Raw genomic sequence first — 70,378 nt, forward strand, 5'->3', positions numbered from 1 at the left:
CCCGCCTACTCAAGACTCTCTGTGGAGGTCCTGTGGTTGGTGCCCAAGGACTTAAATGGATGGAGAACAGTTGGGTGTGAGTTAGGCAAGGTGGATGGGGGTGGTCAGTACTTAGAAGCTGTGGCTGATCTTTTTTAAATCAGTAAGTCTCGGAAAGCAGGGCCCACGGCTCACCTAACCCACTTGACCCCGTGGTCCTACAACTCATCTAAATTTGAAACATTCCACCTCAGACAGGCAGGAGCCCAGAGTGCCCAGATGGGTACCAATCATCTTGTTACCACAGCCAGCTGGTGCTGGGCCTCCTCTCACAGGGACCGCTCATACCCTCCCAAAGCTGAGCTGCTAGGGACTGAGGTTCAGGCAGAAACAGGAGGCTAGTGGTCCAGGGGGTCTGAGCAGTCATGTCCAGGTGCCACTTGGAACAGAGTCCAGCTCAAGTCCCCATGCCAGAGAGGACACTTCACCACTTCTCAGGGTTTTGTCACAAGAGTCCTGAGGGATATGCACCCATTTCTCCAGAGGAGGACATGACATGAAGACTCAGAGAGGGACAGGGACTTGCCCCAAATCACACAGACAGGAGGAGTAGTCTGGATTTTGCTCTTAATCACTCTGCCTCAGGCGAAGGTGTTCAAAACATGTTCCTAGACAGAATGAAAGTAGGTCTAGTCAAAGCTATGGTTTTTCCAGTAGTCACGTATGAATGTGAGAGTTGGACTATAAAGAAAGCTGAGCACCAAGGAACTGATGCATTTGAACTGTGGTGTTGGAGAAGACTCTTGAGAGTCCTTTGGACTGCAAGGAAATCCAACCAGTCCATCCTAAAGGAAATTAGTCCTGAATATTCATTGGAAGGACTGATGTTGAAGCTGAAACTCCAATACTTTGGCCACCTGATGCAAAGAACTGACTCATTGGCAAAGACCCTGATACTGGGAAAGACTGAAGGCAGGAGGAGAAGGGGATGACAGAGGATGAGATAGTTGGATGGCATCACCGACTCAATGGACATGAGTTTGAGTAAGCTCCAGGAGTTGGTGATAGACAGGGAGGCCTGTCGAGCTGCAGTCCATGGGGTCGCAAAGAGTCGGACATGACTGAGCGACTGAGCTAACTAGACAGAATGAGTGAAGGGGTAAGAAAGGTTCTGGAAGAAACTCTGGGGCACAACATAGGTCCACATAAGGGAGTGTTCATAAAAGAGTATGAGTGCCCTGTCTTCACCAGGGCACCATCCTTCACCAGCCTCCATCCTTTCCTGCTTTTCGTGTGCTGCCTCATTTATTCACTCCTTAGACTCTAAGCTCCACCAGGGCAGCAGTGGATTCTTTCTTCACCATGTGCCCAGCGTGTAATTCCATGCCCGGCACACAGAGGTGTCAGCAACTCCCCCGTGAAGGAAATCTCCGAGAGCAGCAGGCGGCCATTCACGCCCCCTTCCCTGTGCCCTGGCCAGTCCCCTCCTGGCCCTGGCCTCTGTTTCCCCCTCTCTGAATAAGGGGTGTTGTGTGCCACCCCGAGTCTGAGCTCAGGTGAGCTGCCGGGCTCCTGGTGGCCCCTGCTGGGCCGGGGAAGGGACCCTAACACCCAAGGGGCAGTGACGGGGAGGGTGGACATTGTGAGGTTCCTCTTTCCCATCTCCCATAAATGCATCTACCTTGATGAAAGCAGGTCCCTCAGGTCCTTCTCCACACCTGCCTGTCTCCCCTCATTCTCCTGATTCTGGTCACTCGCCAAAATCACTCCTTCTCTAGAAGTTTCTCTCATCAGGGCCAGGCAACCAGGGTGGCACTCTGCTGGATAGCAGGAGGGGATCTGAGGCTCCAGCCCAGTTTCCCTGTCCCCCCTTCCTTTTCCCTCTCCCCCTCCGTGGAGGCCACGAGTCCTCCTTGCAAGGCAGCTCCCCCCACCCCCGCCCAGACAGACAATGCCTGCTACTTGTCAAGAACCCCAAGCCAACCCCACTCCAGGGCTTAGCGCAAAGTGCCCCAGGGTCTCAGTTCGCAGGAAGGGCATGACTGAGACACTCAGTTGGGGACTGGACTCACCTCAAGGATGAGTTGCACCAACCAAAGCTCAATTCATTCACAAACTTGGCCCAGCAAGAACCTGGCAGCCACGGGGACACATCTGAGTCTGACCCCATTTTACAGATGAGAAAGTTGAGACTCCCGAAAGAAGTGACCTCAAGGCTCTGGTGCTGTTCAAGCCACCAAATACTCCTGAGGCTCTGGAGGGTTGATGGACATGGGAGGGGTTGGGACAGCCGCACCTGGGAGTGTGACTGTTCAAAGCCCAGGTGCCTGTGACCTGCAGGTGAGAGGACGGGGCCAAGAGTGGCTCTACTGGGAGAGTGGACAGCTCCTGGCACAGATAGGGGCGGGTATTCGTTTGAGAGGACCTTGATGGAGTGGGACTGGGACAATGTTGGCCATGGGGGGACTTCCCTGGTGGTCCAGCGCTCAAGACTCCACACTTCCAATGCAGAGGCGCAAGTTTGATCCCTGGTTAGAGAACTGAGATGCCACATGCCACGTGGCTTGGCCAAAAAACAAATGCTGCCCATGGGAGGGGGTCAAGGGTTGAGTAAGAATTGGTGCAAGGCCTGGATTATGCTGGAATGGAGAAGAAGTGAGTCCCTGCCCTCCCTGGAGGAGGGGAGGGTAAGTACTGTGGCCAGGAGGCAAGATTAGAGGCTGCAGGAGCCCACGGGAGGGGCGCCACTGTGTAAGGTGTGTGTGTGAATGTGTGTGCGTTTGTTGTGTGGTCAGGGCATGTAAGGTGTGCACACCGAATGGTCCGTGTGATGTGTGCGGGTGTGTGTCTGTGGTCTATGACATGTAGAGCGTGTAAATGTGCAAGTGTGTGTGTGTGTGTGTGTGTGTGTGAGCCTTTCTGTCTGTGATCCGTGTAATGGAGTGTGCCTGCGCCTGTGTGCGGTGTGGTCTGTGTAATGTGTGTGTGTGTGTGTGTGTGTGTGTGTGTTATGGGGCAGTGGTAACTAGGACACTCCCCAGGGGAAGAGCTAAGGAGAGATGGCGGAGAAGATGTTAACCAGAAACAGGGAAGAGGAGAGAGGGGGTGTTCCTGGCAGAGGGGGGGAAGAGCACATACAAAGGCCTCTAGGCAAGAAGAGGCGCCCCTAGCTCTGGAGCACTTGAAAGAGTCTTAGTGAAGCTGGGCGGGGGGTGGGGGGGGAACGAGTAGGGAGAGGCAAGGATGCGGGGTGAACCTTTCTCTGATGCTTGAGGGGGTGTGTGTGGGCAAGAGTGGGGGGGTGTGGGCAGGAGTGGGGTGTGGGTCAAGAGGGCTCAGCCACACTAACACACACAGGCCCATGGAAGGGGCAGGCCTGGACCCAGGAGAGATGCTGAGTGGCATTGGGGGTGCGTGGGGGGAACAGCCTGAGCCACAACCACCCATCTGAGAAGCTGTATGGTCTGGGATCCCAGACCTAATCCCTGCTCAGCCCCAGAGAGCAGCAGCCAGAAGGGTCTTCATTTCCATCTATCCACTGGGCCCTGAGGTTATAGGCCAAAGACCCAAGAAAGAGCCTAAGAATGGCCATGTTTTTGGTGCAGTCCCCGAACATCTCTGATGGGGTAGGCATTTGCTAACAAGCATTCCCAGCACTCAGGAGGCTGAGGAGGCAGAAGGTGGCAGCTGTGGCCCAGGGCTCAACTGTCAGTACCTGACTTGAGGGCACAGAGGAAGGCATGGGGGACAGGGGGCCAAGAGCCAGGGATCCGAACCTAGGTCATCAGGCTCCAAAACAGCCCCACTCACCGGGTTCGGTTCATAGTCTTAATCATGTGCTAACAGCTGCCCCCTTGCCTTCACACTGCATGGTCTTTTCTCATTGGAGCCTTTTCTTATCTCTGACTTGATTTTCAGCTCTGCTTTTAGAGATGAGAAAACTGGCCTGGACTCACCCCCCCACCCCACAGTGGGCCTACTCCAGAACCCCCCCCCCCCCCACCTTGTTAGGTCTGCTGCTCAGCAGATGTCCCAATGGGTCCTCAACCCTAGGTCCTTAAGAGCGAGTGGCAAGGCAGAAAGGACTTGGGCCCAGAAACCCAGCTCTGCTGCCCACGTGCTGTGTGACTTTGGACAAGTCCCTTCCCATCTCTGGGCCTGGGGGCCCCCAGCAGTACAACTCATTTACTGAGTCTGGGAAGATTCATGGAGCACCTGCTAAGTGGCAGATGACATTCAGGCATGGGACATTCAGAAAGCCTAACGGACTTGCTCAAGGTCAAGCAATCGGCAGGAAGCAATTTGAACCTGGAACCTCAGAGTGTGCCCCAGCCGACTCCACAGCCCCCAGGAGTGCCGTCCCCACCCCTGCGGCCCGCAGCGTGGGGTTCTGGGGCCCCACGCGGTTCCGGACCGTGTCAGCCTTAAGTCAGCCCGGGGCCCCGCGGGGCTCAGCTCTGCACAAACAGACGGCGCGGGCCGGGCCGGGGGCGGCGATGACTCAGGGCCCCGAGACGGCCGGGAAGCGGAAAGTTTTGTGCCGATGACATCACCGGGCCGCGAGGGCGGGAGGGGGCCGGCTCCGGGAAACGGCGGCCTGGCGGGCGGCCCGGCCTGGGGCAGGGCGCGGGTGGGAATGCGGGGCCGCCACGCTCGGCCGCGCCGAAAATGATCCCAAACCCCGGCCCCGGCCCCCAACTCCCCCCCACCCTCCCGGCCCCGGAGCCTGATCGCCCGCGAGGAGCGGGTTCCACCCCGCCTGCGAAGACGCCGCGCTCCCCAGCGCTCCGGAGGCACCGCATCCATCCTGCCGCGTCCCTGCATTTTAATTACCGCCACATTAATATTCATGAGCCGGGACTCGAGGGGGACCGCGGGCTGTCATTTCCCTCGCCCGCGCACCCCCCGCACCCCTCTTCCCCGGCGGAGTCGCGGGTTTTCTCCCTCCCGCTCCCAGCCCCGCCCTCCCCAACTGTCAGTGCCCAGCCGATATAGGGTGTGTGTGAGGGAGCGTGAGTGTGAGCGGGTGTGAGAGCCCTGGGCAAGGGTGAGTGTCCGGAGGGAAGGACCGGGACACACGGTGAGGGGCTGAGTGTGAGGGTGGGCGTGCTTGCAGGGTGTGAGTGTGTGTCTGCTTGTGTGAACGTGCATGCCTATGGGAGCATGGGCCTGCGTGCGCATGCCTAAGCCTGTGTGCGTGCCTCTGCGTGTGCACGTGTGTGTTCATGCACGTCCGTGCATCCCCGGGGCAGTCCCAGGAGCTGTTTGCCCGTCATGGGGGGAGGCAGCTGTGTGCGAGGTCTGGCCTGGGGCAGGGAGAGGGCATCACAGGATCTGACTGTACAAGTGGGGAAACTGAGGCCTGGGGAGAGGCTGGGGCTGGTGCAAAGTCACCCCTGGAAGTGGGTGGGCCAGCAAACCAGTGCCTCGGGGGTTCCATCAGGCCCCTTAGCAGGCCAAACCACAGACACTGGTCTAGCTAGTGAGATGTTGGAGTCCACAGACCCGGCTTTAACGACCACTGTGGAACTGTGTGTGTGAGTCCCCCAGGGGATCCCGGGGTACCTGAGAGTTCCTCGGTGCTGAGAATACCCAGGGGTCAGAGGGTGGTTCACCATGGTGCTCCCAGTCCCCGTCCCTTGCCTCCTGGTCCCTTGAAGCCTGCCTGCACACCCCCCTCTCCCAGGCTCACAGAACCCAAGCAGTCTTTCCTCACAGTGGAGCAGGCAGAGAGACTTCAAGGCTCCTGGGCCTGGGATCAGGCAGTCACTCATTCATTCATTCATTTGTTCATCCAACCAGTGTTCAAGCGCCCACTGTGTGCCAGTTACTGTTCTCGGCACTGGGGATTCTCTTGAGTTTAGGAAGAACCCACACCACTCTGTTCCCAATGCTGGTTGTCTCCACCCTGGGGTGGGGGTCTCTGGGCTCTCAGGGAGGCTTTTGTCTCTCTGTGCACATGCTCACTGGGCATAGGGGTCTAGGGCCCCTGTGCACAAAACATAACCCCCACCCCCAGCCTTACCACAGAAGCCCAGTTGCACACACACCGGGAGGGCCTGGCTATCGTCTTGGGCTAGGGGAGAGCCAGCCAGACAATGCTAGGCAGTCTGGATCTTTGCTTCCTTCTCTTTCTGGAACTTGTCCTCCTCCTGGCCTCTAAGCCAACTAGTCACAGGGGTGGCCCATCCATCTTTTCCTGGGTGAGCCAAGGACTGCCTCCTTCTCATGTCCACCCTGCCCCAGTCCTGTCCTTCTGAGCACCCAGAACAAGCTGACTGTCCCCTCCCCTCCGCCCACGCGGGGCTGGGCTGGAACTCACGTCCCAGCCATGTCCCCTGAGTTTTTTCCCCCCTTCTTGGGGAGCTCTGTGGGAACACAGATAAGGGGACAGGAGGTACAGTTTGGGACTCTCTGGGAAGGAAGTCAGGGTATTGCTGGGCTCCACCGGTCAAGTAGGAATTCGCCCAGTAAATGGTCGGGGGGTGGGGGGAGGAGGAGGAAAGGCATCCCAGGCAGAGAATGGCTCAGGGGGGTGACTGCAGCCCCTCTGCTAGAAACCAGAGCAGGCCAAAGGCAAGAGATCTGGGGAGACAGGAGGGATGGACTTTCTCCTGATGAGCCCAAGGCAGGACAGCCTAGTGGTCAGGACTCTCGGATGAGCCCACCCTGGGTAAGAATCCCACTCCCCCTGCACTGTGAAGCTTGGGCAAGACACCGAGCCCCTTTTCTGCATCTGTCCATTGGGAAGAGCAGCACTTTTTTCTCCTTTCTCTGCTGGGTTCTATTCAGATTAAGAGACACTTGTCCCTAAAGCACCTAGCACAGTGCCCGCTGCTCCTACAGGGGACAGGCTGTCCTCAAGGACAGAGGGAGGCCCCTGGGATAACTGTCCCCATTTAGCCCAGAAGGGGATTTAAGGCCCAGCCTGTGTCCCACAAGGGGGAGGAGTTTGGTAAGGACAGTCTTCTGGGGTGAGCAGGGACAGGCTGAAGTTGTCAGTCAGGGGAGACTCAGGCTCCAGGTGAGAGGAGGGTCTCCAGGTCCCACAGACCCAGCCCCACCTGTCTCTGAGAAGATGCTGCCAGATCGCCCATCACTCAAACTGCCGGAAAGCCGGGAGTCAAGAGAGGCGGCCTGGGCCTGGCTCAGTCCTGCCTGCTCCTGCTGCAACCTCCCACGTCTCTGCCTCCCAGCTCTCCTCTTTCCTTTGAAAATTTCCTTTCTCTTTTATTTTTTGGAGTAGTTATACCTGTACAAGGCAAAAAAAAAAAAAAATTGAAGGAAACGCTATAAAAGTTCGCATAGTGCATCCTGAGCCACCCTTCCGGTCTTCTGGGTGTAGGTTTCCAGGACATTTCCCCACCTATAGAACTGCCTTTTTTCAACTCCTATGGGATGGTACCCACCTCCACTCAAAGACCTGCAGAGGCTCCCACGTTTGTACAGCAAAGGTAGCTCTTCCAAGGTTTTCAGCAACACTTCCTCCTCTCAAGCTGCCGTGCCTTTGCCCTTGCTATGCCAGCCTCTAGGGGCCTCTGCCAAAACTCTACATTGCTCCAGACCAGGCTTCCTCATTGTCAGGCCTCTGCCCCCTTTCTCAGCTCCCACCCTCCTTGCCCCTCACCTCTCTCCTGGTGCCCCACAGCCCCGGTGGTCCTTTCATGGTGGTGCTTTTCAAATCTAACTTTCACAAGGGTGTCATCGAGTCATGTGTTCTAACTCAACTATGAGCTTCTCTGCACATTCTTTTGTTGCCACCTACTTCGATGTCTTACACAGAGTAGGTGCTTGAAAAAAGATTTTTTTTAAGTGTTCAATTTGCTTTTTCTTTAGGGATTCAGTCTCTAAGACAGCAGATCAGGGTTTGAATCCTGATTCTCTCATTTCCTAGCTGTGTGTCCTTGAGAAATTCAATCAACCTCTCTGAGCCTCTGTTACTTCATCTGGAAAATAATGTCAATACTAACACCTCCCTCCAAGAGTAACAGTGAGATGACAGTGTGTGTAAAACACCCAGCACTGGGCTGAAGCAGAGAGCTGCTGACATGTTCTACTCATGGGAGTTATTCAGTCCTATTCAGTCTCATTCAGACTTGCCCAAGGTCGACGGTCAGGTCGAGGGCAGTGCTGGGACTCGACCCCTGTCGCCTCCCACTCCAGGGCACCTGACTGCCTTCTGATGAGTGAGGCTCACAGATCGCTGTCTGTTTGGCAGATAAGGAGAACAGGGTCAAGAGAGGCCAAGTTGTGACCCCAGGTCACACAGCCCTGTGAGCAAAGTAAGGTTCAGCCTGTCCACCAGGTCCCTGGTAGATTCTCTGGGCCCCTTCCCCACAGCTTCAGTGAGACCCACACCCTGATCGGGGGCCTCTGGTCCTCCTGTGGGGCCAAGGAATCAGCAAAGAGGGCCTCTTGGTGGCCCGATGGCCCCCACAATAGGGAAGTCACTAAAGCAAAGAGTCCCCACTTATGGGATGCTCACAGGGCCCCTGTTATGCTGTCTTCCAGGGGCTCACTCACACGCCTGGGGCACAGGGGCCTGCCTAAGGAGTGGCAGGACCAGCACCCTTCCGGCCCAGCCCGCACTGACCAGCGCAGGGCAGTGAGCTCTTGCCCGGCTTCGGCAGCCCTGGGGCTGGAGCTGGAAGCTGGGTACGGCCCAGGATCAGGGTGCTGCCCTTCGCAGAAGATCTGGGGGCTCTTCCCCAGCCCTGGCCCCCGCAGAGCCTGCCCAACTGCGTCTCTGAGCCGCACCCAAACTCTTCCAGGCTTTGCCAGGGAGACTGGAAATTTCTGCCCAGCAGCTTCTCTGGGAGGATTTCGACACTCGGCTCAGCGGGGGACGGGGAGGAGCCAGGCTGCTCCCGGCTCAGCGTTCTCACGGCTCTGCTTGGGGGGAATGGGAGGGGGGCTTCGCTAGGCCTTGGTGAGTCCTTCAGAAATAACTGTGATAACAGTCAACCGGTTCCAACAACAGTGACCCTGTACTGAGCGCTTACTGAGTGCCAGACTCTGTGCTAAGTCAAGACTGGCACAGCATCAGTGCCATAGCCCAGGCAAGGCTGGCAGTTACTAACCCATCTCACAGATGAGCAGGAGAAGCAGAGTGGTGAAGGCGGCCATCGAGGCTACAGAGGCAGAAGCCAAGGCGGGGCCCGTGACATTCCGGAGCCCACGAGGTGCAGGTCACTAGCTGGCTGGGAGCTGGCAGGGCTGGAAGGCACCCAGGGGTGCCTGGGGTGGGGGAAACACTGGGAGCCACTAAAGGCAACTCTGATACACAAACATCAACTATGGCTCGACCAGAAACTGCAGCTCAGGTGAAGGCATGCTTGGCCCCTGGGTCTCTGTTAGCAGCCTCCTGGAGGGTACACTGGGACCCCTGGAGACCTCATGGAGTCTGGAAACCTCTCCCCAACCAGTCCTGGTAAACCAGTAATTCCAGACCCCTCCCACCCCTGCCTGGCTCTGGGGCTGGGGGCGTCTGACCCTGTGAGGTCAGATGCTTCAGGCTTGTTCACTGCTTTCTAGGTCCCTGGAAAAGTGCGCGGTCAAATTCACTCAGAGGCTGAGGTGCCCGTACAGAGTGCCTCGCCCTCGGCTCCCAGGGCTGTTACCAGATTCCAAGTCACAACCAGGGGAGAGGGGCGAAGGGAGAATCCCAGGATTCGGGCAAAGGAATGGGGTGGCCAAGGCGGGTGCGGGGGTTTCGGACATCCCGGCCAGGCAGCAGAACGACCCGCCGCCGCAATGATGACCCTTCCTGGACTCAGGTCCCCCACCCATTAAACGGGCAGATCGATCCCTTCTCTCCCCGGCAGCTGGGGATTCAGTGAGCTCCAGGGGAACAGTGTAGGGGGTAATAACGGGGCCACCCCAGGCCCAGCTCCCCGCTCCCTCCTTGTCCCGCCGGGCGCCGCTCCCCGCTCCCGGGGCCGGGCCGTTGAGGGCGCTGCGTGCAGGGCGCGGCGGCGGCGCGGGCCCAGGCGCCCAGTTCAGCGGAAAGGAATGTCTTGCTCGGCGGGGGAGGCCGCGGGCCCCCGAGGCCGTGTAAACCCGGCCGCCCTCCCCGGGCCTCATTTATTGCGGCTCTAAAGCCGGGCTCGTTCCGCCAGCCCGGCTGCTCGCCGGGTCGGCAGCATGACTCACCCCCGCGCCCCGCCGCCCGCTCCCGCCCCCCCCCCCCAACCCCCGGCCCCTCCCGGCCGCCGCCGGCAGACCCTCTGACAACGTGGGCCCAAAGTCGGGGAGGGTCTCCCCGTGGGGGTGCGCGCGCCCCTGCCGCCGGAGCCCGCCGCACCGCTCCCACCCGTTGCGGCGCCCCTCCCCTCCCTCTTTCCCTCCCCCCTTTCCTTCCCCCTCCCCTCCCCTTTCCCTCCCCCTCCTCCCTCCCCTCCCCTCCCCTCCCCTCCCCGGGCCGCCCGCCCGCTCCCTCCCCTCCCCCGCTCCATAACTCAAAAGCTTGTCAAGCTGGTTCCAGACTCCTGGCGCCGGGCTCCGCTCCAGGAAAGAAAAAAAGGAAAAAGAAAAAGGGAAAAAGCCGGCGCGAGGGAGCGAGAGGGAGAGAGAGGGAGAGAAAAAGGCCCGTAGAGCCACACTGCGCCCCCAGACCCCGTCCCCCCGCCCCCCCAACCCTGCTGGGGAACCCCCGCACCCTGGGGGGCAGAGGGCGCGCGCGCAACACTGATCAATTATTTATGGGCGAATCAATTATTCAGCTGCCCCGGGAAGGGGAGGGGCGGGGTAAGGCCGAGGAGCTGGAGGGCGGCTGCGGAGACCACCCCGCCTGACTGAGGTCGCGGCTCTCCCGCTGGGCCTCGGGGGTTCGGGAGGCGTCCCCACGCCGGGGGTCCTGTTGTGAGAAAACTGCCTCGGGGTGGGCTCCAGGAGGAGCGCGGGGGAATCCGCGGAAACAACAGAGACAACTCAGAAACATCCCAATTAGACCGGGAGGCCTGGGGTTGGAAAAAGCTGACTGGGGGTGAGGGGTGGGGGGTGGGGGGTGGCGTGGGAAGAGCCTGGCTGCGAATTCTTTCCTTCATTCGTTCCCTTCTTTTTTGCGAGCCCACTGGGGTCCACTGTGCCCAGAGCCGAGGATGGCCGGTGGCAGAAGAGGGTTAAGAGCAGGAATTTTGGAGTTAGTTCCGTTCAGTCTCCCAGTCGTGTCTTTTTCGTGACTCTGCGACCCCATGGACTGCAGCATAGCCAAGTTTCCCTGGAGTTAGAGCTGGGTCCATTTCTTCGTTTGTAGCGTGTTCCCCCTGCGCTGTGCCCTTAGGCGAGGAACTTGCCCTCTCTGAGCCTCCATCATCTGCTGGATGGAGAAGAGGAGAAAGAGAACTTGAAAGACGTGGGGTGTGGGAGGAGAGATTCTCTCTTCACTTTGAGGGGAACATGCCAAGGCCCCCAATGTCCTCCCCTCCCCCCTGCCCCCCAACTCTGTGCTGTGTGTTAATTGATCAGTGTCCAACTTTTTGCGACCCCATGAACTGCAGTCCTCTAGGCTCCTCTGTCCATGGGATTTTCCAGGCAAGAATACTGGAGTGGGTTGCCATGCCCTCCTCCAGGGGATCTTTCCAATCCAGGGGTTGAACCCAGGTCTCCCGTATCACAGGCAGATTCTTTACAGACTGAGCCCCTGCCCCACCCCCCACCCCCAACTGTGGGTGCTGGATAACCTGCATCTTCCCTTGGCTTCAGACATTTGAAGGTCATTATCAAAACCAAGTCAACCCCAAGGCCTCTGTCCGGGGCTCTCACCTCTGGCAGGCTTCTCACTGCCTAGCCCTTCAAAGGCAAGTGCCTAAGGCAGCCAGAGGGGTCTCCGTGAGCCTCAGCTGGATCTTCTTGCACCCCACATCCCTGCCTCCTCCGCAGCCTCCTCCTCTCCCCACGTCCTTCGTCCTCCTTCCAGCCGTCTCTTCCCTGCCTCCCATCCGCTGAAGAGGTTTGGAGCTCTGAGGCCCTGGGGGCCCGGGCTTGTCAGAATAGAAGTGGGTTCAGCTCTCGAGAAGGTCCTGGCGTCTCTGGACACACTGTTCAGGGCGCCAGTATATCCTCCCAGAGCTCAGGAACTAAGCAGGCTTCTGTTTCCAGACTCAGGCTTGCCAAGGGGTTTACTGTCTTCTCACCAAATCTTGTTTTTCAGTCGCTCAGTCCTGTCCGACTCTTTGCGACCCCATGGATTGCAGCACACCAGGCTTCCCTGTCCTTCAGTATCTCCCGGAGTTTGCTCACATTCATGTCCGTTGAGTCGGTGATGCTATCTAACCATCTCATCCTCTCCCACCCTCTCCTCCAAATCTTAAAACAGCTGTGTGAGGTGAACCTGGGCAGATCCAGGTTTCCTGGGGCCTGAAGCTTTTACCGTCTTGGTGACCCTCTTTAAGAAAAATAATGCAAAGTTATGAATACACTGTTAAGCCCAAAGCCTTGACAGGAGTCCCTGAACCTGAAGCTTCATTATCTTCTTGGTAAATGGCCACTGGAGGTGGGGGACATAATTATTCCTTTGCAGAGGTGGAAAGAAAGCTTTAGAGAGGGAAGTCGCTGGCCCAAGGTCACAGAGCTGGAAAGAATGCAGCTGGGGTACCAGCCCAGGTCTTACTCTATGGGCAACACCCTGAACTGCCTCAGTGCACATACCACCCACCACCTCACCTACACCATGCCATATCTCACCTGTGCCCACCATGGCTCCAGCCCAGGTAAGGTCAGGGAGAGCAGCCCTTTCCTCCAAGCCAGCCTGTGCCCTCCTTCCCAAGGCCTTCATGCCCCAGCGCTCCAGCCTAGGAGACTGTCTGTCTTGTGACAACAGCCACACAGTACCAGGAGGTAGATCTCTTCTGACCTTTCAGTTCCCACAGCTGTTCCTGCTCCTTCCAGAACCCAGGCTCCTCAAATGACCCCAAGGGAATGCCCCCTGTTAGGTGGTGAGCTCCCAGGGGCAGGGGCTGCTTCCATCTTGTTTGGCAAAGCATTTTCAGCTCTCAGCACAGGGTAGGTACGGAGCAGACCATTAAAATACATTTAGAAGTAACACCTATTCCCAGTTTTAGGAGGGGATGGGATGTTAGGGGCAGAGGAGACATTGTTAAACTGCAGATACCAGGGTCCCTCCAGACCTATTGAATCAGGCTCTCTGAACTTAGGGCCTGGGACTCTGCATTTTAGAACTCCCTCAGGTACATCCCAAGCTCAGCAAAGTTTGAGACACGCAAAACATTATGTGTCGACCAATTCCCTCTCACAAAGGGGACTCATCACACCTGGTGGTGGGTTAGTCACCAAGTCGTGCCTTACTCTTGCTAACCTATGGACTGTAACCTGCCAGGCTCCTCTGTCCATGCGATCTTCCAGGCAAGAATACTTGAGTGGATCACCATTTCCTCCTCCAGGGAATCTTCCTGACCCTGGGATCGAACCCAGGTCTCCTGCATTGCAGGCAGATTATTTACCCACTGAGCTACCAGAGAAGCCCCTCATCACACCTCATTCTGGCCAATTTTACCAGTGTACCAAGCTCACCTTCAAGCTGAAAGCTAATTGTTTCTAATACTTATTAAAGATCAATGGTGTCCCTGGGACTGGATCTGAGGTTTCAGATAGATGACCTGACTAGACACTCACAAAAACGCTTTAAGAAGTAGAGACAATTATTGTCCCCATTTTACAGATGGAGAAATTGAGGCCAGGTGAGGCAAAGTGACTTGTAGACAGACAAAGAAAGAAAGAAAGTGAAGTTGCTCAGGCCTGTCCGACTCTTTGCGACCCCATCGATGGTCGCAAAGCCTGCCAGGCTTCTCCATCCATGGGATTTTCCAGGCAAAAATACTGGAGTAGGTTGCCATTTCTAGGTACTGGGGAACAAGGAGGTTGAAACAGGAGAGCTGTCTGCAGGACCACTGGCCTCAGCAGTGTAACTTACAAGGGTCTCCAAAGATGAGAGTATATATTCACCGCCTGTGAACGGCTTGGAAAAATGTACAATCACTACAGGGACCTCAGGCTAAGATGTGCAAAAAATTAGGTGACAGACCCCAAAGAAATCTAATCAAGTAAGCCTCTTCTTCCTGGTTATCTTTGGAGTCAGTGTTCTGGGGAATGCATGTTTGCGGAAGGATTTGATGTGTTTGCTTCAGGCAAATCTTTGCCTTTTCTCTGCCTGCTGTTCTGGTACAAAGGGAAATGGCCAGGCCAGCAAGAAGAGAGAACCTGGGCTGGTGGTGAGCAGGCAGGCTGACACTGCGGGCCAGCGTGGCTCTCTTGGCTATCTGCGGGGCTCTATCATCTGATCCCCTGAGCCAGTGCTCTGTGCAAACACAGCCTCTTTTCTGCTCCACTAGGGTAATCAAGGCACTGGGGAGGCGTCCGCTGGGGAGGAGATGATTTAGTGGCCTCTGTTCCTGGTGCCTGAGGGACTAGCTGGGGCAGAGGGTGTGGACTCACTTTGAGAAGACCCAGAAGGCAGAACTAGGGGAGGTCACCCAGAGAGGTGTTTAGCCTCACACGGTAAACTGTCTTAATTGTCAGGGTAGCCTTGTAGGTAGTGAGTACCCTGCCTGGGGAGGTATTCAAGGACGGATAGGGTGTGTCTGTGTGTGTACAGAGCCGTGACTCGGGAAAAGGATCGGCTGAGGCAACTTTGAGAGCTTTTTCCACACTGAGACTGGGAATTTCCGTTCTTAATGTAGCTGACCAGCCCAAGTGAAGCTGATGGGAAAAATTAACACAGAGAGAAGGTGACCACAGGTTACAGTGCCCAGACTGGGAACCCACAGACCCTGAAGAGGCACCCAAGGGACATGGAACCCAGCCCACAGCCCTTGGCCTTCCAACAAAACTGCCATTGCTTAACATTTGGACGTGCTGCTTTCTCTTGCAGTCATCTGTAAATGCTCACTAGCCCTTCATGATAATGATTAATAATACTATTAGTGATAATCGACAATCAATAATCCTAATATCCATAGCATGAACTGAGTACTTACTGAGGCAGGTGCTGTATGTTTAAACCCATGTTACTGACATGACAATCCTGTGAACAATGTCCTTACTTTTACTATCATTCCTATTTAACAGATGAGAACACTGAGTCTCAGAGAACTGACATGTGACTAAGACGCAGAGCCATGCTGCCAACCATCTGTGGGGCTACTTCTACCCTCAGTGGCAGGGACCCTGGCCATTTCCCACCCCAGGGGTACAGAGCAGCAGAAACTGGCATGGGAATAGGGAGAGGGGAACCCTCTTCTCCAAATCCCTCATTTTACACCAAGGGAAACAGGTACCAGAGAGGCGAGGAGATGTCTCAGTGTCATCAGCAAGTCCAGTGGCTGCTGGTCTCCTGGGTCCCCCACGTGGGCTTCTCCTGTGCACTCCCACATCTTACTCCTCTTTCACAGTGATATTTTAAAAGTTGTTAATGGTCACATATGTGTAAGAAAACATTGTTAAAGAAATGAGAAGACCTGCCACGTGTGAAGCAGTTAAACTGCGTGCAGAGATTGTTTGCTCGCCTATAATGGGGATGATAACAATGCTTCCCCGCTGACCTCGCAGGAGGGGGTCAGGAGGACACCGCCACGGTGATCATCTTTGGATGCTGGGCATAGAGCTTGGAAGTAAGGGCTGCAGCCCCTCTCAGGGAAACTGACCAGCATTTAGGGCCGAGAGCCATCAGGTCTCCTAGTGTTAGATCCTCCCTGGAAAGCATCCCATTCATTTATTCATCCATCTGCCTGGAAATCATGTATTGAGCACCTGCTGTGTGCAACAGTATGTTTAGCCCAGCAGCTTTGAGCCCAGGCTCCACGTCAACTCCTCCCTGTCCTCGGTTCAGATCTCGGCTTCATCACTCTCCAGCAGTCATGAACCTCCCTCTGGGAGCCTCCATGTCTCCTGGTAGGATGCCGTCCGGCTGCTCTAGCAGAACCCGGGGGACAGCAGCTCAAGGAGAGAAGGACTGACTCCCTTCTCGGGTCAGTCTAGGGGGCTCTGTGCTGGGAGTTGTCCAGGACCTAGGCACTTTTTGTCTCTCTCATTCCATAGGGAATTGCCTCCATCCAAAAGGTGGAAGATGGCCACCACCTTCCCCTCCTGATTCTTTCCTGTGTGTTGGGAGGACCCAGGGGGTGGAGACTGTTCCTCCTTTTTAAGGGAGAGCTGGACAACTCTTGGATCATCTCTCTCACATCCCATTGGCCAGAACTGACCACATGACCGTGCCTTAGTTGCAAGGGATACTGGGAAATGTAGTATTTAGCCTGGCAGCCATGTGCCTTATTAAAACCCTGGAGAGGGGGTTTCTATTACTAAAAGCAAGATGGCAGAATGGGTACTGGGCAGCAGCCAGCAGCCTCTGCCATGTAGGATTCAGGGGGTACTTTGGGGAAACACTCAACACAGGGCCAGGTATGTGGCTGGTGCTCAGGAAATGTGCACTCTGGAATACAGGGACCTACTTAGACCCAAGCCCTGGGAACTGCTCTGGCTGTTAAGTGGGGGCCTCCACCCCATGCCCTGCATCCTCTAGATGACGGGGAGGAGCCCTAAGAGACAGCAGTCCTCTACCCAACCCCTCAGGACTCCCAGCCCAGCCTGGGGAAGTTCTCAGGTCTCCTTCAAAGGAAAAACAGGAAAGCAGCTTTGTCTTCAGGGCTTGGGGACATGGAGAGATGGGAGACATTGGGGCCCTTGCAGCTCTGCCTCCACGGAGCATGGCAGCCTCTGTCAACCCAGGGCTTGAGGCTGGGGTCCACATTTGCCGCTCTCAGGCTCTCAAAACCTGGGCAGAAGCCCTGGCAGGCATCTTTGTTCCACACCCTCTGAATGCAGCACCAGCTGGTTTGAGCTCAGAGAGACGTTCAGTCCCTGAATATTCCCCTCCGGACACGAAGCCCTTCTCAGCCTAAGGAAGACTGGTGTGTGACCCAGGAAGGAGGAACACCACCTCCCACGGCAGTGTGTCCCTGTGGGTCCAGTGCACCCCTAGTCACGTTGCAGGAGGTTCTCTTCTTCAGAGGCTGGGTTTAGGCTCAGGAGCTGAGGCACCCCCCAAACCACCCCCCATCAGACAGACCCTGGTTCTGCCTCTTAGCAGCTGCATGAGCTGATCTTTCCAATTACAATGATGATGATAAAGGCACCGGTCGCTCCATCTTATTGTAAAGATTTGTAAAATAGTTCATGCAAGGTGCTTGTGGAGAGGAAGAGCTCAGTGAAGAGAGTCTGTTCAGACCAGGGTGATGACTGTTATTTTCTTCCATCCATTCCATCCCCTTTGCCTACCCGCCACCTGTCCATACCTCCCTGCCATCGATGCCCTCCTATCCCACCGTCTGCACGCTAAGCCTTCTCTGAGGCCCCCAGCTTGGGCAGGTCCCCTGCATCCGCTAGCTTTGCATTGCAGCTTTCTCCTTCCCAGTACTTTCCAGAACATGATGAATTCATTCTGGGTGGAGCACTGCCCTCCTGACCCAGAGTCCTGAGCCAGCAGAGACTGTGCCTATTTCATTCATTGGCATAGCCCTGGTGCCCAACACAGGGTGTGGTGGCATGGGGAGGAGCCCAGTGAATGCTCTCCGAATGAATGAATGAGGAAATGAATCAATGGCTGCATGAGTGATGAGGGCATTTTGCCATCTGCCTGAGAATGTGTATTTAAGAGCAGAGTTCAGAGACTCAGAAAGACTAATTTTAATGTCACCTCAGTCATTGACTTGCTGGTGACTTGGAACAGGATCCTGCTTATTTTTTATTTTTTCCATGCCCACCTCCTCCCTGCTTTTTCTTTTAAAAAAAAAATATATATATATGTTTTTTGGCTGCACTGGTTCTTTGTTGCTTTGCGTGGGCTTTCTCTAGCTGCAGCAAGCTACTCATCTTTGCGGTGTGCGGGCTTCTCATTGCTTTGGCTTCCCTCATTGTGGAGCGTGGGCCCTAGAGCATGGGCTCAGTAATTGTGGCTCAAGGGGCTTAGTTGCTCTGCTGCATGCGGAATCTTCCTGGACCGGGGATCGAACTCATGTGCCCTGCATTGGCAGGCAGATTCTTAACCACTTGCCCCTAATTCTTGAGTTTTAGTTTCCTCCTCTAGAAACTAACAACGCATTGTAGAGTTGGCGAGGAGTCACTGAGATCATGGGGAAATACTGAAGAGATATTGAGCTCCCAGTGCGTAGTAACTGCTTAGTAAGCACTGGCTGTAATAATTATTCTTTTTTTCTTTGTTTTTTTTTTTATCAAAGTATGAAAGTGAAAGTCGTTCAGTTGTGTCCAGCTCTTTGCAACCCCATGGACTATACAGTCCATGGAATTCTCTAGGCCAGAATACTGGAGTGGGTAGCCTATCCCTTCTCCAGTGGATCTTCCGGACCAAGGAATCGAACCAGGGCCTCCTGCATTGCAGGCGGATTCTTTACCAACTGAGCTGTAGATGATGTACAATGTTATAGAAGTTAGAGGTGTCCAACATAGTGATTCACAATTTTTAAAGGGTATGCTCCATTTATAGTTATAAAATATCAGCTAGTCATAATTATTAATATTCTCTTTGAAACAACCAGTGGAGTTTGCTCTGCATTTTTATGTCCACATTCCCTGGACTGACCCACTCCCCTTCACTACTGCAAAGCTCAGGAGTAGCTGACAAAAGCTTTCATTCATTCATTCATTCATTCATGCACACAGTGATTTGGCAAACACTTTCTGGGTGTTCTCCAAGTACTGGGTTCAGAGCTGGTTGCTGGTCTGGGGAGTAGGAAGGAGGGTAGTGCAGGAGAAGGAAACCATCAAGTTCATCCTCTGGGCAAAGGGAACTGGCTGAGACCTTCTGTCCACATCCTGTCACCCCCCCCCCACCCCCCGCCCCTCGACCATGGCCGATCCATCTGTGTCCTTTTCCTGTGCTTCTTTCATCCCGGCCTGGGGAGGGGGCTCTGCAACCCCACCCACCAGCAGCCATTTCCTGCCCTTCTGTCATCTGCTTCCTTTGATCCTTTTGTCAAGAGACTCTTAGAAGCCTCTGAGCCGTTGGCAACCCTGGCAACCTCCTCTCCTGGGCTGGTGATCCCCGCAGAGGTTGGAGCCAACGTGGGCTTCTCTTGGGATGCTGCCTTGGGAGGCAGATGATTTCTGGCCTCATTCATTCATTCATTCACTCGCTCAGCATTCATCACTCATTCACAGGCTCCAACCTGTGAGGAGCCCACACAGTGTAAAAGACAGCCCCGGTCCCTGCCCTCATGGAGCTCCCAGCCCAAGGGATGACCACCTATCCCACACAGAGGGATTCTGAAGGGCGATGGATGTGCATTGTTGATAAGAAAACAGGCCTCCAAACACGGGCCTGGGGTCTTCACCTGGCATGAGCCCCTGTGCCCAACTCAGAAGCTCAGCTGATGCTCTTTTCTTTTGACTGTGCTGGCTCTTGGTTGCAGAGCCCAAGCTCTGGAGCATGGGCTCAGTAGTTGCCACGTGAGGACTTAGTTGCTCCTAGGCCTGTGTGATTGCAGTTCCCTGACCAGGGATCAAACCTGTGTTCCCTGCACTGGAAAGCAGATTCTTAACCACTGGACCCCGGAGACAGGGCTTCCCTGGTGGCTCAGACGGTAAAGAATCTGCATGCCAATGCAGGAGACCCAGGTTCAATCCCTGGGTTGGAAAGGTCCCTTGGAGAAGGAAATGGCAACCGACTCCAATATTCTTGCCTGGAGAATCCCATGGACAGAGAAGCCTGGTGGGCTACAGTCCATGGGGTCACAAAGAGTTGGCCACGACCGAGTGGCTAACACTTTCCACCAGGGGAGTCCCTCCACTGATGCTTTTGAGGGGCTGCCATTTATTGAGGATTTACCATGTGCTAGATGCAGTGGCTCAGCGGTCTGTGCCCCACAGGAGCCTGCTGACTCCTCCCTGGGGTGCTGTGAGGGAGGGACGGTTATTCTCCCCATTTTATAGATGAGAAGATAGAGGCACAGAGAGATGAAGAAGTCTACCCGGGGCCCTGCAGCTTGCAGATGGCAGAGCTGGGTTTTGAACCTTGTTTGACGGAGTTCAGCACCCATGCTGTTCTGTCCCTTGGTGAAGGAAGGGGGGCGGGGTGCTCCAGGCATGAGGACCCTGGACTCACCTCTGCTACACAAGCTGGGGCACCCGCCCTTTCCACGTTCTGGCCTCAGTAGTTCCAGCGGGTGGTTGGGTGGGTGGGAGGGTGGGGGAGAGTCACTCATTCACTCACTCAGACACTGTGTGGGCAACAGGACACACAGGTAGCCCAGGGTCTGTCCACAGTGAGCTTCCCGCAGGGCAGCTGGCGACGCGTGGAGGGCACGGCACAAGGACGTTCAGGTGTGTTCAGAGCTGTGAAGCTGTGGAGTGGATGCAGTTGGGCTGGGGCCTCCTTCAGGAGCTGACATCTGGCTAAGATTGGAAGGATCAGTAAAAAGAGCCCCGCAACACCATTTACAACAGCCAAGACACGGAGGCCACCTAAATGTCCATCGACAGAGGGATGGATAAAGATGATGTGGGACATATATACAACGGGATATTACTCAGCCCCTAAAAAGAATGAGATAATGCCATTTATAGCCACGTGGATGGGCCTAGAGAGTGTCATACTGAGTGAAGTAAGTCAGACAGAGAAGGAGAAGTATTGTATGACCTCTCTTATACATGGAATCTAAAAATAAATGATGTAAATGAACACACTTACAAAACAGAAACATACAGACTTCCAGAATGGACTTACGGTTGTCAGGGGGAAGGATTCGGAGAAGGGATAGTTAGGGAGTCTGGGATGGACATGTACACGTGGATAACCGACAAGGACCTACTGTGTAGCTCAGGGGACCCTGCTCAATGTCATGTGGCAGCCTGGATGGGAGGGGAGTTTGGGGGAGAATGGATACATGTTATATGTATGGCTGAGCCCCTTTGCTGTTTACTTGAAACTATCACAACATTGTTTGTTAACCAACTACACCCCAATACAAAATCTAAAGTCTTTAAGAAACAAAAAGTGGAGCCTCAGCAGCCCTAGGGAGAGGGTCTCCAAGTGTCAGGAATGGCAGGTGCAAAGGCCTGGAGGGAAGGGTAGAGGGGAGCCCGTGTGAGAGATGGAGGGAGGATGGAAGATGGGGACCAAGGCAGAGTCCCGCGTGGGCTGGTACTGTGGGCACAGAGTCCTCTGTCCTTCTGGGTACAATGCGAAGCCACCGGGCATTGGACATGAACCCAGTCTTGTCTTCAAGTGCACCCTGGGTCTCCCTGGGCTGCAGTGAGCAGGAGGCCGGGTCAGAGTGTGGTGGAGGCAGGGAGGCCCTGAGGAGGCTGCTGTGCAGGGAGAGATGGGGAGGCTGGACCCAGGGTGGCCGTGGGGAGGGGCAGGGCACAGGTCTGGCAGCAGAGCCAACAGGACTTGCTTATGACTGGGTATGGGGTCGGGGGGCACCCTGAGTTTGGAGACATTCACTGTTCACCCCTCAGACAGAGCGGAGCTTGAGGTTGGGGTCAGAACTGACCCCTCTATGAGTGGTTGTTTAGTTGCTCACTTGTGTCCGACTCTTTGCAACCCCATGGACTGCAGCACGCCAGGCCTCCCTGTCCTTCCCAATCTCCCGGAGCTTGCTCAAACTCATGTCCCTTGAGTCGGTGATGCCATCCAACCATCTCACCCTCTGTCGCCCCCTTCTCCTCCTGCCCTCAATATTTCCCGGCATCAGGGTCCTTCCCAATGAGTGGGGCAACCCCCAGATTACAGACTCCCTGGAGCCACAGCCCCACCCCACTTCCTGGTTCTCCGTAGTCCATGGGGGCCCCGTGCCATGTTCAGCTCTCTGGGCCCCTCAGGGGCTGGCAGTCAGTCTGTCCCTCTGCATCGGTCCGTCTCAGAGAAGAGGGACCCCGAGGCAGAGGGAATATCCACCAGGGTTGGAGCCAGACCCTCCTGGCTCTGCTTTGCTTGACGCCTCATCCCAGGAAGCTGCCCCTCCAGGCCGGGGTTTGGATGCTCTGCCAGCTGCAGGTGGCACTCCCTGGATCCCAGGACCCGGCCCCCATGACTGCCGGCTGTTTACCCACAAGGGCTTCTACCTGCCAGAGATCCCAGCTTTCCACAAGGACAGCTCCAGCTCCCCGTTGGCTGAGGAGGGCTGTTTCAGGGTCAGGGCTATCCCATGAGGCCCCCAGAAAACTATGGCCTGGAAAATCCCATGGACAGAGGAGCCTGGTAGGCACAGTCCATGGGGTCGCAAAGAGTAGGACACGACTGAGCGACTTCACTTTCTTTCTTTCAGGCTTGTGAAGACACTGCCCCGCTCCCTCCTCCCTCGTGGCCTGACTCAGAGACGCCCCAGTACCCACCCTGCTGTCCAGCCTCTTCCTCCCTCCTTCCTCATCCCCTTGTCCAGCAAAGCTACCTTTTTTTTTTTTTTCATTAATTTATTTGAATGCACTTGGTCTTTGGGCATATGGGATCTAGTTCCCTGACCAGGGATCGAACCCAGGTCCCCTGCATTGAGAGCTGAGTCTTAGCCACTGAACCACCCAGGAAGTCCCAGCAAAATTACCCTTCCCGGCAGTCCCCTCTGCCCACCCTCTGCCGCCCCAGTCCAGGCCCCCATTATTTCTAGCCTGACATCTGCAGCAGCCACCCCGCTGGGCCCCCCTCCCCTGCTTCTCCTTTTGTCCCTGCAGTCCCTTCTGCTCGGAGCAGCCAGAGCAATCTTTCTGGAAGGTCCCTGAATGCATCGCTCCTCTGCTAAACCCTTCCATGGCTCCCCATGACCCTCAGCATAACACGGAAACTAACACAAGCCCCAGGAATGGCCTGACCCAAACTGACTTCTCCACCTCCCCCCTTAGTGGTCCTTTCCGCAGCTTGTAGCTCTCTGCTTCTGAAACGGAACATATCTCAATTGTTTGAATTAGCCCTGTTTTTTTTCCTCACCCCTGGGCCTTTGCATATGCTATGTGTCCTTTGCCAGGAGCACCCCCACAGCCTCTGCCTGGCCTGGCTTACTCTGACTCAAGATTTGGGTTTCAGATTAGACCCTGTTTTGCTGCCCTCTCTCCAGACCCTGCCCCACCCATCACACCCCTGACCACGCTGGACAGCTCCTCCTCTTCAGGGTCTCACCATGCCCACACACTGGAGGTGTCTGGAAGACAGTTCAAGGGCAAGCGGGAGGGTCAGGCTCAGGCCTCTGGGGTTTGTGGGCAGGGGAGAGAAGGAGGCAGCCCCGGCCACTGTTGTAGCAAATGTAACCCCCTGTCTCTTGGACACCAATAGAGTCCCATGGGAGGCCTTGGGCTACAGCCACAAATGGAGGCGCAGCTGGAGGGCACCGCCGAGGACAACATACCGGTGACTGCCTCCTGCTCCGTGAAAAGAGCCAGTCTTGCTGGAGGTCACTCTGTCCCTTTCTCATCCCCAGGTCACAGAGGAGGAAACTGAGGCTCCAAGGGGTGCGGGGACTTGCTCAAGGTCATGCTGTCCTGCCAGTGCTGGGGTGGGAACCCCGGATTCTGGCTGCATGTGTCATCAGCCACCACCTGGCTGGTTTGGGGCACTTCACCTAGACTCTGCAGGCCTCCAGAAAAGTGGATTTCCTAACTGCAATGACCGCTTCTCAGGGGGCTTGTGCAGTCAGCGCCTTGAAGGTGAGTGTGATGCAGACACAGCTTTTAGAAGAGGTGGGTCAGAGAGGGGCGGTGACGTGGTTGAGGTCACAGAGCATGGAGGAGTGGTGGGGGTCAGCTTCAGAGGCTGTGGTATCTTGTGAGATTTTTTCCATTAAGCTTCTCTCTGAAACGGCAGTGATCAGGGCTGGCGGGTGGGTGCACTGCTCGGCCGGGTCAAGGAGAGCCCGGGAGGCTCCAAGGTGTCGGGGCTGCGGCTTCAGGCCGGCTCTGGCCCTGGTTCTCCCTCTGCTCTGAGGGCAGGAGTGAGGACGGGGAGCTGTGAAAGGAGTGGTGGACACGTGAGCCACTCAGAGGCTGGAGCCCACCTTCCCGGCCAGCTCTGTGGGGGGTGTCAACATAACGTTTTACTCCCCTGTCCCTGGCACGATTTGGAAACTCTGGGGTGAGCCTCAGTGGCAAAAAAAAAAAAAAAGGAATCAGCCAGCTCGTCTGCAGCCTGGCCCAGCCCCGTGGGAAGAGCACTGGACGGTGAGCCCGAGGCAGCTCTGGCGTGGTCTCCCTGTGCAGCTGGCCCAGGCCTGCCCCCTCTCTGGGCATGAGATTCCTGGTGGAAATCTCTCACATCAGCCTGATTCCCCGTGATGCTCTGGACACCTCGTCCAGGGTGGGGATGGGAGTTCAGAACCTCGCCCTCTCCAGGGCCTCCTCAAGTGAGTAAAGGTGACAACCTGGCCGGTCAAAGTCACTGACAAAGGGCCAAAACCAACTGCGGCTCAGAACATCAAGAAAATTCTCCCCATGCTTGCTCTCAGGAGACATAAGGCGTGTGGGTTTGATCCCTGAGTCAGGAAGATCCCCGGGAGGAGGGCATGGCAATCTACTCCAGTATTCTTGCCTGGAGAATCCCATGGACAGAGGAGCCTGGCGGGCTACAGTCCATGAGGTCACAGAGTCAGACACGACTGAAATGACTTAGCACACACTCACACTTGCTCTCAGTGCAAGAGAAGGCTTCAGACTGAGGCTGAGGGTGGCAGGTAAGACAGTGTCCAGCTAATACCTTATGAGAATTTTCGGGGGGTGGGGGCCATACTTGCCCACCCACAGAAGTAGTCTGTCTTTCAGCCTGAGTGTGGACTCCCTATCCTTCCTGCCTCAGTGCCCTGATTATTCACATCCTGAGATATTGTTGGGTGTCTGCTCTGTGCCAGGCACAGAGGCTCAGAGGGGAGCCCACAGAGCCTGAGAATTAGAACACAGTGTGGCATGAGGGATCACCATCCCCATTTGCCAGATGGAAAATCTGAGGCTTAGAGAAAGGGACGCTGAGCTGGGAGCTGGAATTCAACGCCTCTACAGTCTCCTACAAACCACACACAGGAGCTTGGCAACCCTCAGGAGGCTTGTGGACCCCTCAGCAGGGCCCGCAGGAGGTTACACAGTGGCGGCTGTCTGTGTGCCTCTTGCTGTTCCCATTTCAGCTTCTGGGAGGTACAGGGCTGCCATCAGCCACAGGGCCTTTGCACATGCCTGGACTTCTGTCCCTCGTGCTCTAACTGCCCCAGACCATGTACCCACGAGGATGGGGTTAGGGCCAGTTTCTCCCATGTTTAATGGAAATCCACTCCAGTATTCTTGCCTGGAAAATTCCACAGACAGAGGAGCCTGGCAGGCTACAGTCCATGGGGTCGCAAAGAGTTGGACATGACTGAAGCGACTGAGCATACATATGCATGCACCCAAAAAACCATCACTACTGTCAAGACAGCGAACACATCCACCACCCTCCAAAACTTTTCCCGTGCCCCTTGTGTGACCTCCCAGCACCCAGAGGCCCCAGGCAAACACAGACCTGCTTTGTTACTATAGGTCAGTTGGCACTTTCTAGAATGTTCTAGAAATGGAGACACAGAGTGCATCCTCTGTGTCTCCTGGCTCCTTTCACTCAGCATCACAACCTTGAGATTCCTGCGTTGCTGCAGTATCGGCAGTGCATTTCTTCTTACTGTTACCGAGTCCTGTTCCGTGGTAGGGATGCCCAGGACCTGTGGAGCCACTCTCTAACCAATGCATATTTGGGTTGGTTCCAGTTTTGCCTGTTACAAATGCAGCTGCGGTGAACATTTGTGTCCAAGTCCGCCTGGACCTAAGTTTTCCTTTCTCTGGGATAAATGCCTAGGAGGGGAATGGCCTGACCATATGGAAGGTGTATGCTCCACTTTTGAAAAAGCTACCAAATGTTTTCCAGAGTGTTTGAACCATTTTACACTCCCATCAGCAGAGGAGGAGGGTCCCAGAGGAGGGTGGGGACTGGAACCCAGGCTCAGCCCACTACAGAGCTTGTGTCCCTCACTGCCAGGCCCCAGACCTCCGGGACCCTCTGTCACCTGCAGCTGACCCTGCACCGCCCCCCCCCCCAACCCGGGGGGCTTCTGGGCTGCAGGAGAGGGACCAACCCACAGCAGGGGGCTGGGCTGCCATCTCACCCTCCCCTCCAGGGGTCTGGCTTCCCTTTCCAGCAGAGAGCTGCCTTCCCCAGCCCCCCACACTCTGCCTTCCCCAGCCCCCCTGGACGGGGAGCTGGGCACACAGCGGGTGCCAGGCAGATGTGGCTGGGCCCAGGAGGCAGTGGGCTGGACCTCCCTGGGTTCTTATCTCTGGCTGTGTGAGGGAGCCTGGGGCCTCCCAGGCCCCGGACAAAGGCTCCTGGGTGGGGTGGGAACGCTGAGGGTTTCACTGGGCTCCTTACCAAGCTGGTGAGAGGTGAGTGTGTGCGCGCGTGTGCGCGGGGATGGGGCCTTGTGCCTTTGAGCGCTGGGACAGGAGAAAGAAAGAAGCTATCAGAACCCAACAGAGGTGGGGGTCGGGGCGGGGGGAGAGACAGACGAGGACCAGAAAGAAGCCGCCGAACCGAGGAGGGGCAAACCTCCCCTGCCAGACCCCAGGGAGGTGCGAAGGAGGCGGGGTGGGGTGCGAGAGGGGAGCAGGAATTCTTCATTAAAAATGAAAGCCCGCAGCCGGGCCCGCGGCGGCCGAGGAGCCCGGCTGCCGGCAGCTTCCAGCTCGCGGGAGCACCGAGGCCCGCGCCGGCTCCAGCCGCCCGCGGCCGACCTCACGCGTCCTCAAAGCCAGCCTGTCCCACTTCCCCCGCCGGTTGCTACAGCAACTGAGCTCTGAGTAATCAGCTGCACGGTGACCTTTCTTCCCCCGGAGAGAGGGAGGGAAGGAGGGAGGGAGGGGGGCGGTGGGGGAGAGAGGGAGGTGGGAGAGGGAGGGGGGAGGAGGCTTGGAGGAAGGGGGGAGGCGGAAGGGAGGAGGGGGAGAGGATGGAAAGGGGAGAACCGAGGGAGAAAGATGAAGAGGAGGAGGGAGGGGGAGGATGGAGGAGGGGGGGAAAGACGGAGGCGGAGGCGGGGGGAGGAGCAGGGGGAGAGAGAGGAGGGAGGCTGAGCGGCCGGTCAGAGCTGTAAAAACACTGCAGCTGGGGTCTGGGGCTTTGCGGGGAGGAGCTGGCAGTCAGAAGGCAGGGAGGGGAGGGGGCAGCTGGCGGCCCTGCGGTGGGGGCAGGGAGCCGCTGCAGAGCGGGGGTGGGGGAGGCCCGTGGAGGGGGCTGACACCTACTGATTCCTACCCGACCCCCATCTCGCGCCCCGCTTTACCCCCAGGCTAACCCTTTCCAGTCGCGGGGCATTAGGAGAGAAGGACAAGTCCCTGTGTGCCTCTGGCTCCAAAGATACACTTTCGGAGCGGCCTCGACTCCCCCATTCCCCCGGTGGGAAAAGTGAGGCTCCGAGGCTTGCTGACCTTCAGAGCCTTTCACCCCCTGTGACACCCCTCCCTGCCTCCTCTCATCTGCCTCGGACTGTGAGGCAAAGCCAAGCCAGGGCCAGGGCCGGGGTGAGTCTGGGTCCACCCCCGGGCTCCCCCACTGCCTTGCTCTCTGGCCTCGGTCTTCCTGGCTGTAAAGCAGAGATGCCCGAGGCAGGGTGCATGCTGCCCAGGGAGGCAGCCCTTGTTAGGGAGGGTCCATCGACCCTCTCAGACCCAGGTATTGATCTGAAATTCTCTAAACACAGCAGAAACAAGGTGGGGAGGATGTGAGAGATCCACGGAGCTGGAGGCGCTCAGGGAAGGGCATGGTGCAGACGGGGTGATGGCCACCCAGGGACCCCTGGGGAGTTGGCCCCCCCCCCCACCTGGGAAGGGCTTGGGGACCTCTTAGTACCAGGTATCCTGCCTGCCAACCAGGGGCTCCTCCCCAGCTCAGCAGCCCTGGGCCAGCATCAGGCCCATCACTCGCCTGCTCGCCTGGCCCTGGGGACCCGCCTGCCTCCTGTTTACAGGCAACCCCCCCCCCCCCCCAGTCAGAGTCACAGCCGCCCGTGGAGTGGGGGAGGGATGACAGATGGCGGAGGTGCCATTTTAACCAGAGTCTGCAGCAGTGGGGGAAGGGGAGGAGGGACCCTCGGGCTGGTGGGGGCTGGGACCTTGCATTGCTGCCACCTCCAGGGGCCCTGGGGCCCCATTCCTCTCCCCCAGCCCCTCTCGCAAGCCCGGGGCACCCAGGCCTGGGGGGCACTGACCCAACAACCATGTCACTTGGGCCACCCAGACTCCCATGGACTCGGTGGGTGCGCCTTGGGTCTGCAGGGTTGGGAGGGCCCCCCAGGGGGGCAGTCTCTCAAGGCTCCGTGGTAAGGAGTGTCCCACGAGCCCTCAGCTCACAGCAAGGACTCCACCACTGGCCAGGAAATGCCAGGCGTTGGCCCGAGTAGCAGTAGCAGGAGGAATCATGGCCCCAGAGCCCAACCTTTATTTAGCTCCAGGCTGCAGCTGAAATCCTTAAGGCGAAGATCTTGGAAGGGGGCTGCATTCTTATCTCAGCTCTTCACTGAGGCCTGTTCAGAACCTCTTTGGACCCCAGCATTTCATCTCTAGCATTGAAGGGCCCTGGTCCCACCCCACCACCCTTGCTGGAAGGCAAACCAGCCAGTGATGGGGAAGTGAAGTGAAGTTGCTCAGTCGCATCTGGCTCTTTGCGACCCCATGGACTGTAGCCCACCAGGCTCCTCTGTCCATGGGATTTTCCAGGCAAGGGTACTGGACTGGGTTGCCAGTCCCTTCTCCAGGGGATCTTCCCGACCCAGGGATCGAACCCAGGTCTCCCTCATTGCAGGCAGACACTTTACTGTCTGAGCCACGAGGGAAGCCCTGTGATGGGGAAGCAGATGGCAAACCACACTGGTAACTCCGAGGCCCACCTTTCCTAGTGAGGAAAGCAAGACTCAGAGAGGTGAGGTCACTTGCCCAGGGTCACCCAGTGGTAACGGGAAGTGCCAGACTCTGGGCTGTCCAGAAGGAGGTACGTGTGGAGCCACAACGTGACCGCACAGGGGTCATTCAGGCTAGGTGCTGTGGCTGCGAGCCTGCCGGTGCCTGGGGTTCTTGACTCCCTGGGACACCCGTGTGTGCAGCCAGACCTTCACACACGGGGTGCTCATTCTACAGCAAGCCTGTGGGCCATCATTTGGTTCCCGTGGAGGTAATAGCAAGGGCGGCTGTGCCTCTCTGAGCCCAGCCCCGGGCCCCACGCGGGCAGAACACCCACGTGTGTGTTGTCACGGGAAGCTCCGAGGCACCCTCCCTGGGTGGCTGCTGCTCTCCCTGTTTTCAGGTGATGAAAGTGAGGCTCAGAGAAGTGTGTTGACTTGCCTCAGGTCCCCACCGCACTGAGAGCCAGAGCTGGGATTGGAATCCACTTCTTGATCTCAGAGATGACCTCATAACCCCGGCCCGTATCAGCCAGGCACAACCAGACTCAGGGGTGTGGGTGTTGCCCACACTGGACTTGGCTGTGAACCAGAATTCCCTTGACCTCATTAGGAAATGTTGATGGAAACTGCACAGAAGTTCCCCTGTGGGCACAGGAAAGAGGAAGCTCATCACGGGACAGACACATGACCGGGTGAGACTGGTCAGTAGGGTTGGAGAGGCCGTGGTGCCCTGGGGTACTCACAGCCCAGATCTTTTCTCATCCCTGGGTAGTGGTGGTGGGGCGGGGAGGGAGGAGCAGGGATCACTGCCCCTTTAGGCAGATAAGGAAGCTGAAGTCCAAAAAGATCAGATGATCACGACAAGCCCCAGTGATTCTCATGAGGGTGGGAATCAAGGTAAAGGCAAGATTCCCCAACCCCCAACCAGTTACCCCAGTGCTACCTCTGTCCACCCACTCACCCATCCTCCTGTCGTCCTCTCTCCATCTTCCCATCCATGCACTCATCTGCTCATCTCTCCACCCAGCTACCATCTACCCATCCATCCACTCACTTACCTACCCACTCATTCATCCATCTTCCCATCCATCCATCTACCTTACCTACCCATCCATCCATGAACCCATTCACTTGTCCATCTTCCCTTCTACACCTCCATCCACCACTCATCCATCCACCCATCTTCCATCTATCCATCCTGTCCACTCACCTACCCACTCCTGCATAAACCCATTCACCCATCCATCTTCCCATCTATGCATCCATTGCGTTACCCATCCACCCACCCACTCATCGATCCATCATCCATCCATCCACCCACACATTCACCCATCCATCCACCCATTCATCTACCCATCTATTCATTTCTCAGCTCATCCGGTCACCTAGCTGTCACCTGTCCAGCCACCACCCTCCCATGTAGCCATCTGTCTGCCTACCACTCACTCCCCTTTTGTTCATCTATGCATTGTACTTTGTTGTTCGGCCGCTCAGTCATTTTATTCCATAGCTATTCTGAGTCCAGTTCCTTCACCTTTCAGTTTTTAAACATATTCTTATGTGAGCTGGACAAGGAAATGGCAACCCACTCCAGGATTCTTGCCTGGAAGAATTCCATGGACAAGGAGCATGGTGGGCTACAGTCCACGGGGTCACAAAGAATCAGACTCAACTGAGTGACTAACACTGTGTGAGCTGGGTGCGGATGCTATCCTCTCTGTGGAAGTGTACCAACTCCCCGTCTCCCAGTTTAGCATAGCAGTTCCAACTGGTCCCCATCAAGACTGCAGCTCCTGTGTACGAGGTTCACACTGCGCTCCTTCCCTCCTTGCCTCCACTTGGGTGGGATCTGGCCTGGAGGTACTTCTCCTTTTCTCTTCTGAGTCACTTTACCTACCCATCTGGGTATTTCAGTCCCAAGTGAGAGACCTCAGAAATGTGGAAGACGACCGAGCCACCAACCTGGAGGTCACCTCCATAGCCTTTGTTGTTGTTGTTGTTGAGTCACTGAGTTGTGTCCGACTCTTTTGTGACCCCATGGACTGCAGCCCACCAGGCTCCTCTGTCCTTGGGATTTCCCAGGCAAGAATACTGGGGCAGGTTGCCATTTTCTTCTCCAGGGGATCTTCCTGACCCAGGGATCGAACTCGAGTTTCCTGCATTGCAAGGCAGATTCTTTACTGCTAAGCCTTGCCGCTCTGCAAAGCACATGGATCATCAGGGCACTGGGGACTCTGCCATGGGCACCAGTGGCGGCCAGGGGATGGGCCAAGACCCACTAGTCCAGGGACCAAGGATCAGAAGGATGATCTGGACCAGGCCACGGGCAACTTCTGCACCTGCCTCCAGCCTGCTGTGTGACAAATGGCAACTGAAAACACAATAGTCATCCCGGTTCTGAGGACCAGAGTGAGACATGGCCTTTCAGGAAAAGGCAATAGCCTTTCAGTAACGCATTGGGGCCGTTTTTGAAGGGTTAGCAGGGCTCAGCCTTTGAGGTGTACATTCTCTTATTACTAAAATATTCCAGAAAGGTCCCTTGATTCTGCTCAGGCCAGCTAACTAGGTATGAGTGTAATTCATTCATTCATTCTGCAGTAGCTGTGTACTAGGACTGGTACTAGGGTGGGGGGCTTCCCTAGTAGCCCAGCTGATAAAGAATCCACCTGCAATGCAGGAGACCCTGGTTCGATCCCTGGGTTGGGAAGATCCCCTGGAGGAGGGCATGGCAACCCACTCCGGTATTCTTGCCTGGAGAATCCCCATGGACAGAGGAGCCTGGCAGGCTACAGTCCATGCGGTTGCAAAGAGTCAGACAGGACGGAGCGACTAAGCACAGCACAGGACCTGTTTAAGACTCTGGAAATCAATAACAAATATTTTCTGCCCCTCAGAAATTTGCTGACCCTCGTCTTGGGACAGAAAGCACAGTCATATTGCGTGGGTGGTGGTTCAGGAGCCAGCTCAGTCCTGGGGGCTCTGAGGAGGGGTGTCAACTGGGCCTGGACTGGGCTGGCGAGGAGGGGGTCCCAGAGCAGGGGCATATGCAGGATCTGGAAGGACAAGGATGATTGGAAAGGGGCCTTCGGGACAGAGGAATGGAAGTCTCGCCCCTGCAGAGCCTCAGGGGCAGGGAAGGGGCAGAAAGGGTGAAGAGAGGAAGCTGAGTGAGTGCCTACTGTGTGCAGTAGTGGGAGGGGGACACTGTACCCAGCGTTCCCCTCTCATTATCTCATGGATCCTCCCAACAGCTCTATGTGGACATCATTCCATCCTCTTGCACATTTCATCGATGATAAAGCCAGGCTCAGAGAGGGCCAGCAACCTTCCCAAAGTCACACAGCTTCCGCACACTGGATCTGTCAGTCTGACCCCAAAGTCTGGAGCCTCTGCCCATCGCCCCTCCCCTTGAACATCTCGCCCTCAAGGTGAAAGTGCGGGAGAAAGCGCCCCCGTCGGCACTCGCTCTCTGGGGCAACCTAGGATGCTCGCGCACTCATGCAGATTAGCAAATATTTAGATTAACAAATATTTTTCCCCTTCTCCTCGAGGTCAGGCCCCACACTGGCCTTGGGGGTAGGGCTGTGAGGACACTGTGGCCCCTCCCTGCCCTCCTGGGGCTCCCTGGTAGGGGGAGGTGATGGGGATACAGCTCAACTCCAGGCAAAGCCCTGCTTCATCCAGCCTTAAAAATAAACCCAGGTTCTGCCCAGGCCCAAAGAGTGGGGGGCCACAGGCCCCCAGAGCCAAGGCTCTGGAAGGCGGCAGGCAAAGCTGTCAGTTCAGAGCAGGCTCCTCTCATCAGCATGGGGCCCCAGCCTCCCTGCTTAAAGATCGCCTCGGGCACTCTCTTAAAGATGCTAACTTCGCAGCTGACATTTGGGAGATCCTGGCAGGCGATCAAACCCAAGCTGAAAAATCGGAGCTGCTGGGTGGGGGCAGGCACCAGGCAGCGGGGACCGGGGCTGGTTGGGGCCGAGGGCAACGGGGCTCAGGCGGCCGCTGCTGGCCCAGCGCGGGTGGGGATTGGGCTATCTGCTGGAAAGACCCAGCAGAGGAGGAGGGGGAATGCAGAAGGCAGGGGAAGAAATGAGAGGAGAATGGCTATGAAGAGACTGAAATCTCTTAGTTCGTCCCCCAACTCAGGGCATCATCTGTCAATAATCAGACCAGCTGGGGGAAGAAAATCCACAGGATGAAGAGTTACATATATATATAAAAAAAAGACAGCGAGATAAAAGGGAGGGAGATTCCAGGTGCCAGTTACACCTCTGACTGCGCTGCTCAGAAATGGGTCCCTCCACTGTGGGGAGCAGAGCACTCTGGGGAGCTGAGAGGTCAGAGGGCGGAGGTCAGAGAGCAGAATTCCAACTCCACGGCTGCCTTGGACACGCTGCGCTTTCCAGAAACTTCCGGATGCCTGAGCCCGCCTTGTCTCCTTTCCCTTTCTTTGTATGCAGTCTCCTTTCCAGCCACCCACCACTGTCCATCCACCTCCACCCACTCACCCACCTACCTATTCCCCCATCCCACTTACTCTACCCCTGCCTCACCAGTTCAGTCTTTGCTCTTTGTCTACTCAACCATGCCTCTACCTAGTTCTCCAATCACCTCCTTCATTCATCCATCCGTTAGTTCATCTCCTCAGCCAGCCATCCCCCACGCGTTCACCCATCACCAGCCACTCATCCACCTTCACTCACTCATTCATCCGCTCCACCCAAATGTCCATTCATTCCCTATTCATCTACCCAGAGACCATTTCTTCAGCACAGGAGAGGCACAGCCAGCCCAGCCTTAGGGGGTTCGGGAAAGGCTTCCTAAGCTGAGGCATAAAGAAGGGTAAACGCGATACAGGTGAAATGGAGGAGGGGCCGTGTTTCCCAGCGAGAGACAGGGGTCTCTTAGGGGAACATCAAGTTGTGTTCTGGCCTCAGCTTAAGAGAGAGTAGTTTACCAGAGAGCCCGGGAGAGGTGAGCTCTGAGGCTGGAGTGGGCAGGGAAGCTAGGCACACTGGCTCTTGGGAAGGGATGTGAAAGCTCTGGAAGGTAAGGTTGTGATCCTGCAGCTGTTTACCACCGACCCCTCCAAATAGGCCCATCAATTCCTACAGCCCTTACCCCACCTCTCCATCCTCCCAGGTCCCAACATCTCATGGTTAGATCGCGACAGCCCCACCCTTACAGGCTTTTTTTTTTTTAATATCCGTGAATTCTGGCTTCTCAGGGTCAGAGCCATGCCTTACCCATCTTGGTGTCCTGTCCCACTGTACTTGGCCAAAGCTCAAACAATATATATCCTGCCCCCCAACCCTCCCCTTCTTCCTTGAGGGCACCCCTTCCATACACCCAGTCACTCTGCCCTAAAACCTGGGCTCCACCCTCATTCCCTTCCTTCTCCCCAGTGCCACCCCCTTGTGAGTTGACCCCCCAGACCTGTCATTTCACCTCTGACATACCTTGAATCTTCTCTCCACCTGCTCAGCCTCCAACCTGGATCAGAGCAGCAGTCTCCTCACTGCTCTCCTTACCTTCAGGTTTGCTGTCCATCAGGCCACATGCCGGGTGCCATGAGAGAGCTCTTTCTACATTAGAAACGTGATTGTTCGATTCTCCCACTTAAACCTTTCATGGATATCCTTGTCCTCTGGATAGTCTTAAATCGCTGTCGCTGCCAAGAAGACCCTTCTCTAGTTGGCCAGAGCTGCCTTCTCTGGGCTCCAGGTTCATCCCTCTAAGACATGAAATCCGTCAAGTTCATTGCTATTCATCTTGGGTCTCCATAACTATGATCCTGGCTCCAGCCCCTGGACGTCTTGGCCCAAAGCCTAGAAACATCCTGAGTCGTCAGTTCCCTGCTCATCCCCACACTTGTCTCTACTTAGATCCCCTATTCTGTCCCATAGAGCCAGGGAGCCATCCCATGTTCTCCATCCCACCACCAACACCTGGTTGGCCTTCAGGTAAGAGAAAATATTGCTAAAAGCTGCAAGAATATTCACGTTTATTCCCAGACCCTCCTTCCCCACGTCTGACCATTTCCATTTGTTATTTGTGCCTTAAACCAAAGCCAACTGCTTGGCCTCTTCTGTGCCTACAAAACACTTTTTTTAAAAACTGATTTTATGGCTACAGAAAATTTCCTTCCTGTCTTCGCATTCGCAGGAAAGAGAAAGCCCTGGCCCTGACTCAGAATTGGATTCTAGCTGGAGGCGTCCTTTCCGCGGCTGGCTCCAGGGAAAGGGTTTATCTGTTTGTTCCTTGACCTTGAGCAGGAGCTGAGGCAGCCAGAAAGAGGAGAGACGGGAGCTGGGAGGGGAAGGAGGAGAAAAGCTGCAACTGTGGCCCCAGGACCCTGCGCTCTGCCCCGAGGGACCAGCCAGGTGAAATTAGAAGAAAGGAAGGAGACAGGCCATGCTGCAGGCACCGCCGACCACAGAGGTCCTGAGGAATGGGAAACAGGCTGCCTCTTCGGTTCCTGGTCCTCTGAGGTCCCCAGGGTGTCCCCATCCCTCATCCCCTTGGAAACGAAACAAGCTAGAGAGCTGGAAGGAGAAGTAAACTACCCAAACAGATCAACTTTGCCATCCACATGGGGGCCAACTGTGGCTGCTACAGATCCAGCGCTAAGTGGTGGCCACCAGTCTAGGCAACCATGCTGTGCCCTCTGTGAGCCTGCGGGCTGAGGACAGTGGCGCCTACGGGGGGCAAGAGGTGATGAAATAAAGCAAAGTTCCCTTCTCAGAAAGGATCTCCTTCCTGACGCATGACTGAAATTTAACTCAAACATGTATTGAGCATCTCCTATTTGCCTGGATCCTTGCTCTCAATGATCTGACCATCTTTTCTCCAATTAAACTGGGGGCACATTTCAAGCAGAGGCTGTTTGTGTTCTCCCAAATAACTTCATTCTTACTACAAAAGTAAGACAGGCTTGTTATAGATATTATATAGAATACAGATAAGCTCAGTGAAGATATTAATAAAAAAGACCACTTTTAATCCTGTAACTTAATGATGGCCACTTTTGAGATTTGGAGGGCTCACTTCCCCTCCTGGTCCTCCACACCCAGCATTCTCTCTTGGAATCTTGCACACCGTAGACATGTGAGAATGACCTTTTGTCTGACCCTTTACCTGTTGTTCATTACTCATTAATTCCAAAAGTGATCACTGAGACCTCAGTAGGTCACAGTCTGGTGGTGGTTTAAATTCTGTGGGGTGGAAAGAGATGTATAGAAACTGAAGCTCATGTGTGTGATGCTGGCAAGTCGCTTCAGTCGTGTCTGACTCTTTGCAACCTCATGGACTGTAGCCTGCCAGGCGCCTCTGTCTGTGGGATTCTCCAGGCTAGAGTCAGTATAACCTAAATAAAAGCTGAGGTTCCACGTAGCTCAGTCTTGGCACCGAGTGACTTCATAGTCCAGCAAGTCAACAGTATTTAAATGAGTTTTTGAATTCGCTTTTCCCACAAAGAACTTCAAAGGGATCAAATTCACAACCCTCAGCAGAGCAGCCTTTTTCTTTTAAATTTATTTCTAATTGGAGATGATTGCTATACAATATTGTGTTGGTTTCTGCCATATATCAACATGAATCAGCCATAGGTATGCGTATATCCTTTTCTTTTTTAAAAAAAATATTTTTGGCTGTACCACACAGCATATGGGATTTTAGTTCCCCAACCAGGGATCAAACCCGCACCCCTAGCCTTGGAAGTGCAGAGTCTTAACCGAACTGGACCACGGGGGGAGTCCCTTAGCAGCCAATTTGTTCTCACCCTAGTTTTCTTCCTTGGTGGCTCAGAGGGTAAAGAGTCTGCCTGCAAGGCGGGAGACCTGGGTTCAATCCCTGGGTCAGAAAGAGCACCTGGAGAAGGAAATGGCAACCCACTCCAGTACTCTTGCCTGGAAAATCCTATGGACAGAGAAGCCTGGTGCAGGCTACAGTCCAGGGGGTCGCAAAGAGTCAGACATGCCTGAGTGACTTCACTTTCTTTTCTTTCTTTCTAGTTTTCTTGATAGAACCCCTAGAATGTTGCACAAACTCCTGACCAGTTCTGACACCAAGCTACGGGCCTTTCAGTCACTCTGTGTTCTTTTCCTTCTTTCTCAGACTCTTATTATGATCAGAATAATCAAATGGCCAAACCCTTCGCCATCTTCCTGCAGACAGAGTAAGTGGTCAAGAGCCCAAATTCCTATCCAGATCCTGGACCCTGTGACTCATCAGCTGTCTGGTCTTTGGCAAGTCACTTGATCCTGTGTAAAAGTGTGGTCCACAGGCTGGTGCTGGGACACACGTTATTTGTTGACACGATAGGGGAAACTAGAGGCTGATAATAATTTAGAAATGTTCAGAGCAGTTTGGCACTACCTGCATCCATTGTGACGGTGTAGGTTACAAAAGCTTCATTCCCCAGAGCTTGGAAATTTTTTTACCCTAAGTTCCTTCACCGCGGATAGTTTGAGAAGCACAGACTTGACCTATTATGTGCCTCAGTTTCCTCATCGGTAAAATGGGAATAAGGATGACCAATAACCTCATCAGGTCCCTGGGAGGAGTAAATAAAGTTAATTCATGGAAGGCACTGAAAGCTGTCTTGATTTTTTTTTTTTTAAATTTAAGAAAAATTTTGAATTACAATTTATTTATTTATTTATTTCATTTCTGGCTGTGCTGGGTCTTTGTTGCTGTGCACAGACTTTCTCTTGTCGCAGCAAGCCAGGGCTGCGTTTCATTGCCGTGCTCGGGTTTCTCACTGCGGGGGCTTCTCCTGTCGCGGAGCGCAGGCTCTAAGTATGCAGGCTCCAGGAGCTGCCGCACTTGGGCTCAGTAGTTGCATCTCAGCCCATAGAGCACGCAGGCTTCAGTAATTGTGGCGCATGGGCTTGGTTGACTGCAGCATGTGGAATCTTCCCGACCCAGGGACCAAACCCACATCTCCTGCGTTGGCAGGCAGATTCTTTGCCACTGAGCCACCTGGGGAAGCCCTGTCAAGACCTAGGTGCTTTTTCTCCCCCTCTGTCCCTGAATCTTGATGGCCCCAGGACTGGCCTTGTAAAGCAGAATGCTGTCAACCTGATGCTGTGGGACGTCTGAGATCTGAGGCCTCTACATTCACCCTTCCTAGAGAGCTCCTTCTTGGAAGGCAGCTGCCAGGTAAAAAGCCGCCATAGTGTGAGGAAGCCCAAGAGACGGGGAGGACGAGAAAGAGAGGCCAGGGGAGGAGCACTGAGGTGCCCGACCTACAAAGTAAGACTTCTCCGACCTTCCAGCCCAGCTGCCAGCTAAATGCAACTGAATCAACACCCCCACCCACACCCTCATGCTTCTCTTGATACAGAACTCTGTATACAGGGTAATGTTTTCTGGTTTCACACAGAGTTGTCAACTGAATTGTGTCTCCCCAAAATTTGTATGTTGAAATCCCACTGTTGTTGTTGTTGTTGTTCAGTTGCCAAGTCTTGTCCGACTCTTTGTGACCCCATGGACTGCAGCACGCCAGGCCTCTCTGCCCTTCACCATCTCCCGGAATTTGCCTGAGTTCATGTCCATGGAATCGGTGATGCCATCCAACCATCTCATCTTCTGTCTCCCTCCTCTCCTCTGCCTTCAGTCTTTCCCAGCATCAGGGTCTTTTCCAAGTCCTACCTATCAGTCTCTCAGAATGTGACTGTGTTTAGAGATGGCTTATAAGAGGCAATTAACTTTTTGTTGATCTGTTTACTTGTTCGTTTGTTTATTTTTGGCCAAGTCCCACAACTTGCCGCATCTTCTTGACCAGGGATTGAACCTGGGGCCTGGGCAGTGAAAGCACAGAGCCTTAACCACTGGACTGCCAGGGACATCTTAAGAGGTAACTAAGTTACAAGGTGGTCATTGAGGTGTGTCCTAACCCACTGGTGTCCTTATAAGAAGAGGGACGCACACAAAGACACCAGACTCGTGTGCGTGCACACAGAGACGAGACCACGTGAGGACACAATGAGAAGACGGGCCGTCCACTAGCCAAGGAGAGAGGCCTCAGAAGAAACCAAGCCTGCTGACAGCTTGATCTTGGATTTCCAGCCTCCAGGCCTGGGAGAAAGTAAATTTCTGCTGTTTGCGGAGTTGGGGATGTGCCTTTTTCCACTGGGGAGGAGGTGTTTATGCCCAAGCTCAGCATCCCATGGGGACCCCCTTCTCCTGATGGCATCTCTGCGTGCTCCCACGGGCTCCAGGCCTCTGAGCACTTGCTTCCTTTCTCGTTCATTCAATAGAGATGAGAAATAGTTGCATTTTTTCAACCCTGCGCACCCACAATTTCTGGATTTTCCTTCTTTCCTTTTCCTTTCTTTCCGGCTTGCAAGCAGACTAACTCCTTTTGGAGGGCGTCTGTTTTCTACAGTGTGTGTGCAAGGCAGTGTCTGAGTTTGCTTTCTCTCAATTCTGGAGGCTGGCTGTCACAGTCAAAGTGTCAGCGGGCCGTTCCTTCTGAAGGCCGGAAAGGAAGGGTCTGTTCCAGGCCTCTCTCCTTGGTGTGTAGAGGGCCATATTCTCCCTGTCGTCACGTCGTCTTCCCTCTGTATGTGTTTTTGTGCACGTTTCTTCTTTTTAGAAGGACACCAGTCATGTTAGATTGGGACCCACTCTGATGACTTCACTGTCTCTTAATCACCTCTTTAAGGACCCTGTATGGGTCGGGAAGATCTCCTGGAGAAGGGAATGGCTACCCACTCCAGTTCTCTTGCTTGGAGAATCCCATGGACAGAGGAGCCTGGTGGGTACAGTCCGTGGGGTCTCAAGAGTGACTAACACACTCATATTTTGAGGTCCTGGGCATTAGGGCTTCAACATGTGAGCCGGGGGTCTTGATTCAACCCATGACAGGTAGTGAAAAGCAACCAGGATATTCCAGACATTTCTGTTTCCCAGGGTCTTCAACTAAAACCACAAGTGCTGTATAGTATCAGCTTTGTGAAGCTATTATAGGCAAGAAGCCTCCCAAATGTTTCCTACTGAACAGCACGTGCTAAGTCAGTTCAGGGGTGTCCGACTCTTTGTGACCCTTTGGACCATAGCCGCCAGGCTCCTCTGTCCATGGGATTCTTCAGGCAAGGATACTGGAGTGGGTTGTCGTGCTCTCCTCCAGGGGATTTTCCCAACACAAGGGTCAAATCCATGTCTCTTAGGTCTCCTGCGTTGGCAGGTGAGTTCCTCACCACTAGCACCCCGTGGGAAGTCCCCCTGCATAACACGGGTAGTCTTGTTTCTTACCTCCAATAACTGACTCCTTGTCACCTGTTACCTACTCCCAGGGAGGGGCTACAACTCTTGGTTGTCGCCAGTACTTCTAGGGACCAATTTCTGTATTTGTCAGATTTTGCTAGGTTATGCTATATAGCAAATATCCCTTAAATATCAGTAGATTACCATGGGAAAGGTTTATTTTCATTTAGGTTTAATGTTGGCCACAGTTTGCTTGCCCTTCTGCCTCACATGCCATCTTTTAAAAAGATATTTACTTATTTATCTTATTTGGCTGCCCTGGAGCCATTAATTTAGTTGTGGCATGGAGGAGCTTTAGTTGCGGCATGTGAGATCTAGTTCCCTGACCAGGGATCAAACCCGGGCCCCCTGCATTGGGACTGCAGAATCTTAGCCACTGGGCCACCAGGGCAGTCCCACACATGCCTGGTGTGGGTGGTGTGTTATATGTTGTATGTGTGGGGTGTGCTGCATGTATGCATATGGGGCATGCTGTATGTGGCTTCAGAGCAATTCACATGACCAAGTCTGCTGTCTGTGAGTGTGCCAGTGTGGGAAAGTTGCCCTGCCCGTAGGGAGGCACTGAGGGTCACTGACCGGGGTGGGGAGGCGTCACCTTTTCAGGGCCCAGGATCACTGGGAACAATGGCACCACCTGCCACAAGACTTCCCCTGGTTAAGATTTACCAAACGTGGGGCTCTGTGCCAGCAACCTCACATCCTTAGCTCACTGATTCATCATCATTTGTTGTTATGCAGTCACTGAGTTGTGTCTGACTCTTTGTGACCCCATGGACTGCAGCACACCAGGCTTCCCTGTCCTTCACCATCTCTCTAAGCTTGCTGTAACTCAGTCCATTGAGTTGGTGATGCCATCTAACCATCTCCTCCTCTGTCACCCCGTTCTCCTCCTGCCCTCAATCTTTCCCAACATCAGGGTCTTTTCCAACGAATCAGCTCTTCACATCAGGTGGCCAAATAGAGCTTCAGCTTCAGCATCACAGCCCTGTTTTATAGATAAGAAAACTGAGGACTTGAGAGGGGAAGAGACCCGATCACTATCTAGTATGATAAACGATCTGTGAACATACCTTGAAGAACCCACAAGGGTCTACACACATATGGGGTCTTATTCCCATCACATCTCTTCTTGGCAGCCACGGTGAGAAATTGCCTGGTGAGAGGGGGCTGGTTCAGGATGAGGCATGAACATGAGTGTTAGCCGTGACAGTGTTCTGTTGGCGTGGGGTGCTGTGAGCCAGCTGTGCCCCCTGCCAGGGTGTCTGAAGAGCCCTTTCCTTGGGGAACCTACACCTCACCTTTCAGCTCCTCTCTACCTGGCTCAACCTGCCCTGCAAATCTCAGAATTCCACCAGAGCCATGCAGGGTTGGGGGGATAGGGGCAAACGGTTTATGTCAATAAACACAATGGGGGAGAGTGGGGGCCCCCACTTGTGAAGAGTGACATGGAGAATCTCACTTCATGCCAGGAGCCCGTGTGGTATGTGGATCTGTGTTGATGGCCCGCTTGGGCACAAGCTCCTTTTGCTCTCAGTGCCTCTGGGGGGGTTGAGCTTTTTCTGGTCCATCCGCTTTTTTTTTTTTTCGCTTGTTTGTTTGCTTGCTTATTTGGCGGGAGCAAAGGAGAGGCTTAAACGATCTTAGGACTTCATTGTTATCATCCTTTTTTTTCCAGATGGGGAAACTCACCCAGAGAGGTGAAAGCAACTTCCCACGGCCTTGTTGACCCGAACCCCACTGAACATGAGGCTCATGCAGATCTGCATTCCAGGAGGTTGTTTGGGGAGGGGCGCCGGGAAGGGAAGTGGTTAGAGAATGGGGTGTCTTCTGCTTCCCAGGGTTGTCCTCGGGCCCTCCCAGGCCCCCGGTCAAAAAAGTTTGTCCATCAGTCACAAGGAAGATGTAGGTGTAGCAGTGATTCTGGGGGAGAGGGATAGAGTCCAGGCTCCTGCGATAATGGAGAGAGTGCCTGGTGGGGGCAGAGGGCACAGAAGATGCTGAGAACCTGACATACGTGAGACACACATGTACACACACCACACATGCCGCATCCACATCCCTTCACATGCACACTGTGTATAACACACAACCCACACACTCCATACTGAACACACATACCACAAGCACCACACCATACCTAACACACACGTACCAGAAACAACACACCATACCCAACACACACATACCGGAAACAACACACCATACCCAACACACACACACCAGAAACAACACACCATACCCAACACACATGTACCACAAGCAACACACCATACCCAACACACACGTACCAGAAACAACACACCATACCCAACACACACATACCACAAGCAACACACCATACCCAACACACACGTACCCCCCGACACACAAACAGCCCATACGTAATACCTAACACTCGTTGCGTGGACCCCCTCACCCAGTCCCCACAATCACCCTATGAAGTAGGTGCTGTCAATGCCCCCATTTTAATGATTGGGAAACTGAGGCTCAAGGATTTGGAGCTTGGAACAGATGGAAGTGTCATGGAACACAGGTCAGCCTGTCTCCAGAAGCCACACTGAATGTTCCCACCGATGCACAAACAACAAAATCAAGAACCAAGACACCACCTTCCTGCAGACAGAGCCCCTCCCGGCTGACTTAGGTGCCATCTGGGGCCACGAGGTCCCCCTCTGGGACATGGAGGCATTTTGGAGGGGAGGGTGAGGCCAGGACTGGAGCCCAGCAGGAGGAGGAGAGAGAGCTGGCCCCCTCCACCTGAGGGACACGGACCACTCCACCTCCTCATGGGAGGACGGGAGGACGCAGGGAGGAACCTGACCCAGACCACCCAGGCTGCGTCCTGTCACCGCGGCTTCCACATCTCAGAGCCCCCAGGCAGCGGGGTAAGGGGCTTCCTTCCCCTGCCTCCATGAGGACTGGGGCCCTGGACCCTGTTTTCCCCGAGGCCACTTTCCCCACCCAGCCCTGGTCCTGGCACGGCCCCCCAGCCAGTCCCCGTGGAAGGGGAGGGGGATCCTGCCTCCCCCAGGCTCCCTGGTCCGCCCCGTGCACCCTCAGGACAGCACCCCTCCGATGCCAGCAATGCTGCCTGCTGGGGAAGGCCAGCCTGTCCTCTGCAGCCCTGAGAGGGCAAGACGGGACACAGCCTCTGTGCCCATCCCTCGGGGAGTGGACCTCCGCCTGCAGGAGCATGCGCACAAGAGAACACGCTGCAGCCACGAGACAGAGCCGGGCCGCCCCTCATAGAAACCTGGAAGTGACGTGACCTGGACACGCTCAGGCCTGTCCAACCATTTGCGACCCCAGGGACTGTAGCCCGCCAGGCTCCTCTGTCCATGGGATTCTCCAGGCAAGAATACCAGAGTGAGTTGCCATTTCCCTTCTCCAGGGGATCTTCCCAACCCAGGGATCGAACTTGAGTCTCCTGCTTGGCAGGCGGATTCTTTACCATCTGAGCCACCAAGGAAGCCCATAGACCTGGAAAGGAGATAGTCATGTGTAAAGGAAAATAAAGCGATAAAAAGGATATATAGCGCTGCTTGGCTTTTATCAAAAGTATTGATATGTGCTTCCATTGACAGAAAAACGTGGGAAGTCTTCGTGGTCAACTCTGGACGCTGGGTATCTGGGGAGCTGAACTGTGAGGGGGAGGGAGGGAGACGACTTTACTATTTTCTTTACACCTTCTGCACTGTGACAATGAAGATGGCTCATTTTGCTAATTAAAAAAATAAGCAAATGGTGGTAGGCGTGGAGTGGGGCATCCTGAGTATCTTCCACAGATACAAGAACTTCCTTCCCAGGCTCGGTTCAGACAAAAGTGGGGGCTCCATCCACAGGGCTGGGGTTCTTTTCTCCTTTCTGGATGCCTCAGTGGTGGTGGTGGGGGGGACTACTGGGCGGTTTTCAGCATCACTCTGCTAAGTTGGGACCAAGAGGCATTCTGAGGAAAAATAGCAGAGTCTTGGCCTGGAGAAGCCTGAGGTCTTTGGAGTGAGACAGGTGGGTACATCCTCATAGAGATAAAAGCCATCATCCCTTGGGCGAGGGATGGCGGTGGGATGGGGTGGGGTGGGGGCACCTCCCCGTGCTCCGTGCTCCGCCCTGATCTTCACACACAGTGGCTCACTGACCACAGTGCTGTGGGTGTTCTCATTTTACTGATGAGGAAACTGTCTCAGAGAGGGGCCCCAGGGGAGGCAGACCTAGCGGGTCTGTGCTCCAGCCTCTTCAAGGACAGTCACTCCTCCATCAAGTCATCCCCGAGAGGCAATAGAGATACCGGGTAAGAAGAGTGGGTGCTGTGGGCACATGAGGGTCCTGCTGATACAGCCACCCCCGCAGTGCAGTGCAGGCATTTCTTTGGTCCTCTTGGGAGGTACCATGAGCTCCAGCTGAAGGTCAGAGAGAAGACCTTGGCTACGGTCACTGTACTGGGAAGCCGCACGGCCTGCATGGGCGCACTGGTCCTCCTGATGGCAAAGATCTCTTGCCTAGCCCCCCCTGCCCAGTGTCCAGCGCTGTGCCAGCATCCAGCGTTCAGCGTCCCCGTCTCTGGTGCTGCACGGCGCTTGGCACCCAGCATGCACTTGATACCCCATTAGCCTCCATCCTTCTCCTGGTCCTGCCAGGCCATTCTCGGTTTGCAGTCCTATGTTCTCTATCTGGGCAGGGAGGGTGTTCCCCCCGGGTGCCCTGGCTGCCCTTGCAGCCCCAACATTCTAGACTTCCCCTGCAGACACCAGGAGGAGCCGGTGGAGTTCGCGGGACTGGGGCAAATTTGGGGGCCCAGGCTCCTTTCTGGAGTGACCCAGGAGAGCCCCACAGACGGCAGCCAACACACCCCAAAACAGCAGCCCTGGCCGACCCTCGCTCCCCACCCACACCCCTTGCCCTACTGGTCCTCCGTGCCCCTCCGTCACACCCTTGCCTCTGACCGGGGCTGTCCCCCCACCCTAGAGGATGCCCGGAGTGCCCTGAAACATCTCTCTCTATGGCATCCCTTCCCCAACACGCATCCCTTCCGGCGGTGAGGTGAGCAGAGAGCGAGGGGGAGAGAAGGAGAGAGCAGAGTGAGCGGGTAGGCAGAGAGGGAGCGAAATGCAAATGTTTTTTATCCTCCTTTCTTTTAAATGCTGAAACCAGCCTTGACAGCCTCTGAAAATAAATGGCACGGACTCACTGGGATTTCAAACTCCGTGATTAAGGGCTGAAGCAAATACTTTTCCCTCCCTCCCTCCCGCCTCCCCCGCCCGCCTCCGTGGGCTGATAGAGCGGGCCGGGGACAGCTTTTTGCGAGCCTGCCAGGAGCTCTGATACGCAGCCTGCCAGCCGCCGGCAGCGCTCGGCTCCGGGCTGTTTATCAGGAGCGCTCACGCCGGCAGTCGGGAAAGCGGCTTTAAATCCCCTCCCGAGCCTGGCGGGCCCCCTCCTCGAGCCTGCAGGCCGCTCACACAGGCACACACACACACACACACACGTGCAAGTATGCACACATGCACGGTGTACACACATACGAGCACCCATGCACACACACATGCAGAAAGCACAATACACACCCGTGCACGTGTGCACACATGCACAGCACACACACACACACATGAGACCTGTGCACACACATACACAAAGGCACATACACATGTGTGTGTGCACACATACACAATCCATGCATACACATGCACCCATGCACACACACATGTACAAAGGCATCCACATGTGCACACAGCACAATAAATGCACGCACACAGCTAGCCTGGTGGGCCTCTACTTGTCCTCTAACCAAATCAGAGGAAACCTGCAAAGCTGGGGGGATGAGAGGAAGAGGGGAAGGAGGAGTCCAGTGTGTGGGGGGGGTGTTGGGGGCTAGGGGGTGGAGGGGGGTGGGGGGTGAGACAGGGGACCAGGAGGAGAGAGGTGTCCTCTGGGTTCACAGGTTGCAGTCGCTGCTTTCAGGTGGCTTCGTGGGGGGGGCAGCTTTGACGCAGCAACAAGCCCAGTGTCCCCTCTCCCTAACTGCCTATCTACCCTGCCCCCCGCCCCGTGCCGTGACTCTCAGTGGCCTGTCTCCCTGCTTGCCGCTCAGGTTCCTCCACGCTGATGCCAGGCCCCCACGGTCCTGCTCCTGCCGGAGGTGTGGGAGGTGGTGGCCAGCTCTGAGCTGTACCATCTCAAGTCTGGATTCTAGAAAGGGGGGAGCTTGCACAAGACAGGCCTTGTGGAGCCGGGGGCAGAGCGGCCCCACCAACGCCTGGGACCTCAGCGGTGAGCAGGCTGCTAACCTCTCCCCTTCTGCGGGTCTGAAAACTGCGGCTCGGGCCAGGGAGTCACCCAGCTGGAAAGAGGAGAGGTCTGGGTGGACAATCTGGCCGGTCTGGGGAGGGGCAGGAAGTGGGATAAGATAGAAAAATAAGACAACCCTTCCCTGATTCTTCTCAGAGAGAGGGGGGAGGGCCTCTCCGGCCCGTGACTTCTGGGTTCACCCGGCGGTCAGGACACTGTGGATGGACCGGCGAAGGCAGGTGTCCTCAGGTGCCAGCGACATGGGGGGGGGTCTCCACTCCCCAGGGGGTCATTCATGGGGTCCTAACAGCTGGCTGGGAAGCACGATCTCCCAGAAAGCCCCCACACCCTCCGCCACCAGGCTACGCTTTGAGCTCCCAGCCAAGGGGAAGGTGGGCACAGCCCTGCAGGGGCACCAACAGACACCCCAGCACCACGATGCGGAGGTGGAGTACCCCTACCCCACGCCCCCCCCCTCCACACACCCCGAAGCTGGTGTCTCCCAGGAGATGCTCCAACCAGGAGACGGAGGTGGGCATAGAGGGGTGGGGAAACACTGCTCCTGTACTTGGCACACACAACTCATGGAATCCTCACTGCACACATACCCATTTTACAGATGGACATGAGCTGAGGCTCCGGAAGGGGAAGTCTCCTCACTAGAAAGAGACGCGCGTCAGGATTCAGGCAGAGATATCTCAGAATCCTTTTTTTTGGCAGGGGCGGGGGGCAGCAATGCACTGCACACGGGGATCCTGACCAGGGATTGAATCTGCGCCCCCAGGAGTGGGAGCACAGAGTCTTAACCACTGGACCACCAAGGAATTCCGCCCGTTTGTTCTCTATGCGCGAATTCTCAGGCTGAACAAACAGCCTAATCCTGCCTTCACCTCATTGGCCAGAACGGGTCTCATACGCCAATAACCAATCCGTCTTATACAGCGGAACTCCAGAGCTACCCGTCAGTTTGGTGGTGGTAGTTTAGTCGCTGAGTCGTGTCTGACTCTCGCGACCCCATGGACCGTAGCCCGCCATGTTCTTCGTTCCTGGTCAATACAGCTGCAAAGCAAAGCAGTGCCAAGTGCGAATGGGACGGCGCTGTCCCTCCTTCGGCATTAGAGGCTGCACAGGCTTCTCCAGCCCTGGGGGGGACCTTCAGGTGAGCTCCCTCCAGAGACAGGGACTCCGGAACAGAGAGGGGAGGTGACATCCCCAGAATCACACAGCAGGGTGGTTTTAGAGCTGCCCTGGAGTTGCTCCCTCCTAGCTATAGAACCTGAGACTCTGGGTGCTGGGATGCCAGATTTCACAAATAAAATTGCAAGACACTCAGTTAAATCTGATTTTGAATAAACAATAAGGTTTTAAGTATGTCCCATGCAGATAGTTATAGTTAAAAGTTATTTACTGTTTATCCAAAATTCATACTTAACTATTTTATCTGGCAACTCTCTCTGAGGGCCTTCCTCTGAAAACAAGCTTTGAGTTTGGGTGCTCTTCAAGCCAGAAACTGCAAAACAGACAGAGGCAGCACTGGTGTCCCCGACACAGTCTGGATTGATGGTGTCTGGGGTTGCAGGCTGAACTGGGCTCTCCCGACCACCTTTGAGGAACGGGGTGCTGGTGACCAGTCAGTCATGGGAGCTGCGGTTCCACACAAAGACCTAGGGTGAGATGACATGAAATGAAAGCTGAGACTTTGCAGAAAACTATCTGTGCAGCCCTCTCAAACACCCATTCCAATCCCCTTCCTTCTGGCCTTCCTCTGTACAGAATCCAGAAAATGAAAACGCTCCATTTCTCAGCTTCCCTTGCAGCTAGGGGTGGATGTGTGACCCAGTTCTGGCCAATGAGGTGAAGGCAGAAGGTTCTGGGGAAGATTTCCTTTCCTGCGTTACATGGCAAAGATTTCAAGGAATTCACCCTGTCCCCTTCTTCCTGCTTGGAATGTGGATGTGATGACCGGAGGTGCAGCAGCCATCTTATGACCAAGAGGAGCTCCTGAGTACCCCATTAGGGACCAGTGCCCAGTGCTCTGCTGTGTCCTCAGTGCTCCAGGTCTTGCTGTGTCATTGACAGTGTGAGGTTTCCAAATGTTCTTTTTGGGGAAAAGTGTCCCTTCATTTTAAGATTATGTCCCTCACACCTTTTGGGTTTTATTTTTTGGTTTTGTTTTTTTTTAATTTATTTAATTGAAGGATAATTACAATACTGTGTTGATTTCTGTCATACATCAACATGGATCAGCCATAGGTATACATGTCCCTTCCCTCTTGAGCCTTCCTCCCACCTCTCACCCCATCCCACCCCTCTAGCTGTCACAGGGACCTTTTGGGTTTTAAAATGTAATTTATTTCAAGAACTGAAGCGAGAGTTGATGATGCAATTTTTAATGCGTGTGCTTCTTTGTTGTTTGTTCCCATTAACACTCTTCCCTAGAAGAATTTAAAACTGTCATTACCCCATCAGTCCCTCAAGATTTCTTTGGAAATTGTATTGGTCTCTGAAACCCAAAGGCTTTGAGAATGTGCTCGAGCATCTCTCAGCTCACTCATACACCCAGGCCCAGCTGGGAGAGAGAATGCAGGAAGAGTGGGCGGCTTCCCTTGAGAGGGGCCAGCAGCACAGTGGGGGCGGGGGCAGACACCCAGGGGTCACTGTTCTAGATGCCTGCACTTTGGACCGCAAGGCCTGGCACTGGGAGAATGTTCCCTGCCTGCTCTGTGCCTCCCGCGGTCCTCTCACCAGCCCCCAACTCAGAGGCATCCCCTGAGGAGTGAGAACACCCTGTTACAGCTCCCCAGGAAGTGGGGCGCCCAGCACACCGTGTTCCAGAGGTCAGGGAGGGTGTGTTCCGGGCTCAGGGCAGTGGACCGTGTGTGCACACCTGCTCCAAGGCCCAGTGGCTTGGCAGGTCCCTGTCGGGGACAGCCACACTCAGCCGGACGTCCAGCTCAGCAAACCTTGAGATGGCCAAAGATAACAGGAACTCATGGGAGAGTCCAGCCTGCCCACCTCCCCAGAGGCCCTGCAAATGGTCCGGGAGACCCTGACAGCCCACCTTTCTCTCTCTCTCTCTCTCTCGAGAGGACTCGGGAAAGAGCAATGGCAGAAGCAGTGGGCCGAGAAACTGCTCAGCCGGGAGATAAAAGGCTGTGCTACCCTCGGAGCATTTGAACCCTCGCATCTCCCGCACCTTGGCCCTAATGAGAAGCAGGAAGAGCTGCAGCTGGCAGGGAAGGCAGATGCACCAAGAGAATGGCGGGGCAGAGCATTTAGCCAGATAGATCTCCACGCCCTGCCACCCTGGGGACCATCCTGCCCCACAGAGGCCCCCCAAAGAGCGTTTCCAAGCAACAGAGAGCAAGCAGAAGTCCTGGGCTGCGTTTGGGGCTCACTCTTAATGGTGCAGACGGGAGGGCACGTGAGAATCAGACTATGCATGGTAAATGGCATAGGTGCAATGGTGCTTGTGCCCACAGTCCCAGGAGGTCTGGGCTGTGACAGCCACAAAGACCTGGCACACCCTACTCCAACCTCCAGATGTGAAAACACACAGCTGGGGGACAGCAGAGGGGCGCGTGGTCCTCTTCCTAGGGATGCGGCCAGCCTTCATCAACTACAAGGACATCCAGCCTCATGCTCCTCGCACCCCGAGCTCCAGGCCCAGCCTGTGTTTAACAAGGCAGTGAAGAATGTCCGATAAGCGTCTGGCTGGGCATAGGTGGCTCAGTGGTAAAGAATGCACCTGCCAATGCAGGAGACGTGGAGACGTGGGTTCGATTCCTAGGTCGGGAAGATCCTCTGGAGGAGGGCATGGCAACCCACTCCTGTATTCTTGCCTGGAGAATCCCATGGACAGAGGAGCCTGGTGGGTTACAGTCCATGGGGTCACAAAGAGTCAGACATGATGGACTGACAGAGCACGCACGCATGCACAGCATCAGACCTTGTTGAGTTCAAGTCCTGACTGAGCTGAAAACTGCCTGACTAGGTGACCTTGAGCACATAGCTTGCCCTCTCTGAGCCTCAGTTTCCTTTCTGTGAAGGGGAAGATGATGTTCACTTCCAGCAGCTACCGTGAGAGTTCATGTCTGTGTTGATAACAGGCTCTAGACCACCGGTTAGAAAAATGGCCTGATTCATTCCAGAAGTTTCCACCGTTGCTGTGCTCACAGGGCTCCTGGGAGACGCCTCCAGATCTCTTACCATTCAGAGAAGCATGGGCTCCACTTGCATGAAGGAGGATTTATCTTATTTTTAACAAAGTTGAGGCCACTTTGCAATCAGAGCCCTCGTGGTTGGAGCGCAGAAGATCCTAGGAAGGGGTATTAATCAAGGCGCCTTAAGGACATGCAAATCAGGAGAAAGCTCAAGTGATTAAGGGGGTGATGGGGCCTGGGGTCCAGCCTTTATCCCCATCTGAGATGAGAGAACCAGAGGCCCAGCTGGGGGCAGCGGCCAAGGGGCCTCAGGGGACCAGGGACAGAAGACTGTCAGCCAGTGGAGGCAGAGGGAGAGACAGCCACGCAGAGGCAGCTGAACAACCCTGATGGTGGAGCTGATATGGCATCCCTGCTGGCTACCCGCCTCCCCTGCAGCTACAGAGCAAGGGGCCGCCTGGCAGGGCCCTTTGCCCAGACTGGATGGGCTGCTCTTCAATGATCAGAGAACGGCCCTGTGGGAGTGATGGGCCCAGGGCAGGGCACGTGACTTTTGGGAATCCGGCAGCCTCTCCCATGTGATGGATGTTCCCACCCCGTGTAGACATGGGAGTTCCGCATCTCCATGAGATTCTCCAGGCAAGAATACTGAAGTGGGCTGCCATACCCTCCTCCAGGGGATTTTTTGACCTAGGGATCGAACCCGTGTCTCTTACGTCTCCTGCCCTGGCAGGCAGGTTCTTTACCACTAGCACCACCTAGGAAGCTGTCCGCATCTGTGAACGTGACCTAAGGTCATAGGTGGGTGTGTGCACAAGGAGGCCATCTTGGGGATGGACACATTCATGCAAAGCTGGAATCAAATAATGGCCAACAAGGGGGCGTTCTGAGCTGGTTACATGTTTTCAGACTTCCCCGTCTCCCTGTAAACAAGGACTGAGGGGTGGGAAGATGATACAACACTTTGTTCAGTGACGGGGAAAAATGTAGGTTGTAAAACACCGGGTGGTGAAGACCACCTTTGGAAAAAAACAAAGAGATATCTAGAATAATCTGGAAGGAAGGGTAGTCACAGAAACATTCACAGTAGTTACTGTGGAGAGGGTAGGTTTCAGATTATTGTTACTTTCTTCTGTTGTATTAATTTTTTTTATGGTGATGAGCATGTATTACATGCATAATGAATACAGCTATTTTCTCTTCTCTGTGTAAGAAAACTGCTCTGATGCTTGACTTCACCTCTTCTCCCCAATCCCTTTACAATGAAATAAAAGATTCAATTGGACCTTGAGAGTGATACCCACCCAGCCCCGTTGGGCATCAGATCAGTGAGCCCCCTTCCTAGCACAAAGAAGCTAACCACCAAGCAAGGCACAGGCAGGCCAGAACTGGAGTTACTGTCAGACCCTCATCTTCTTTGGATGATGCAGGGGAAAAAAGGAATATACAAATATCAAATCATTAGGTTGTATACCTGAAACGAACATGTCATGTGTCAATTATACTAAAAAAAAAAAAAAGGAAGGCATGGCAATCATTCCATACAGCGCATAGATAACATCTTGTGTGATTCCAAATCCTTTCTCCTAAACTGCTGGACCAGAGGTATGCGGGGACTGAGCTGTCCCTTTAGAAGAGCAATACGGTGCATACAGTACACCTTAGCTGACACCCCAGCAGGGCCCGGGCAGCCCCCACAGTCAAGTACATGAATATCTCTGCAATGAAATGTATAAATGTTCACATCAAGGGGAATAAATAAAGCTATAAATAGTTTCCTGTTGGTTGAGGTCAGATTTTTGCCTCCAAATGAATTTGCCACCATCTTACAAAAGAACTTTGGGTTTTCAGATCTTTGGTTAATTTCAGAATTCCGGATAAGGGGTGGGGGCCAGGTCAGAATCGGCCTGGGGCGCTCTGGTTTGGCTATCTCCCTGCAGGGCCCCCTCCCCAGCAGCAGGGCCAGCTGCCTGCGTAGTCCCTCCGGACTCTCACTTGGTTTAATGCTCGGGGGTCGCCATCTCCCAACTCTCAGTATCTTTTGGACAAGGGTCCCCTATTCTCCTATTGCACAAAACCCCACAAATCACATGGCCAGCCCTTTCTGAGTCAAGGCAGTCACTCAGTAAGTACTAGCTGAATGAATGAATGAGATGCTGTCCCTGTCCTGCCCGCTTTGCTCCGCCCTGATTTTCCATCAGCGTGGAGAACAGAGAACTTAGGCTCATCAAGTCCCGAGTGGCCCCACCAGAGCCAGAGGGCGCCCAGACCCTCATTTAGACTCTCAGGGGGAGGCACTTGAGTTTCTAACTTGTGCCCTGAGCGGTTCAGACCCACATGACACTGCGAACCAACCGTGTGTGGTCTTCTGGAGGGCAACCTTGCTCTCTCCCTCCTTGGCTGGCTGTGTGATCTTGGGCAGGTTGCCAGACCTCTCTGAACTTCCTAAAATGGGCAAAGGGTTAACTCCTACCCTTGAGCCCTACCAGCCAACTGTCTGGGAACCAGCCCCTTCCTGCCAGTTATGGGGAGCTCCCGGGGAGGGGGCAGGAAGTCTAGTCTGCGAGTCTGCCCCGTTTGCCGTGGACCCCAGCACCCAGCCTGCTTGGGGGTGGGCAGGCGGAGGGCTCAGGAAACAAATCCTGTGTGTGTGCACGGGAAAGCAGGCTGGTCCCCCTCTTGCAGGGCTGCGTGAGGGTGGAGGAGGGTGTGCAGAAGGCATACAGAAGGTGCCGCATAAGTGGAGCTGTCTTTCTTGGTCTCACAGCCTCCTCCTGGGGCTGTGGCAGCAGGTGAGCCCTGCCAGGAGTGGCGGCCTGCAGGCTGGAGGAGAGGAAGGCAGGAGGCAAGGAAGGCAGGGGCCGGGAGGATGGAGTCCAGGCACGTCCTGATACCAATTAAGGCCGGCCTGGCGCAGGGGGGCCTCAGTCGGCATTTATCAGCCTGCCAGGGAGGGGCTGGCAAGCTGTCCTCCGGCTGACGGATTAGACAGCGGACAATTAGGTTTCAGGCAGGCTGTCTCTCTCTCTCTTTCTCTCTCTCACACACATACACACACACACATCCCTTCCTCCATCAGTCTGTAAGGCCCAGTGACAGAGCCCAGCTGGGTCCCAGCCCAGCCCCCAGTGGTAGGGACAAAACGGACACAGAGCACCCACCCCAAGGAGGTGAGGAACGCCCCCTTCAAAGAGAATACCCGGGGAGCCGGGGACCCAACCCGACGGCCACGAGGACCACAGGTCAAGACCCCACCGTCTCCAACCCCACCCCCAGCCATCCCTTCCCACCAGATCAGGAGTGGGGTACCCTCCAGAGCTCGGCACACAGAATCCCACCGCTGTGATGGGTGTTTTTTAGAGTTGAGCAGGGAGGGGTGAGCCTGAGCCTCCCGGGGACCCCTTCCTTCCCCACTTCCTTCCCCGCTTCCCCACCTTTGATCACTGGGTCCCAGTGGAAGGAATGTGTGGGCCAGGAAGGGGACTTTGAAGGACTCTGGGAACCAGAAGGAAAGCCTTCAAGATTCTAGACCATGTCATACTGCAGACTCTTGGGATGAGTCAGGAATGCTAGAGGAGGAGGAGGATGGCCTGAATTTTCCTTTGGTCAAGGCAGGATCTGGTGGGACAGTTGGGCGGCTCTGACCCACTGCTGCAGGCCCTGACCTCTCCCCTGCGTCTTGGACACGGTGGCCGATCCCCGTCTCCACGCCCCCACACCAAGCCCTGCAGGACCTTCCCTGGACAAGCTCTAAGCTGAGCTCATCACCATGTCAGCGAACGGGCACGGTAGTCATGCCAAGGCCAGGTCCAGAAATCTGGGTTCAGCCTCATCTTCCCACACCCCTCCCCCTCCACAGCTGGAACATCAAGCCCCATTCCTTTACCTCCTGGAGAGCTTTCAAATCTGCCTTCCCCTCTCAGTCCCCAGGGCACCACCTTGCCTGGAGACTGCCCTGGTCTCTGGCTTCTGTTCTTTCCTCTTAACTCCATTCTGCCCCCAGCCGTCCAGGAGTCAGCTTGAATGCCCTCTTGAATGCCCTCTGACCCTGCCCCCCGCCCTCTGCTTCAGGCCTCCCAGGTCCCAGCACGTTCGGGAGAGAGGCCAGCTCCCGGCAGCAGCCTCTGGCCACATCTCCCACCTCCCTGCTCTGTTGGCTTCATTCACTCTTCACCCTCTGTCGTGATCTTATTTATTTAGTTAGTTACTTGGTTGATATTTGCTCCCCTGCACCTCCCACTGGAACGTAATTCGTGGGGACAGAGACCAGCTCTCTCTTGCTCGCCTTGCTAAGCACCTGTTATCTGGCAGGGACGCTGGGTGGCCGTAGAGAAGTCTCCATGAGGCCCACTCAACGGGGCCACACCCAGTGACCGGCTGTTTCCCCAAGACCACACTTGCCTTAGCCTGTACCCTTCTGCCAGGAATGCCCCTGGCCTCCTGCACCTCCCTCGGCAGCCAGCTCCCACCCGAGGCAGGGTGGCCAGTTCACTGGCCTGCCTCTCCCACTCATGGTGGGCGTCCCGGAGGCTGTCTCATGCAAGGTGCCCAGCACACAGTAGGTGCTCGAGAAATGTTGGTGAATGAGGCCAGAATGCTGACTCCATCCCCAGCACAGCCCTGCCTTCCTCTGGCCTGATCTCCCCGCTGCCTGAGGTTCTGAGGGTCCCAGGGCAGGAGGGGACATGACCAGGCCAGGTGACACAGACAGGACATGCCCTGGGGACCCTGAACTAGGGATTCTACTCTGGAAAGAGGGGGCAAGGGCTTCCGGAATAACTGGGCTTTGAAGGACAGGAGGACAGGTTGGGGCAGAAAAAGAGAATAATTCATTTTTAGTAATGAAAACTTGCAAGCCAGACACCAGTTCCTTAGATGACTTCCCTTGCTGAGTCCTTGTAATGACCTTTTGGATAGATAGTTTTGCCCCAATCTTCAGATAACAGGTGGCCAAAGAGACCTGAAGCTGCTCGCCTAGGATCACACAGCTCCATGCGGCAGATTCAAATTCAAACCCGGGTGTGGCTGGTTCAGGCGTCATATCTTTGCTCCATGCATCATGCCAGGGTCTCAGCACAGGTAACCCAAGTGAACAAAGGCCTGGCGACTGGATGGAATCGTGGAGACAGAAATTACCTAAGAAGACTGTGAGGACTAACTCCCTACCCCAGAAGTCTGCAGTGAAAGCCAGGGAGGGGGACGTGGGTCAGTCACTTGTCGTCTCTGTGCCTCAGTTTCTAGGTCTGCAAAATGGGAACATAACAGCACCTGCTTTATACTGAGGGATAAATATCTCTAAAGTCCCTGAACAATGCCTGGTGGAGAGAAAGCATAGCATAAATGGTTTCGAATAAATAAACAGGGGATGTGGTTGGTCTGAGTCCAGGCAGAGGCACAGCAGAGCCCCTGGGGCATCTCTGGATGGGAGGGTCCGAGGGCCCTGAGGCAGCAGAGGCAAGGTGATGGGCCAGGGGCTGACAGGAGAGGTCATGGCTTCACTTGTCACAGCCAGTGGTCGAGGCAGATCCTCGGAGACCCCTGGAAGGGCTCAGTGACCATGAGACCCGAGGGCAGCCCTCTCCACTGGTCCTTGGAAGCTGAGCCGCAGGGAGAGAGAAGAAGTGTTCTTCTTTCACCCAAAGAGGCGCATGCGCACACAGGCTCCTGGATCACATCCCAAGGCAGTGAGAGGAGGTGAACCGTCCCCGGAGTTAGATGATCAGGGAGAGGGGCGTATTCCCCCTCAGCACCATCACAATTAAAATATAAAATCGCAAAGACACCCAAGGTTGGGGGGAGTGGGTGGCGACAGTCCTGGACCAGGGGGTCACGAGGCTGGTTGCTTTTCAGTTCTGCTCCATAATTCACTCACCCATTTACTCATTCAACAAACACACAATGCGCACCCCTACATGCCGGATGCTGGGGTATAAACTGAGCCCACAGACACAGTGCCTGCTCTCAGGGGACACACAGTCCCGGTGACACGCTGAATGGGCCCATTACCACTGTCACAGGACACTGAAGGAGAGTGGGGAGATGGACGGGACCCCCGAGGTCACCCGGATGTCAGGGCAGCCTTCCCTTGGGGGCAGCCATGGTTAAGCCAGTCCTGCAGGATATGGGTATATCCTGCAGATATAAAGCCATCTGTGAGACTTCGGAAAAATACCGCATTTCTCCAAACCTCCATGTTTTGAGAAGGGGATATCTCATCATAGCCAGGCATTATACACGCTGGGGAACCTCAGTGATTCTATCAGATCAAAGAAAAAGAATTTAAGAAATCCCTGCTGATTTATGCAGGCTTTCCTGGTGGCTCAGTGGTAAAGGATCTGCCTGCCAGTGCCAGAGATGTGGGTTCTACCCCTGGGTTGGGAAGATCTCCGGGAGAAGGAAACAGCAACCCACTCCAGTATTTCTTGCCTGAAAAATCCCATAGACAGAGGAGCCTGGCAGGCTACAGTCCATGGGGTTGCAAAGAGACATGACTTAGCAACAGAACAACTGCTGATTTACTCTGTTAGTTCCTCAAATGGAGAGAGGGCGTTGCTAAGGCCAGGAGGACCGGTGACCTAGACCCGAGACCGCACCAGGCCCAGGTCAGAGGCAGATCTGAGGCTGTCAGATCCCCAGGAGGCCCGGGGCAACCCCCTGCCCCTTTGTGCGACCCCAGGCCCAGAGCCCTCCTCTCCCTCTGCCTCCAGAGTTTGCTCCCAAAAGGGCAGGCCCATCCTCTCTGTCCTTGTCACCTCCCTGGTCCTCAAGACAGGCGATCTCACTCTATGAAGGGAGGAATCGCAGCCAGGAAGGCCAAGTTCCATGGTACCCAAGAGTCTCCTCTTGGACCGTGGGTGTCATTCTTGCTGGATCGCCAATTCCCCCCTCATTCACACACGTACCACCAAGCCCAGATATGGAGCCTCCACAAAGCCCCTTATTAAGAAATTGGTCAATTTCCTGCTAATTAAAATAAATACTATGCCACATTAAAGGCCAATTAGTTTGCAGAGCTGCCAGGGAAACGTCGCCTGGAAAACGTACACCCCATCCCCCACCTCCTCAGAAAAGGGCAGCCCCGCGCACTGGCAGCGGTGGAGGGGGGGCCCTGGCAACACGGGCTTCCAGCGAGGGTGGGGAGGAAGGGACGGCCAGCTGGGGACCAGGCGGCAGCGGGGGCTGCCAGGTGTGGCTTCCCTTTCCTGCAGGGACCCTGCTCGCTCAGCCCAGCAGCTCCGGACCCCACCCCTCCCCAGGAAACGCAATCCCTGAGACCAGGTCTCCCTGGCCAAGTCCACACCCAAAGGCAAGCCAGTGCTCCATAAGGAGTATCTTTAATTTCTGAAAAAGATGGGATCTGGGGACTTCCTGGTGCCCCAGTGGTTAAGGCTCCATGCTTCCAATGCAGGCAGTGCAACTTCGGTCCCTTGTCAGGGACCCAAGATTTCAAGTGACTCATGGCCAAAATAGAAAATAGTGGTCCATTCTTTTTAAAAAAAGAAGAAGAAGACAGAATCTCTAAGGCTGTGATCACAGGCCCTCCCTGTACCCCTAATTTATCTCACTGAGCCCCACAGCAGTCCTTGGAGAGAGGTGCCACTATCCCCATTTTGCAGATGAGCAAGCTGAGGTCCAAAGTCACCAAGTCCCTCTCCTCAGATCTCAGCTTCTAGGGGCAGAACAGGAGGTATGCCAGGTACCCTCCAACTTATACCCAGATAAACCTGCAATGGTTCCTTTTACAACATCGAGGATTTTTTCCACAACATAAAAAAGGGCAGGGGAATGGCCACATCTGCATAAAAACAAATTTCATTGGTTGCATTTGTTCACAGTGAGGCCTACCTGTTCTCTAATCATAAGAAAGCACCTGTTTGGTCCATGCTAGGCCCTGTGCAGTTGTCATCTCATGCATCCTCACTAGCACCTGAGGCTCAGAGAGGTTAGGTAACGTGCCCGAGGTCACACAGCCTGCCCTTGTCTTAGCCATGGAAATCTGCCTTTGAGGTCCAAGTTTCTCCATTTCCTCAAGGTCAAAGCTGAAGTCGATAGGTCGTCTGCTCTCCTGGCAAGGCAACGAGCTACAGAAAGCAACACGGGGTTCACTGTGTGACAGACACACCCCTTTCTCGCCCTGGGTCTCAGCTCTCTCATCTGCCAAATGGACTTCATTCAACTTGAGCCTCCTGCAGAGGCCCTCGGTCTGGGGCCAGTGGCTGGGTGCAGAGCATCCACCCAGACAGGAGAAACAGCATCCCTCTGCCAGGACAGGGAGGCCTGGCTGCCCTGCAGTGAGTGGCAGGAAGAAGCCCAGTGACCCGGGAGGGAGAGAGTGAAAAGGGTGGGGACAAGAGCTCCGACGGCGCTGGCCACAGAGCCACACCCCTGGCTGCTGCCACACCACAGACAGCTCACAGGGCAGGGAGGGGACGTCCCCTCTGCCTCCAGCAGCTCCCGTAGGACCTGGGTATCTGTCACCCATCTACCCCACGCACCCACCCCAAGCTCCATTTCCCAATCGGTCCCGTAGATTAGTGGCTCTTCCCAGGCCAGGAGCAGAAAGAAGGCAGTGAAGGTAAGCAGCGGAGGGGCTAGGAAATGTGCAGGGGGTAGGGGGAGAGGGAGGGGACCTCTGAACCTCCCCTCGTGCTGAGCGCTAACTTGGAGGCCCCAGCATGTCACAGAAACTGCTCCCACGGGACTCATCACAGAGGCGCTCAGGCGTCCTGCTTCTGTCTGATAAGGAAGAAGCAGTGCAGGAGTGGGGAGTGGTCTGCATCCGTCTGCCGTGAGGGCTTACAGCTTGGGGATGGGCCGAAGCAGGAGAGTCAGAGGGGAGGTAAACACGGACACCACGTGGGCGATGGCCACGGGTCCACGTGTGCCCAGAACTCTGGATCAGAGAGGATGCCGAGCAACTCGCCAGGAGGGTGGTTCCAAGAGCAGCTGACGGCGGACCGGGGTCCAAAAGCAGCAGGGAGAAGAAAGGGCACTCCTGGCAGAGCGCACCATGCGAGCAAAGGCCCAGAGGCCTGACCCGAAAGAACACGGCGTGCCGGGAGGACAGACCAGCTCCGTGGAGTTGAGTGGTTGGCGCTAACGAGATGGGCAAGGAAGACTGGGGTTCACGCGGTCAGGGCCTTCGGCGTCATCATCGAGCTCTGCCAAGTTTTAGACTCAATAATAATAACAGTGCTTCCCTAGGGGGGTCAAGAACCCACCTGCCAATGCTGGAGAGGCAGGCTCCATCCCTGGGTTGGGAAGGCAATGATATCCCACTCCCGGATTCTTGCCTGAGAAATCCCATGGAGCAGACTCTGCAAACTACAGTCCATGGGGTCGCAAAGGAGTCAGACATGACTTATCGACTAAACAACAACAGTGATAACAATGCCATCTGTTATTGAGCGGTTATGATGCATCCAGCACCATGCTAAGCCCAAGGCAAGCACTGAAGCTCACTGACTCCTCTTGTTGCTCTTCACTCAGTCCTGTCCGACGCTCTTCGACCCCATGGATTACAGCATGCCAGGTTTCTCTGTCCTCCACTATCTCCCAGAATGCCCAAACTCATATCCATTGAGTCAGTGATGTCATCCAATCATCTCATCCTCTGTTGCCCCCTTCTCCTCTTGCCCTCACTAATTCCCAGCATCAGGGTTTTTTCCAATGAGTCGGCTGTTTGCATCAGGTGGCCAAAATATTGGAGCTTCATTTTCAGCATCAGTCCTTCCAATGAATATTCAGTGTTGACTTTTTTTAGGATTGACTGGTTTGAACCGCTTGCTGTCCAAGGGCCTCTCAAGAGTCTTCTCTAGCACCACAGTTCGAAAGCATCAATTCTTCAATTGATGCTTCAATCCTCTTACATGAGTATTATTATCATCCTCATTGTCGGATGCGATAACCGAGATCCAGAGAGGTTATGTAAGTTGCTGGTTGTCACACAGTTGATAGTGGCTGGACTGAGATTTGGATCCAGGCCCCCAAATCTCACCCAGCAGCACATGCTATCTCTAAGGAGTTCAGACTTCACCTTAGGGCAACAAGGAACCACGAGGGATTTTAAAGGCAGATGGATCATACAGCCTCAATGCCCCAACCCCCAGAGTCAGGCTTGTGGAGACCTGGTGGAGCTGTTTTTGAGGACTACTGGTGGCTCCATGACTTCCAGGGATCTGCCCTTGTCTTCCTTCTGCTGTTTTCACTCTCCCTGGGGCCGGGCGCATCACTGCCTGGGACCCGGACTCCCACCAGTCAGGAGTCTCAGCTCCTCCAACCTTTCCCCACCTTGCCCACTCTCTTCCCTTTTCCCTTCCTTGCTCAGGGATGGCATCTATGGGGTGCATCTGGGAAAGAGACTCCCAGTGGAGCCGAACAACCCTCAGAACAAACCCACAAGATGTAGCCTCCCCTTGGGTGATGCAGCAGCCTCATTCCCCTTCCCCACGTCCTTTCCAGCCTCTTGCCACCCTGGGAGGGGGTCTCGGGTATTGCCAAGAGTACCGGAGAGCTCCCTCCCAACACCTCGTCTCCAGAGGCTCCTCTTTCATCCTGCCTTCCTTGTCCCCCAAGGGCCTCAGCATGACAGGCATCACACACAGCAGATTTGGGGAGCGCTTCAGCACTTCCCCTTCCCGTCCTCCTCATTGTGCACATAGAGAAGCTGAGGTCTGGACTAGGAGAGTCGGCAGAGCGGCTGGGGACCTGCTCTCCTGGGCTCCCACCCCGCCACGCATATACTGACAGCCCCGTGTTTTCACGTAGGGAGGGAGTCTCACATTTGATCTTCACATCCACCCAGAGCAAGATGAGTTCTAAGAAGAAGACTGGGCTGTCCTGCTCTAGTTCCTTCGATCGCTAAAAACGCAGACTCTCATGTCAGCACCTGTGCCTCCAAAGGAGTGCCCACGTCTTGCCTAAGGTCACATAGCGGAGCAGGCACAGTCAAAAGGGTCTCCTGTCTGAGGTTCCTCGTGTTCTTCAGCATTAAGGCCGGCAAAGGCATTGGCCTTGATTCCCTTTCTGTGCTCATGGCAGACATGGCTAATTGATCACAGCGCTCTTCTTCTCGAAGCCAGGATGCAGCTTCAGAATCCTCAATGCAGGCTTCTCAACATAGCCTTTACCAAGTATGGAGTTGGCAACCAAGGGTGACACCTGTCCACCACTCTTCCCCGATTGTAGGTCTTGTCTGACCTTTGTATCTGACCCAGCACCTGGGCTGGTGCCCAGCACACGGCACAGGTCACAGTGATAAACATTTGTTGAGTGAGTGAGTGAGTGAGTGAACAGATGATGACCGCTGAATGAACGTGTTGCTGTTGTTGCTCGGTTGCTAAGCCTTGTCTGACTCTGTGATCCCATGGACTGTAACATGCCAGGCTTCCCTGTCCTTCACTATCGCCCTGAGTTTGTTCAAATTCATGTCCATCGAGTTGGTGATGCCATGCAACCATCTCATCCTCTGTCACCCCTTTCTCCTCCTGCTTTCAATCTTTCCCAGCATCGGGATCTTTTCTAGTGAGTCTGCTATTCGAATCAGGTGGCCAAAGTATTGGAGCTTCAGCTTCAGCATCAGTCCTGCCAGTGAATATTCAGTGTTGACTTCTTTCAGGATTAACTGGTTTGATCTCCTTGCTGTCCCAGGGACCCTCAAGAGTCTTCTTCAGCACCACAGTTTGAAAGCATCAATTCTTCAGCACTCAGCCTTCTTTATGGTCCAGCTCTCACATCCGTACTTAACACCTCCCAAAGCCAGTCGCTCTAGAGCAGCTCCCTTCACTGTAACAACATGACCACAACAGTAAAAGTAATGACCCCAAAATCTGAGGTCTCCTGAGCCTTCTAAGGCACTTCAACTAGGGTGAGGGACCACTTGGGAGGTCATTTCCCTGGGGTCACATATGACCTGGTCTCCGGCTTCTTGGTCCAGCACTCTGCCCCTGATGAAAGGAAGAAAGGGTGAGTGGAGCGAGTGACGGGTGACTGTCCCCTACACGGGGAGGCAATCAGTGACTCAAGGCGGAAGGGCTGACTTTGACACAGGAGCAGGCAGTTGGCCCATGGCCCCTCCCCCTTCCAGTATTTTCATTAGGACTCTTCTGCTGCACCTGGCTCCTTGGCCCCTGCCCCGGGAAGATGCAGACGCCTCTGCTGGCTTTATTAAGGACCTATTAACCCAGTGTCTCTCAGGCCTGGGTTATAGAAGCAGCTCTGGGCAGAGCTAATGATGCTGTCATTGCAGACCTCGGTGGAAAGCCCCAGAGGAGTTCCAGTGGGGAGGGGAGGGAACCTGGGGTTACGCAAGGGCTGCAGAGTCACACAGGCCTGCCTGGTTTCATCCCAGTTCCTCTGCTAATTGGCTCTGTGGCCTTAGGGCACCTCACTTCCCTTGTGTGGAGTCGCAGCTTCCTCATCTATAAAATGGGGTAATAATATACTTGTTTTAAAATTCATTGAGCTAAAGCCTGACACCACCCAGCACGCAGCAGAGCACTGGCTATAACCAGTAACATCCTGAAGACCCTCTGGGAGCCGGGCAGGGAGGAGCGCTCATAACACATTGACCACCTGGTGAGACAGCCAGTGGCTCTGCGCATCCCGAATTTATGGAAGAAAAACTGAGGATACCAGGGAGGTTAAGTGCTGGGCCAAAGTTTCACTGACAGGAGGGGAGAGGGCCAGGATTCAAATGTAGGCAGTGGAAGCTACAACCGGGGCCATTTCCTGCCTGGAGAGGGAACAAAGCCTAGGGCATGTGGGCGGGGCTGGGGGGCTGCCTCTCCCACCAGGGCCTTAAAATGACAGCCCAGCAGAGGGGAGGGGGCGCTGGGACAATAACGGAGATTTATGGCTTCCAACTCGATTAACCGCAGCATCTGGATGCCACACGCGACACCTGGAAGTATGGGGGACCCCCAACCCTCGGCGATAAATAGCAGGGAGGAACAGACACGGTAGGAGATCTGGGGTGAGCTGCCAGGTTGACCGCAGGGCCTGGTGGGGCCCACCTGGCTCTCCTCAAGCAGATGCACCCCTGAGGGTGTCTCCAACAGAGAGGGCTCAGTCTCTCCGGTCTCAGGAGGGCCCAGAGTGTCGACTCAGAGGGAGAGATGTGGTCTGAGCCACAAAAAAGGTCAGAGGATGAGCAGGAAGGTGGGGAGAGTACATAGTAATAGAAACAACCCGATGCTTGCTCTCAGTGTTCATGACCACCCACCATGTGACCAACTTTGCGATACCGGCCACCTTCTAGCTGTGTAATCCCCAGCCACTGATTTCATCCAAGGCTGTCCTCTCACCTGTGACAATGGGATCATCCTGGTACTTACCTCTCAGGGCTATCTGAAGGCTAAAATAGATAAGGAAATGCACAGACTGTGCAGGAGTGCCTGGCAAAGAGTTAAGTTCCTCATCAGCGGTTGTATTATCCCCATTTGCCAGATGGGAAGATTGAGGCCTCGAGAAGGTAAACGACTTGCCTCAGATTGTACAGTGGGCTGGTGGCAGAGCCTGTGCCAAAGAGGGACCTCAGGGCCCAAGGCAGAAATCCTGAGTCACACCACGGAGAGTGGTAAACCTCTTCCAGCTCCAGTAAGAGCTACCATGTTCTGGGCACCTACTCTGTGCCTGGCACTGTGCTAACAGCTTTTGTGCGTAACTTAACAGAACCATCACAACTTTCGAGATAGGCATTGCATTGTTCTTACTGTCCAGACGTACAAGCTCTGGGGAAGCCAAGGGGGTTCACCACCAGGACTCATTCTGAAGTCCTGGTTCTCAGCACAGGCTACTGCCCTCTGGACGGAGGTGGTCTTTATCTTATCTTTATTTTACCAATTGCTCCCAGCTCCCTTCTGTGTCTTTCTTTCCTCCTCCAACAAGAGGAGGGATAAATATGATGCTAAATCGGCCACGGTGGACCCAAAGTCTTCTGATCAATCCCTTCAGGGCTGGGGCCCCTCTCTCGCGCCTCAAAAGAGGGAGAGAGAAGGAGAGAAGAAAACTCACCCAAGCCCCTCCCACTTGCCTTTGCTCTCCCCAGGCTGAGTGGCCAGAAACCCGTCAGCCTACACAAGGTCACACTGGGGAACCAGGCTGGATGGAGGGGGCAGGGGGAGGGGATTTGAAGCAGCAGTCCCCCTTCTGCGCACACACGCTCCCTACATTCCCATCTGGTCAGCCTGGATGCTGAAAATCTAAGTCTGCCCCATACAAAAAACAAAAGCATCTCTTTTCCATTATAGAAAACCCTAGAGACCTGGGCTGCTCTGCTTGCCTTCTCTCTTGGCCAGTGTGGTCGGGGCAGGGGCTGGGTGAAATGACAGTTGTCCTGGCCAGAGACGAGAGGTCTCAGCCCTTGGCCTGGGTCCCCACTGGAGCCATACCTTGGGGAGCAGCCCAGAGAGCCTGGAGCCCACCAACACCGCCCTGCCTGCCAGGAGCAGTGCCAGATGAGGAGGCTCCAGGCTCCTGGCTTCCACCCCAGCACGTGGGCCCCCTAACCTGTCCTCCTGAGATCTCCTGGCCTGTCCATCCGAGGTGACCCTTTCTCCTTCCCCACAGAAGCCCAGACCTCTGACCCTTATTAAAAACAAACAAAATCCGAAGAGAAAAAAAAAAATCCTGCACAAACAGTCTGAGATGTGTCCCCTCCCTCCCTCCAAAACACACACACACACATACACACACACACACACACACAGCCTCAGACGTGCAAGGCTGCAGCCAGGCCTCCACATAAACAAGTTGTTGCAGAGTTGCTTTTGTTTATGGAACATTTAGGTTTCCCTCAACTTTATGGGGGGGGAGGGGGATGGTGGACTGTTTCACAGTTTTCTGGTGAACAGGGAGTGGAGAGGGAGACTGGGGTTTGCCTAGATTTCACTTCTCCCTCTGTGTTCTCTGCCGGTTAGAATCTGGGGAAGGTGATACGAGGGGAAAGGGACCAGGCAACTCAGGAGGTGTGTGTGGGGAGGGGGGAACCCCTGGGCATCACCCGAAAGAAGTCACCCCCCGCACCCCATGGGAAGGTCAGGCTGAGAGAGGGCTTCAGGCAGCCAGGTCAGCCCCAGGGCCTCGTTAGACCGTCCCAGGTCAGGCCTCCGGGAGGGCAGAGCGGGTGTTCCGCGTCCCCTCGGCGTCCCGGACGCAACCCAGCGCCTGGCGCTCAGGAAACATTTGGGACCGCGCGGGCTGACGTGTCCCTGCCCCCCACCCCCACCAGGCACCCCGCCTTCGACGCCTGGAAACCAGCGAACCCGCCAGAAACAAAGGCGGGGCTGCTTTTACAAACGCAAACAACAAACAGTTTAGCTTTTTCGTCTTTTTTTTTTTTTTCCTTCCCATCCAAGCGGGCAGCTAGGCAGGTTTGGGGGTCCGGGCTGGGCCAGAGCTGCAGCGTTTGACCCCCTCCTCGGTGCCCCCCCGCCCCGCGTCCGTCGAGCGGGGCTGGCCCCGGGCGCATGCGCGGGCCGGGGCGCCGGAGGCCGCGGCCGCCCGCGCAGCCTCGCGCGAGCCGGTCTCCGTGGCAACGGGCTCGCGGGGGGGAGGGGGCCGGGCGCGCGGGCCGCGGCGGCAGCTATTTCTGCCGCTTCCTGTTCCTCCCGGCCACGTCGCCATGGCAACGGTGTTACTCACCGAGGCCGCTTCCCGGCTCTGCCGGCGCGCGTGACCCCGGCCGCCCGCGCCCCCTCGTCTCTCACTTGCTGTGCTCGGGCTCTCTCCCCCCACCCACCCCGGCGTCGTCCTCCTCCGGCACCGCGCCCCCCGGTGCCCCCTCCTTTCCGCCCTGCCGGTGCCCGCGGCCACCCGGGAGCGAGCGAGCAAGCGAGCGAGGGAGGGAGAGATTGATGGGGGACGCTTATTAAAAAACATTGTAACCGTTTCCGTTTTTATTACGTTGACAAGGAAGCGTTATTTACTGTTATTGTTTGCCGAGCGGGCCGCGCCAGAACGCGGGCGGCCCTCCCGGGAGCTCACCTTTCGGGCGTTCCCGGGGTTAGTCGAGGGTGGAAGCAAGGCGGGGGTAGGGGCTGGGCAAGGACCCCCGGGGCAGAGAAGGGGGCGCGCTCCCCACCCCCAGGCAGCCACCCCCACCCCACGACCCGTGGGGTTCGCTCCTCGCCCCATCCCCACGCCGGCCCGGCCGACCCCACCTCGCCGGGCCTGTTGTTTGCGCGGGGGAGAGAGCGCAGAGGCCGGGTGACTCGTGTTGAAGAAGGCAACAAAACATAAAAAAACAAGGAACAGATGACTTCATTCTCCTCGGGAAGGCTCTGTCCTACGTGGACAATTTCCTGGGGACTGTGGTGGAACAGCCCCGCTGCCGCTGGAAGCACACGAAACGTTTAAACCGGATAAAGACCAGAAAATTCTCGGTCTTGCCTGAAACCCAGCCAGGGGAGGCTGGTGGCGCATGAACCACGGGGAGGGTCGAATTCCTCCACTCGCGCTTGGGGCTTGGCTTCCAACAAACCACCCAACTTAAAACTCCTGTACCCTGAGAGAGTGAGCAAGTGGCCCAAGGTCACACAGCCAGGTTTCATTCTGCCCAGACACCTGCAGGGACAAACCCAGCAGAGACCGGGGAGCAGAGCCAGTGTTTGGACCCGGGGCCTCGGAAGAGGGGTGAGGCTCAGCTTGAGGCCGGGCGAGGGGAGATTAACTCGGCAGGTATAAACTCTGGTTCCTCCAACTCCAGGCTTACCCCCACCGGGAGCCCTCAACTGGGGAGAGGGGGGGCGGTGCCCGTTGGGGATCGGATGGACCTGAAAAATGCCCCACCCCCAGGCCCCTGCTGAGATGTTAATCTCACCTGCTAATGAAAAGTTTGCAATTCTGTCCCTAACTTAACTCCCCACTCTTGAACAGTATTAGCTGAAATGCAAACAGTCGTGCTCTGTACAGAGAAGCAGAGGAAAAAGCCAGAGGAAAAGAGCCTGAGTACACAATCTAAAAAGGACTTTTAAAATGTGTTTATACTTACAAACAAACGACTCCTAATGAGCAGGCCAGGTTTTGGAAGGGACGTTCAGAGACTCCCCTCAGCTTGTTTTGTGTTTTTTCCCCCCTTCCAAGGGCAGGAGGCTTGGGATTGGGTCGCTGTGGCCTCTCCCAGTCTCTTGGCCTTAGATGATCAAGGACCTTTCCAGCCCCTGGATGGTTTCTGGAGTCTACTGTGAGGGCCAGCTCCTGGCTAAGGCCTGTAGGTCTGGGGCTCTGTTTCCAACAACCATGCTGAGCTCTCAGCTTCGGAATCCCTCCCTGAATGTATGGATCAAAAGGCTTGGGCTCCAATAGAAGAGAGTACCCCCATTCCCTAGTCCTTCCACAACACGGTGCTGCCAGCCTAGTGGTACGGGAAGAGAAAGGGTAAGTAGGGAAGCCAGCACCACCCTTCGTGTCCCTGTCACCAGTACTTGCTATCCGTTTCGCCAGCCTTCCAAGCAAACCCATCTATGGCAGTAGGTAGCAGATTTAGGGAGTTGAGCTGTGGGCAGCGTTTGAATAGAAGCAAGTTGACAGATGACACCCAGCATCACAGAACAGAGCTGGGAGGATCTTGGAGATTATCCAAACCAACCACTTTCCGATTTTACCAATGGGCACACTGAGGCCCAGAGTGGGGAAGAGACCTGGCTGGCATCTGCCGCTGTCTAGTGGCAGAACCTAGATCAGAACCCAGGCACCTTGCCACCCATTCGGGTGCTCATTGACTGACACTGATTCTTCCATGGAATTATCTGTATGATCAGAAATGGGATGCTGGTGGAGCAGGATAACTATGGCAAGGCAGGAGCCACTGAAATCAGACTGCCTGGGTTTTAAGGGAGACCCTGGACAAGCAACTTCTTCTCCCTTATCCTCAATTTCCTTATTAAATGGGGATAATGACAGTACCTGCCCTAAGTTTGTCTTAAGGAGTAAAGGATATGGAAAAGCACCTGGACTGAGCCTGGTACACACTAGTACTTTACTGATGTTGGGAAGGATGCGGATAGCAGTGATAATGCTGGTGGCTGCAGTGCATTGAAAGGTGGCCCCCGCAAAAGATACGTCCACATCCTCGTCCCTGGAATCTGTGGATGTGACCTTATCTGGAGAAAGGGTCCTTTGTAGATGTCAAGGATACTGAGATCCGATCATCCTAGATTACCCAGGTGGGGTCTCCATGTCATCAAAAGTGTCCTTAGAGGGGACAAGGCAGGGACACAGAGGAGGAGAAGCCACATGCAGGCTGAGGCAGACAGTGGTGGTGACGGTAACAGGCCTCAGCCCTGGACCTCCAGGCTCTGCAGGAGCTCCTTGGGGAGCTGTGGTCAGTCCCCAAGGCTTTCCGGAGCTCAGGAGTCTGTTCTCTGCAGTGAGGAGCTGGGATGGAGTGTACAGCTGAAAGAGCAGAAAAATGATAAGGATGATCCCAGGACATCACTGCCCAGTGAGGGCCACGGGAAGAGCCAGACACCCTTCTGGAAGCTCTGGCATACCAGCTGTGAGGCCCCAAGCAACCGCTTTAATCTGTTGGCCTCCTGTGGGGCCTGATGTTAGAGAAGATGCTACTTCATTCCTGGGTGCCAAGAACCTGGGACTCCAGCACTGCAGAAGTAGGGGCCCTTCTGCTCCAGGCCACGGGGCTGCATTAGGGTGAGGGGCCAGCAGGAAGGAGGGGACAGGAGCGCGCTCTCACTGGCTCCCTGGGTGCCTGTCCCCTCCTTCTTAGGCAGAGAGAGCACGGGCTATTTTTATACACAGCTAAGCCTGCCCTGGTCTCCTGCCCCTCCCAGCTGCCAGAAACCTCCCTGCAGGAAGGGACCACGGACCGTTGACCTGAGAGAAGGGGAATGAGAAGTCCTGGGCAGGGGAACAGGCCCCTCCGGAGCCTGACCTGGTCCTCAACACGTGCGGATTGAGCGTGGACCATTTTCCAGAACAGCCAGCCCCTCTGTCCTTTCTCCATCCGGCACAATGGAGCCAAGACAAGATGGGGGTGGCCACCTCTCTTTGAATGTGATCTTTCTCCACCAGACCCTGGGCCACTCAAGGAAGATGTGTGACAAGCTGAGTAGAATAGCAGAGTCAGCCTGGCCTTGCCTTTCTTCCAGAGCCCGTGGCTCCCGGTAACCATAGCAGCAGGCAGATTGAGCCCCAGCCAGAGAAAGCCCACTGGTCTCTGGCAGAAGACGGGCAGGGTCAGGCCACTGGATTTTCTCTTATTAGGCACACTCGTATTAACTCCCCCCCTCAACTTCTCTCTCTCTGGCTTTTTGCAGGTCAAGAATGATCCTAATAGCACTTTCATTCACTTGGCCCATCAGGGCAATCAACAAGCACATGCTCTTGCCAGGGACTGTCCTAGAAACCGGGAGGCTTTCTGGACAGCAAGACACAGTTCCCGATCTTGGGAGGCACATATTCTAGGGAAGAAAGAGATAAAGAAACAGGCCAATACCAAGAGCCAGGGAGCAAGACAAGTTAGAGAGAAAATAGGGTGAGGAGTTAGGCTAGAGAACAAAAGGGCTGGAGTTTGAAGAGGAAGGTCAGGGCGATGAGGATGGGGACGGTGGACTGAGACCTGGGTGAAGGGAGGCAGTGAGCCCCGCAGAGAGGGGGAATGGGAAGTCCTGGGCAGGGGAACAGCAAGTGCAATGAGGTGGTGTCTCCCAGTGCCCTGAGGACTGGTGCAGGTCTTATGGGGGCGGGGCTCGGATTTTCTCTATGAACGCCTGAAGCCAAAGGGGAGAGCGAGCCAGGGGCTGA

The 70,378-nt window shown here is 55.2% G+C and overlaps 3 long non-coding RNA genes across 16 annotated transcripts in view; 1 reads left to right on the plus strand and 2 right to left on the minus strand.

The window, feature by feature from the left end:
- Positions 1-7,512, minus strand: part of LOC122702792 — a 20,703-nt gene extending 13,191 nt beyond the window's left edge. Inside the window, exon 1 of the long non-coding RNA XR_006343328.1 lies at positions 7,389-7,512. This is a non-coding gene — a long non-coding RNA (uncharacterized LOC122702792). The remainder of the gene's footprint in view (positions 1-7,388) is intronic.
- A 14,268-nt stretch (positions 7,513-21,780) lies between these two features.
- Positions 21,781-35,057, minus strand: LOC122702793. Its single transcript, XR_006343329.1, has 3 exons — positions 34,361-35,057; positions 25,481-25,724; positions 21,781-23,944 (listed from the first exon to the last, which is right to left on the minus strand). It is a non-coding gene; the product is annotated as an uncharacterized LOC122702793 (long non-coding RNA).
- On the plus strand, positions 26,153-43,701 carry LOC122702790. Of its 14 annotated transcripts, XR_006343312.1 has the most exons (5): positions 26,153-26,391; positions 28,805-28,921; positions 29,512-29,602; positions 37,017-37,077; positions 41,848-43,701. It is a non-coding gene; the product is annotated as an uncharacterized LOC122702790 (long non-coding RNA). The 14 variants fall into 14 exon arrangements; XR_006343309.1 differs by lacking the exon at positions 37,017-37,077 and having other exon boundaries at positions 29,346-29,593; XR_006343313.1 differs by lacking the exon at positions 37,017-37,077.
- Positions 43,702-70,378: the final 26,677 nt, after the last annotated feature.

This window comes from Cervus elaphus, chromosome 11 (assembly GCF_910594005.1).
Source record: "Cervus elaphus chromosome 11, mCerEla1.1, whole genome shotgun sequence".
In the NCBI taxonomy this organism is placed as follows: domain Eukaryota; kingdom Metazoa; phylum Chordata; class Mammalia; order Artiodactyla; family Cervidae; genus Cervus; species Cervus elaphus.